General features: G+C 40.3%; 1 protein-coding gene and 1 non-coding gene across 2 annotated transcripts; both read left to right on the forward strand.

Moving 5' to 3' along the window:
- Positions 1 to 4739: 4739 nt before the first annotated feature.
- On the forward strand, positions 4740 to 5756 carry LOC127080584 (uncharacterized). The gene has a single exon (XM_051020899.1). The coding sequence runs from the start codon at positions 4895 to 4897 to the stop codon at positions 5576 to 5578; it is 684 nt and encodes a 227-aa protein (XP_050876856.1). The 5' UTR covers positions 4740 to 4894; the 3' UTR covers positions 5579 to 5756.
- Positions 5757 to 25939: 20183 nt separating this feature from the next.
- Positions 25940 to 26046, forward strand: LOC127116331 (small nucleolar RNA R71). Its single transcript, XR_007801283.1, has one exon. It is a non-coding gene; the product is annotated as a small nucleolar RNA R71 (small nucleolar RNA).
- The last annotated feature ends 46043 nt before the right edge of the window (positions 26047 to 72089 follow it).

Below are 72089 nucleotides of genomic sequence, written 5' to 3' on the forward strand. Positions count from 1 at the left end.
AAAGAAAGTAACGTGGAGGTAAAGGATAACCAATTTTTGCAGAACCTAAAAGTAAAACCTTAAAATGATCAGAGAAATAATAACCTTATTCAAAACATGAGAAGAAGAAGGAGTATGAATAACAATAACAACTATTATCGGGTGGTGAATAAAAAAGAAGGGAAATACACAACAGAAGGATAATAACACTCGAATGATAAAAAAGGATAGAGTCAAGGCCAATTTAGTAGTAAATAACTCCATGGAAGGGGGAAATTAGATAACTCGTGATCACTGAGAGAGAATCGATCCCAAAAATCATAGTAGAGAAGAAGAAGAAATCAATAACAACATGCAAAGCTGAAGAAATGAAATGGAGGCGATTACTTGGAGTAATATTCACACAATCATCAATACGAACATTGTTGGGTCATCATGAAGAGCATCCATATTGGGTCAAGAGCAACACACAAGTGACAGAGACACCACATATTCACCAAAAACCTTAAGGTGTTAGGTAAATAAGTCATTTATCTTATAAATCCACCATCCTACCCATTCATAGGCAATGTGGGACTTTAACGACTTACACTTGCACCCAATATTACCCTCTGTAAGTGTGAGTCCCCCACATCCTATAGTAGGATCCGATATTAGATTCAGCTCCCGCTCCATCACAAAGCTGAACCACGATTCTAATACCACTGTTGGGAAGTCCAGGAGAGTCAAGATCACCAATGAGACTAATGTTCCAGGACCACAAGAGAGGTAGATATCACATCTCAACCAAAAACCTTAAGGTGTTAGGTAAATTAATTCTCTCTCTCTCTCTCTCTCTCTCTCTCTTATAAACCCAACACTCCACCCATTCATAGGCAATGTGGGACTTTAACCACTCACACGTGTACCCAACATTCTTCCTCACAAGTGTGAATCCCTCACATCTTATAACAGGATCCAACATCTGATCCAACTCCCCCTCCCCCACAAAGCCGAACCACGACTCTGATACCACTATTGGAGATTGTTGGGTTGGTTGAAAATATACATGTTGAAGTAGTCTCACATCACGTAGTTATGTGAATGAAGAGAGAGTCCAAGGCTATATATATGATACAACTTATTTGAAGTCTCACATCGCTTAGTTTTATGAAGGAAAAGGGAGTCCAAAGCTATATATAGGATTCAAGTTCTTCATTCTAAGATTCATCATTCAAAAGCACTTTAAGCTTGTACTTGACCTTGTTTGTTCTCTTATACTCTTGCATTAGAGTGTTGTAAGATGTAGTTAAATATTTTTTTTGGAGGGCGTGGGTGTACTAGGGGTCTGGGTTAGTTGAAGGTATATTATGTGTTGTAACAATTTTCACATAGTGTTATTATCGGTTATCTATTGACAACACTTGTGGTTTTCTCTCCAGTTTTGGAGTTCTTATGTTATGATTGTGTTTCTTTTTTTATATTCTTTGTTTGTTTTTTCCCAACAACTGGTATCAGAGCTTTTGGTTCGATCCAGGGATAAGTGTTCTTAGTATGCTCTGTCGTTACAGTTCTGTATGATTTTCCACTTCAAAAAAGAAAGGTAGTATTGTGAAAGAGTTGTTGAGCTGTAGTCAACAATTCTACTGTGCAATTTTGGGTTAGAGAAAATTGATGGAAGAAATTTTTTTCCTGTGAAAATTTCAAGTCAAAGATGTCTTGATACAATAAAGATTACACAAGGTGCAAGGTTATGTCGGTGGTTGAAGATCTTCCTACCAACAAGGAAGTTGCACCATAATATTTCAACCTGGGTTTCGACATGTGAAAATTCTTGAAGTGGTTTAGCTTCAAGTGAAGTATACTCTTTTTTAGGTGGAGTATGATAGTTTTTAAAACTATGATTGTCGGTGAAGACAATGTGAAATTCTTGGAGTGATTTAGCTTTAAGTGAAATTTATTCTTCATGATAAAGTATATGATTGTCGGTGATGACAATGTAAAATTCTTGAAGTGGTTTATCTTCAAGTGAAATATATTTTTCATGAGAAAGTATGATAGTTTTTAAAACTATGATTGTCGGTGAAGACAATGTGAAAATTCTTAGAGTGGTGTAGCTTCAAGCGACTATACTTTTTATGGTGGAGTATCATTGTCGGTGAAGACAATGAAAGTTGGTGTATTATTTTTAATCAAGGTGGAGATTATTGAGATTGATTGAAAATATACACGTTGATACTCTTTATGGTGGAGTATGATTGTCGGTGAAAATACTGATAGCTTATGTATTATTTTCAAACAAGGTGGAGATTATTGGGGTTGGTTCAAAATATACATGTTGAAATAGTCTCACATCGTGTAGTTTTGTGAATGAGGAAAGAGTCAAAGGCTATATATAGGATACAAGTTCTTTGAAGTTCCACATCACTTAGTTTTGTGAAGGAAGAGGGAGTCCAAGACTATATATAGGATTCAAGTTCTTCATTCGAAGATGCACCAGTCATAATCACTTTAAGCTTGTATTTGACTTTCTTTGTTCTCTTATACTCTTGTATTAGAGTATTGTGAGATGTAGTTAGATATTTATTTTAGAGGGTGTGGGTGTACTAGGGGCCTGAGTTAGTTGAAGGTATATTATGTGTTGTGATATTTTTCACATAGTGCTATTATTTGGTTGTCTATTGACAATTGTCTTAGTTTTTTCTCCAGTTTAGGAGTTTTCACGTTATGTTCTTGTGTTATGATTGTGTCCCCTTTTTCTATGTTTTTTTATGTTTTTTCCCAACAAACACCAATGTGGCGATTCAAGGAGAGTGGAACTTGGAAGCGTGGTTCCACACCAACAATAACGCCATTTTGAGCATGTCGGTGTGGAAACAAATGGGGTACAAAGCTCCAATGGTAGCGGAATGCCAAGCAATACACAATGTTGTGAATGTCGTAGTGAAGATGAAAGAAAAAGGAATTACTATTATAACAGACTGCAAAGTTCTTGTAGAGATGGTAGAAAATCAAAATCGAAGAGATAAAATGGGTGTATTAGACATTGAATCATATCATAGAAAGAAGAACATAATGTTAAATGGGAAGAGTGAAACAGAAAAGAAGAAAGATGACAAACGTCGTTTACATAGATAAATGATGGAGACATAACTCATTTAGGATTTATGATTCCCAAAACGATGAAAACCCTAAAGAGCTTTGAGAGATGGTCTATCCATATCATACCAAGAGCTCAAAATAGAGAATCACAACTTGAAAAAACAAATATATGAAAAAATAATTTGATTTGTATAAATAGTGGGAAAAAGCTCAATCAAGATTTTGAACTTTAAATAATATGAGGCTTTTGTTTAAAAAAAAAAAAAGAGTTTTACCGTTAAACTATTTTTTTTTAAATGATAGCACTTTATAAAAATAAATTTGTCAGCATTTAACAGCACATTTAATGTAACTAAAAGCATATTATAATTTCAAAAGGAGCTGCATAGGGCTTTTGGGCCCTCTTCAATTACTAAAATAAAAGAAAAGTACATGCATATGCATATAGATAGGCTTATAATAAATTTGGTAGGTGCACATATTAGTATATCTCTGTGCTTTCATTAATCACGTGGAGCTATTTCTTTTTAATCAAAATTTCTAGAGTATTATTTTTTCACGATTACTTTTTATTATATAATGTAGACGATTCATTTGTTAATTATTATTTTTTATTAATTCTAAAATCTTTAACACCTCAAGAAATCAAGCATGAAAAATGCATCTATATTTTTGCCGACCACAGTAGAACATAGACTTTCAATTATGTGTAGTTTGGAAGCAAGTATCAATAATTGCTTTGAGGGAAATGAGTTTCAATATGAAAGCTTTGGTTTAATCACCAAACAAACAAAGAAAAAGATGCGACAAAGCAATGTCAACATCTAAGAACAGAAAAAAGAATAGTAATAGTGTTGTTGACATTAACTACTCTCCAACCTCATATCTAGCTTTATCTAGTAACATCATAATTCTTTGTTTTACCACACATAACCTTTGTTTCTGCATCTTCTTAAAGCCACCATGGGAAAATAATGTTTCTAACTTAATTGAAAAATACAAACACGACATAACAAAATTGAATACTAAAAAAGAAATGACCATAAATCCAAAACGTCTAAATGATTGGTTGAATTGTTCATAAAATTTTATCTTTCATAAAGGACAATATTGTTATGAATTATATTATTAGATGTTTTACAAATAGAATTGAAAATTGAATTGGTATGATCTCTAAAACAATATTTAATTGGTTTAATGGATTAGACATGACAACAAAATTTGAACTCATTTCAAATTTAATAGAGAAAATATTAGTTTAGTTGAGACGGACGTAAAAAGAAAACTCGAATTTTAAAAATATGACGGGATATTAATATTCTTTCCTAACATTTGTCTATCATTATTCCAACAAAAAATTACTAAAATAACCTATTCAATTTTAATAAATAATTAAATAAAAACTCATTTGAACCAATCATGGTTCAATTAATTGGATAAAATTATGAGATAGTCGGGATCAAGATTTTAAATAACAATTTGTTATTGCAAAAGTGACTGTGATAAAATGGTATCTAAAGGCGCCGATATCGATTCTATTATGATAAAAAAAAATCATGGTTAATTTACGCCTAACACAAATTCAGTTACAACACTTATATCGACCGGAACAACAAAAATTTTACGCGGCCACGGTTGTTATTTAAAATCTTGATCGGAATCAACCTAACCCTTAAACGAACCAATTCTTGGTTCAATATTGAACCGTTCTATTTTGTTTGATTTTTAAACATTAGTACTAATATTTTCATATATTTATCTAACATGCCTCGTCAATTTAGGTGTGCTTATACAATTCAAAAAGCTAAGCTAATTCCAAAGCAAAAAGCCATTCATGGAAGCAGAAGAAATCTTGAAGCTCTTTGATACTTGTTGGTTTGGCCTTCAAAATTTAAAGAAACATCAAAGTTCTTCAACATCAAAAGGTTCTCATCAAAGTAAAGAAGAATCATCCAAAGAATCAAAGCTTTCTCGAATCCGAACCATTCACACAAGGTCCATGAGTGACCAATTAAACAACATGACAACTTTCAAACATGATTCTCTTTCTCCAAAATCTGTCCTTTTTGAAACAAAGCTTCAAACAATCCCCTCAGGCAAAGATGTCACAGACTACATAGAAGCTGAAAACGAAGCACAGTTGCAGCTTCAAATTTTGCCTAAGAAGAACATCGTAAGAAATAGAAGGAGGAAAACGGAAAGCAAGAGTTTATCAGACCTTGAGTTCGAGGAGGTAAAAGGGTTCATGGATCTTGGTTTTGTTTTCTCAGAGGAAGATAAAGATTCAAGCTTGGTTACAATCATACCTGGGTTGCAAAGACTAGGAAAGAATGATGAGGATTGTTCTGATGAATCTGTAATTCAAAGACCTTACCTTTCTGAAGCATGGGAGGTTCGGGAGAGGAGAAAGAAAGAGAAGCCATTGATGAATTGGAAAATTCCTGCCCCAACTAATGATGTTGATATGAAGTATAGTCTCATGTGTTGGGCTCATACTGTTGCTTCCACTGTAAAATGATCAAGTTTGTGATTCAATTTTTTTTTCTTGTATCTTTTGAAGTTTAATTTGAGAGTTTGGAGGAGAGAATGGGAGGTTTTTGAAGGTGGAGAATTAAAAAAAAAAGAATAGTAATCATTAAAAAATATTACACTCAATTTTGTTGTTATAATTTGAAGTTCACAATTTCACCTCGTTAGTCTTCATTTTGACAATGTATTTTATTTAAATTTTCATTTTATTATTTTAAAGTTATTTTTGTTTATGTCAAGTAGATCTAAATCAATATGATTTTTAATCGAATATGTTCTATTTCAATTAAATTCCACTCTATTTTTGTTGCTCCAACCAACTCCGACATGTTTTATAGACCTCAAATAGATATATATGGGGTTGAGTTTCCTCGTTATGAATCTAAAATGCCAATTTAGACTATGTTAGAATGTCAAGTTCACAAATTTTAATTGAAGTTGATCTTGAAAATATTACACTTAGAAGGAAGAGAAGGACATTATGTCTTCTTATTAAAAAAAATTGAGACTTATTTATAAGGAATGATGATAAAGTTCTTATACCATCATGGTTTAGCATTTTAAAAGATCCAGTTGGGGGTGGGAGTTGATAAAAAGTAAACAAATTTTGATTAAGAATCGATATCAATTATAACTAGTATCATGAGCAATCACTAGAGAAGATACCTAGTCAATTAAATTTTCGATGACATAGAATATATGACTATGTTCAAAAATTGGGTGGATGTTATAAACAATTTGTTCATGGTAAGAAAAGTGGGACCTTAGAGAAAGACAACATGGTCAACGGACATGCTCTTTTTTACTTAGGATGAAAGTGCTCCATTTAATCTTGAGTATGTATGACGATTGTTAGAAGATGATCCTAAATAAATTAGAGTGACAACTAAAAATTCTTCAAAAAGAACAAATATTAATGCTATATGGGCATACTCATCATCACCCAACGTAGAGACACCTTCAAGTTATTAATATAACTCAACATTTTCAATGGAGCATCTAACGAGACAAAAGGCAATAAAAAAAGGATACAATAGAAAAAAGCGTAACTATAACTTAAATACATTGTAAGGTCATTATACTGGTTAAAAAATGCAGGTGTGTGTATGTTCCTCCTACAAGGACATGAAGACTCATAGGCCTTAGTAGGTATATTACGTTGTATGGTGGTTAGGGCTTGCTCACGGCGGTGAGAAGCCATGTACATTGATGTTTTACGATGGCTTAGAGGTCCTGCTCACGTGAGGTGAGAGGCCTTGTTGTTGAGTGATGTGCTTAGGTATAAGCATATGGGGGTATGATCTATATGGCTTAAGATTTGTCCCCCCCCCCCCCCCCCCCCTCCTTGAGGAAAGTTATTTATAGATGCCTTTTGGGCCAAGGGTTTTCTTTGAAAGTCTGATCTCCCACCTAGTCAATGATTGACCATTGAATCCTTATTTCCAAGGAGGGATGTGGGTCAGTTAATGACCATGACTTCTCTCTGTCAAAGAAACGTCTTATCTCATGTTTCGCACGATTGGGCGATGATAAAACTTTAGAGGTAAGGTGATACCTTCCATAGGAGAATATCTTATTGTCTCTTCTCCCGGGGCAGCCTACGGTCATCGTCCTATGGGGGTCCTCTTACAAATATAACACTACATAGTCCCTCAACCACAAGTGCTTTAGATGGAGGGCGAAGTGTTTATGAATTGTAGCTCGGGGCCTGAGGACCTGGATTTCTTGAGAACGTACCCCCTCAGGTGAGATTTTAGTTAGCCTGAGAGATTTGAGTCCCTCAAGCGACTTTATATGTGACTCGGTTGATGAGATTGTAAGTCTCTCAAGCTTGGTATTGGACCTCTCGGGCGAGACTTATATTAAGTGGAATGAATTGGAGATGAATTAGGCCTTGGTTATTTGGGCTTATGGTCGGCCCAGAATACTTACCTCGAAGGCTTTGTCAGATTTGAGCATCGTCGGGGTGTGTATGGGGTATAACGTATAAAGTCCGTTAAAGAAGTAGTGGGGGACCAAAGTATTATATGATTTCCTGTCCTTGGGGCGCTTCGATACCTGCTCCTAACACATCACCTCAGAGAAGCATGCTAGGGAATGATTCCATTATCTAGGGCACTTAAGTATTGTTGTAACTTCATCTTACGTGGTGAAGCGAAGTGACAATTACCCTTGGATTGGTATCTTGTCTTTAAATTGGTTCTTGACGTTTCAATTAATTTTTCTATAAGAAATGGATTTTCTCCAGGGTTTCATTTTGCTCTCTTGGTGCTCTTTGGTAGTCACCTCTTCTGGACCATTATTCATCACCTTCCTTGCTTCAGTTTTAAGTTTCCATTGTGATCTCCCTATCTCTTTATCCATGTATGTTGTTTCTTCTTTTTTAGAAAGAACGAGGATTTTTCACCGTTTATTTCTGAGGGTCGATTTTTATTACATATAGTTGCAATTAACTCGTTGGATTTGTTCATACTGTAGGGGTAAATTGTGATCGATATGATGACAAAAACCACTAAAGATTATTCTTGGGTTGACCAACGATATTTAGGGGCGCCTTCAGATTATACCCAAAGGAACGAGGGAATAAAGTTTCCCTTTGAAGTGGGGTCTTCTTTGGATTGGAAAGCTTTGAAGGTCCCTGTAGACAAGAGGGTATGTCATAAATTCAAAGGATGTGTTATCCCTTTTTACTCTTGTATCTTCGAGAAGCTAGGAGTACGAATCTCATTGACTGATTTTGAAAAAGGAGTGTTGGATCATCTTTGTATCCTCCATCACAGTTTAATCCTTATGCTTGGGGCTTTATGAGAGTCTTTTGATACTGGTACGAATATTAGGGGAACATTGATTCAGCTTCCATGAATCTCTTCTTTCATACGACTCTCATTGACTGATTTTGAAAAAGAAGTGTTGGATCATCTTTGTATCCTCCATCACAGTTTAATTCTTATGCTTGGGACTTTATGAGAGTCTTTTGATACTGGTACGAATATTAGGGGAACATTGATTCAGCTTCCATGAATCTCTTCTTTCATCTTTTTGAAGTTAACCCTCCTTCCAAGAGTCAAGGTTGTGGACTTGTTTCTCATCACTGGCTGAAGAGAGAGATCTTCCATGCTTATATTGAAAGTTGGAAATATTTGAAGGAGTATTATTTATTGGTTTCTCCCCTTTCTCATACTACTCATTATGAGCCATGTCTCACTCATTCCTCCTTTTCTGCTTTGGATGCTTGCTATAAAGGAAGGAGATGATTTTGGTCTTCAAACCACTTCTCCCAAAAAGCCAAAGATTACTATGTCTCGTATGATGCTCTTACCAATGTAGAAAAGGCTATGAATGAGACATTGATTTCCTTTTCTGACTTTGAGATACATTATTTTGAAGCAAAATCGGCATATGAGAGGAAGAAACTTTTTGGTATGGCCTTTGTCTCAACTTTACTTGTAATTTGCATCCTCGTGTATTCTCTTACTAACTAATTATCTTACTTTTTACATATGACCTTAAAAGGAAAGATTCTATAGCTGGCAAAGTTACGCCCCTACTAAATGTTGGGGTTGCCTTGGGTGTGTTGGCGTCTTCGGGGAGACAGAGAAAAAAGAACCATGACTTGCCTACTAATAAGGGTCAAGGCAAATCAACCATCACAGGAAGCCATGCAAAGAATAAAATGTTGAAACAACTTGGTTCCACTTTAACATTCCATTCAGGAGATGTTTTAGTTTGTTTACCTTGAGTGTTGGTTGGTCGTTTACCCCAGATTGCAACGGAGATGAAAGAATGTGTATCAACTGATGATACGAGCAGGTACACCGACTTTCTTCTTCCAGAATATCCAATTTTCTTGAAGAATTTACTTACTAGGTTCTCTGGTGGCTTTCCTTTTGAATTTGTTTGCGGATGGTCACAAGGATCTCATGTTCTTCGACTCCTCCTCTAAAGAGGTCGAGGGTTTGAAGGCTCATTATAACCTGGCTAAAGCAAATATGGCTAGCTTTGAGAGAGGTTGTTCTATGTTGTATAGCTTCCTGAATGAAGTTTCTTCCTTCTTGGATGAAGTGAAAAATATGGATTCCCCGCTGCCTTAGAGTGTCGCATAACTAAGATTGAGAAGTTTCTCGAAGATAAATACCAGGGTATTCAGCAGAAAGAGGTCTAATTGAAGACTTTATCCCTCGTGATCAAAAACCTCCAGTTAGAGCTTGAGGAAAAGAAGGATGTGCAGACTAAAGATCTAGGGTCCCTCCAAAACGAAAGGGTCACTCTGAGAAACACGCTGCATTTTCCACTCCTGGATGCTGCTTAGATCCATAAATATGCATTTGTACCTTTGAACTACACTCCGCGTCATAGAGGATTATTTCTCGGTAAATGGTAAGATCATATTCCCTTCCCCCGAGGTATGACTCGGATCGAGGTGGACGTCTCTGGACTCCACCACCTAACACCCTTGGATTGGCTAGATCTGAATTAGGGGTGTAATAGCTACACATCAATGCATGGAATTCATTTTAAGTCGTATCAGATATGCAAAAATGTGTTTAATCTGTATCGGTACAGATGAATGTGTGAAATGTGTTTTTAGTCGTATAAGATGCACAAAAATGTGTTTAGTTTGTATCAGATATGCACAAGAGTGTGAAATCTTTCTATATATTCCTTTAAAAAGATATACAAGAAAGAATGTAGTAGAAGAGCGATAACAAACAAATATTTTTATTCCTATTGGAGTTAAGTAATTAGATTGAGATGGAATTTGAAACAAATTTTTATTTATAATACCGCTTTATCTTGGAAACTTTCCATGTCCTCGGTATCTACTCGCCTTCCAGGGATTCCAAAAAGTATGCTCCTCTCTCGGTGTTATCCCGCACGCGATAGGAATCTTCCTAATTAGCTACTAAATTTCCATCTTTGGGCTTTTTTTTCCTGATATCCACCATTTGCAACACTAAATCTCTGGCGTGGGACTCTCGGGGACGGATGCGACAATTGTATCCTAAAGTAGTACCTTGCTTGGAAACGAAACTTGTGAAGGCGACTACCATCCTTTTTTCTTATAAAAGGTCAATTTCTTCTCTGATAGTCATTACATTTCTTTCTGCTAGAAGCGAATTAGCTGTCCTCCAACTCAACTCTTTGATTTCTACTAGAATGATAACTTCTACCCCATGTGTTAGACAAAAGGGGGTTTCTCTCGTGGTCAAATGTGTGGTGTTATGGTAGGCCTATTAAACGTGGCGTAGTATGTCGACCCAATTTCCCTTAGCTTCTTCCAATCTTTGCTTTAAAACTCTGACTATGACCTGGTTGGGAACTTTGACTTGGTCGTTCGTCTGTGGGTGTTCCACCGATGTGAAATGTTGTTTGACCCTTAACTCTTCTAAATAATTTTTAGTCATTTTTCGATGAATGGAGTTCCGTTATCTCCAACGACGGCTTGGGGCACCCCGAACCAAGCCATCATGTTCCTTTTGAAGAATCTGACGACGTTTGCTGTGGTGATATTTTCCAATGCCTCAATCCACTTAGTAAAATAATCTACATGAATGATAAGGTTCCAAGGATATCCATCTCCCACTACATAAATGGCCATGGTGATATCAAATTGTGTAGCTTTGTGCTAGAGCATTGAAAATGTCGTTTTTCCTTTTACATTGGTCGTGTTTTTTACGTAATCATGGGAATCTTGGACCATAGTTGGCCTGTAATACCATGCTCTTAGAACTTTCTTAGCAAGCTCCATTTCCCCCAGGTGTTATTTGGCGATTCCCTCATGCACCTTAAGAATGGTGTAACTGGCCTCTGCTTTCCCCAAACACCTCAATAATGGCGTGGACAAACCCCTTTTATATAAATTTCTTCCAAGTAAAATGTACTCACCAACCTTGACTTCAACCAGTGTTATTGCGGATGGATCTGTTGGAAGGATTCTAAACTCGATATACTACAGAATCAAGGTTATCCAAGAGGTTAGAGTCGCACCGCTTACAACTTCTACTGACTTCCCCTTAGTTTCGATGATGGGGGTCTTTCTGATTTCTTGAATGAAAGAGTGGTTCATACTGGGATTTCTAGTGTTGTCTAGGCGAGATAGGACATCGGCTCGAGTTTTCTCTTCTTGATGCACATGACTAATCTCAAATGCCTTGAATTCTGCCAACCTTTCAATAGCCAGTTTGAGGTACCTTTGGATTAAATGATCCTTTGCTTGGGCTTCTACTCTTATTTGGGAAACAACCAACTGGGATTTTGTTCGTAGCTTAATGCATTCGACCCACATTCTCCTACGAGTGTGATCTCGACGATGGCAGACTCATATTCATCCTGGTTATTGATGGTATGGAACTCAAACCTTACGGACATTTCATGACAAAACTGGAGCTTTTTTCTAGAATCACACATGTATCACTTCCTTTGTTGTTGGACGAGGCATTTGTGAATACAACCCGTGTGTGGTTTTCCTATGAGGGCACTGGAGTCATTTCGGCTAGGAAGTCAGCTAACACTTGGGCTTCAAAGATTTCCTTGATTCGAAAGACACTTCAAACTTAGACAACCCAATGGCCCACTTCGTCAAACGTATGATTAAATTTGGTTGGTATAACATATATTTTAAAGGTAAGTCCATCAGAACCACTATTGAATATGTGAGTAAGCATCGACGTAGCTTAGGCGATGTTGTCACTAGCGTCAACGTTGCCTTTTCGATATTTTGGTACCGCGTGTATGCCTTTGCCAAGGCTTTTGAGATGAAGTATACTAGAATCTGGTTGGTGTCGGTTTCTCTAATTAAAACAGAAATTACTGCCTCTTCCTTAACAATCAGGTCCATATACAATATTTCCCTTAGACGTGGTCGAGTGAGCACTTGAGGCATGGCCAAAGTCCTCTTAAAAGATTCAAATTCTTTTTCGCAATTAGTTGTCAACTCGAAATCAGTCTTTTTCTTCAACAGACTATAAAAAGGCAAAGTGTGTTGTGCAAACTTTAAAATAAATTTGTTTAAAGCAGTCAACATGCCGTTTAACCTAAGAACGTCCTTCTTCGACGTCTGCGGCCTCATTCGGATCACTACTTTACATTTATCTTGGTTTACTTTTATTCCTCGCTTAGTTAAATAGAAGCCTAAGAATTTGCCAACTCTAACCCCGAATGTGCATTTCTCCAGGTTGAGACACATATTATATTGCCAGATCCTCCAAAATACTCATTGAAGGTGTTGAGCATGAAGTTCATTCTGGCTTGACTTTTCAATCATATCGTACATGTACACTTAAAGATCCCCTCATATATCTTCTTGTAAGATCTTGTTCATCATTCCCTGATAAATTGCATTGGAGTTCTTTAATCCAAAGGGCGTGACATTATATGGATAATTGGAATGCTCGGTCAAGAAGGTTGTCTTTATTCGGTCAGGTCCATACATAGGTATCTGATTATATCCTAAATAGGCGTCCATAAATGAAATCAGTTGACATCTCGCTAAGTTATCTACAAGTTTGTCAATATTTGGGAACATGAAGGAATCCTTTAGGCATACTCTATTAAGATCCATATAATCAATACATGTCTTTCATTTCCCTTAAGCCTTTTTTACCAGCATGGCATTTGACAACCATTATGTATACTTGGCTTCGGAAATAAACTAAGCATTTGGCAGGCCCCTGGCCATGTTGGCAATGGCTTCATCTTTCTTAGGAGATTTCCTCCTTCGGCATTGAGAAACGTAACGAGCTCCATCGTCCAAGATTCATTATACCACACAAGTAAAAAACGAGTAAATGCAGTGCAGTATAAGAAAGCGACACTCAAGTTGTATCGCAAGGACTCTAAGTTATTTTAACCAAAAGAAAGAAATGAAATGAGAGGTTTAGGTTTTCGGATAATTGAAAATAAAGAAAAAGGTTACAATTATGATTAACAGATTAATCTATTGGTTCAGTAATTTTAGACTTATCATCGATTATTATATCACTAATTCTCTAAGCATATTTTATTCCTATTTGATTATAGCATCAATTAAACAAGTGATATCAATACTACGTGAATTATATTCCTATTTTCCGCATTAAACATGACGGTTAAAGATCAAGCGAAGTTAACGAATAAGCTAGGTTAACATGTGAAGTTAAGGAACATGCATCGATCAAATTTAATCAACCATATTCTATGAAACTCAAATTAAGAAAACAAGATACACAAAATAGAATTTAAAAGGAATTGAATAAAAACTAGATAATATAATAACCTCAAAGTCTTGATGAAATTCTGAAACAATATATTAACCTTGGAGTTTAATCGGTCGTGTAATCCTAGTGCTCTTCTTTATTTCCTAAAAACTATCTAATCTTCCCTAATATTGTGTTTAGCTTAAATGATAAAGAAAATTGGGCTCTAAGAGCACCGACCCGAAAAACATAAGTTTGGTCCAAAACTAACTAATTTATTTTTATTAAGTCTGGAAGAAAAAATGATAACTTGACTCCTCTTCACTCCGAATTGGCTTCTTACACCAACATGAAACTTGTAGTTTTTTCCCTTAGTTTTCCAACTAATATTTGAACGCGTCAATCAGATTCTCGTAGCTCAAGTTATGATCTTCATAGTAAGAGGTATCAAACTATAGTTTATCCCGAAAATAAACAACATAAATAAAATAAAAGCAAATTGAAACTTAACTTACAACACACACTAAAAGCAATGAAAGTAGTCCGAGAATTCATAAAATTGTTGTAGCACAAAGTAAAATATGATGTATTAAAATATAATGATCAAATTCCCTCACACTTGAACTTTTGTACTCTGAGCAAAATTCTAACTTCAAAATTTAAAATAAAATAAAAACAGAAAAACATGAACAAAAATATAGCATACAATTTGAAAGACTTTCAGGATCACATAGGGGTGAGCAAAATTCTCATTCTAAGCTTCAAGGAATATGATTGAGTAACTTCTTATGACAAGAAAAACAAATAAGAGGACAATTTACTAAAGAATACATAACAAGTAGCAAGATCCTCGCGGGATATAAATATTATCTCACTTTCAGGTGTTTAGGTTATCTGTTTACACTTAAAATAAAAGTTAGCACTACCATAACCTTGAAAAGACTCTAACATCCACACTTAAAATACATGCATACAAAGATCAAAAGAAATTTATTTGGGTTGTTGATCGCGACTTTATGAGTCGAATTAGGATACAAACTGCAAGTGCACAGTTCTATCGCGTAGTTTTAAAAGATATCGATCCCACAGGGACTTATGAATCGATATACCGTTTTCTAAGGCTACTTCGTAAAGCTAAGGCGGATGATACTTTGATTGTTTGGGGAAAAAGTTAAAACTAAAATAAGATCTAGGTTAAATATCAATTAAGCGGATATCGGTATGTAGTTCGTCGTAAGTAGGGAATCAAATCTTTGTTGGTTTCTTGGTTTTAAAATAAATCTTTTCAGTAGACACTATTGATTAAAAGTCTTTTATCAAACTCTCGCTCTGTTGAATAGACTATGACTTTGTATTAACGTAGCTGTCACTTATTAGTTAAGTCTAAAATCACCTTTTGAAAACAACAGAATCTATAGAAACTCTTTTTAAGAAAATACTAATCTTTTAAACACCCTCGTCTCAAACTCTCGCTCTGTTGACTTAGATTATATAATTAAATTCAAATGCTTAACTCTCGTCCTCACATTTAACTTTTTAAAAATACTTTTTGAAAAAGATTAGAATTTAATTAACTCTAAAAATTGCTTTCGCCCTGATCTAGAATTAATGTCCAATTTACACTGTCCAGTTAAAAACTCAAACTTTCGTTCTATTGATTTTAACTTCTTTAGTCTTTTACTCTCGTACAAAAACCTTGGTATTAAACCTGTAAATTGAGACCATAAAAAGAGTGATTTTATTCTTAAACGTACTTAAGCCAACTTAGTTTTGATTCCTTCATTCCGCTTATTTTACATACCGATACCTAAATAAATCAGCCAGACATGCTAAACAGATCTAAACAATCATCACGCTTAAATAGAAACATCTCAGGCAAGTAATGTAAATAAACAATAAAGCAGGGCATATATAAATTCAAACAATAATTAAAGAACCTGAATAATTAATAGAGTCTTGAACACTCCACCACAGACCGGTTGGATTTGTTCTTGAATTCTTCAATCGGACAGGAAAATAAAAGTGAAGGAATAAAAAACCTAGGGTCTAACGTAAGGTTAGATCCGGTAAAAGATACACAATAGTTTCCGGTGTAGAAACTATTGTGTGAAAAATTAATTAAGTGCTGAAAGATTGACTGGAAAAGAAAATAAAAATTGCAAAGAAAAGTAAAAACTGTAAAAAAATAATGCTGTAAAGTATGCTTGCACGGCTGGAAGAGAAAAAAAAAGCACGAAGAAGAGAGAGCTGCAGGGTTTGCTCCTTGGCTCTATTTATATTATCCCCAGTTGTAACGGTTTCCAAAACTCCTTCCGTAAAGTGGTCTTCACGTTTCCAAGGGTCAAGCGTAACAATAGGCTTCAACGTGCCTCTGTTGCGCTTCTGAAGCCAAAAATATAGGAGAATGGTGTGACGTCCATCACACCATGTGTTACGCTCGTAACACAAGGCAGCAGGGCGTGACGCTCGTCACACCATGTGTGGCGCTCGTCACAGGCTCAGCGCTAGTACTTTTGGACTGGGCTTTGGTTTGGTGAAATTGCTTCTCTTTATTTCTTTTTGCACCTCCTTTTCTTCCTTTTTCACTTGTGCTTCAAATAAGCTACCTGAGATAAATAGAAGGAAAAATACCAAGTAGTATCGAATAAAATGAAATAAATTGAAATGAATAATAATATAATTTAATTAAATCGAGTCCAAAAATGTGATATTATTTCATGTTATCAAACTCCCCCATACTTAGATCTTTGCTTGTCCTCAAGCAAGATACAGTATAGAAATCGTTTTAAAAATTTGGCCAGATGAAATTTCAAAATACACATCAATTCGTACTAGGTTGCAGGTAAACCTTGTATAGAAATAACCTGAGTCTAATCTTGACATCAAGAACTACCGTTACAACATCTGATAACCTTACCTCATGCAAACCAGTTCGAGTCATGCTATTATAACCAGCCTAGTTCTTTTACTCTTATTTCACCCATTTTCATTCTAGCGAAATCACATTAAGCCCTTTATCGTTTCGCGCACATAGTGGAGTGACCGGTTAGTGATTCTGATCCCCTTTTTAGCTTGAAGCTCTGGTACATTAGTCGGATAACTTCGTTTCTCGGTCCATTGCAAATTGCGGGGGATCGAACCGTAGTCCGCCCTACCAAGTTCAGCACCAGATACCTGCTGAACCAACTCATAATGGATCTTTCGTATTATGCTTTTGTATGATATGCAGCCTTTAGATTAAATGATCTGGTAAGGATCACCTAACCTAGTTAGTGCATTTCCTGATATATATATTTTTTTTCTTGGGAATCATTCACTTATATTCATCGGCCCTCCACGTAGTTTGTTATTAAGATGGTGCTGACTTCTTGTATAAACTACTCGGGGTTACTATAAAATTAAAAGTTCAAGGGATTGGTATAATAGGTACTTTTCTGATCTAACATGTTGAGGTTTGTTTAGAGCGTTGGTATGGTAATAATTTGTCTTGGTTTCACTCAAGTTTTGTAAAATAAGCAACCTTTATATTTATTGATTGTGTTAAATTTTTGTTATGGCTCATGAAAATTTGAGGGAATAGATAATAGAAATTTTCTCACACTAGGGACTTAATTTAGAATAAATATATATTATAATTAAATTTTTTTTAATATAAATTCATAAGAAAAGGAAATAACAATGAAAAGGGAAAGATAACATACTAGAAAAGGGAAGATTTAAAGAACAAGGTTCGCCCCCCCCCCCCCCCCCCCCCCCGACACTTAAATGAAACATTGTCCCCAATGTTTCAAAGAAAACAAAAGAAATAGAAAAAGAAAAGGAAAACAAAATCAATGCTGCCTGCCGCCTCTGGTTCTTGGACCTGGTGATCGTTGACGTACTTCTAAGTCGTCAAACCTGCTGAGCAACTCAGCGAACCGCTGATCGGTTATTGCATTCTGTGCTTCCTGTTGTTGTTGCATCTGGCGCATCATCTGCATCACTTCGAGATTCTGCGCTTGCATACCATCGATAACATCCATAATGTCGTCGTTAGTTGCAGGCCTTCTTCGTCGACGACGTCGTGAGGATGGACTAGCTGCATTATCGGAAGGGTTGAGCGGGACTGATTGTTGGGCAGGAACCTGATTACCTTGCTCCATTTCTGCAAACTCGTCTGAAGGCGGGTTTGCTTGTGTAGGTTCGGTAGCTTCGGGAGCATTCAGATCATAGATGTGGCGGTTGGGATTGGTGACATCTGTTAGGGCAATGTTGGGTAAAACGGCACTTGGGACTTCCTGGTTGTTCACCATAAGGTAATACCCTCTGCCTACCCTGTTTTTGATTAGGCGGCTGGACCGACAGTAGCTTATATCCATCAATAGGGGTGGGAGAGATTGTAAATTCTGAAGTCGATCCCCGAGATTTAAGCCAAGTGCTATGGTGGTGATTAATCCACCAATTACAAAAGGTTGACGGCCTCTAGCACATAGGGTGCGGATATGATGAAATAGGAAGGAGGCAGCGTTTACCTGTGTATCTGCTGCAAAGACGCAGTGGAGGAAAAATAATTCCTTGGCGTTGACTTTGCTGTTGTTCGGTCGACCAAAAATAGTGTTTTGCAGGATGCGGATGAAGTACCGGATGGTTGGGTTATGTATATGCGAAGCAAGTAATACATCCCAGTTATTGGTTTCCACACCGGAAAGTTTTCTAAAGAGGTCAAAGGCGTTTATATGCCACTAGGAGTTCGGAGGTATCCTAGGGTGGACTTGACCGTCTACAGGGAATTGTAGCACGGTGCTCAATTGGTTTTGGGATAGGGAGTACTCGGTGTTGAACATGCGGAAGGTTGTGGTACCGGTTAAGTACTCGTCTTCACCGGTAGGAGTGTTGTACGAATAAGAACTTAAAAATTCTAAGGTGAGAGTGGGGTAGGTAGGTTGATTATGAGTGCAAAGAAAGGTTAAATCAGCAAGGCGGAGCATCCATTCTATACCTTGAAGTAATCCTAATTCTTGTAAACAATGTAAATCAGGATACCTGGTGGATTGGACGCCTCGCTGTTGGAAACGCTCGAACTGCTCCCTTTGATGATTTTCATCTTCGGATCGGAAGATGATATTTCCGAAATCTTGGTTTCCCGCCATACCGATAAGTGGTTTGAAAGAGGTAATAGGTAGAGAAGGGAAATGAAATTGATTTTATAGAATGGTTTGTGGTGTATGAAGAAAGGTATGGTGGGTATTTATAGGAAAAAATTTGGAAGTTGGAAAGGGAGTGGTTAAAAAGTAAATAAATGTGGGTAAATATGAATAAATGGGGAAGGTAAAAAGTGGGTGGTGTAACGGTCGTCTCTCCAACGGGTGGTAACGTTCACATAGCCTGTAGGTGTCACGCTCGTGACAGGGGTGTCACGGGCGTCACAGGCACTTGGTGTGACGACCGTAATGGATTGTGTGACGCTCGTCACACAGTTATTCTTGCAGCGTACCTTGTTTTTATCATTAAATTTTATTGTTGTTATTTTGTTATGCATATGTTTATTTTATTTTGCTATTGTGATACTTTTAAATTGCCTTGCATGCTATTCTACTTTCATAATATATATATATATATATATATATATATATATATATATATATATATATATATATATATATATATATATATATATATATATATATATATATATATATATATATATATATATCTTTAATAAGTCATGTAGGTGGCAACAATAGAGAGCATTATTGATAGATATTTGCATAGGTCATAATAAAGTAAAGTAAATCAATAGCTTCATAAAATAATCATAATGTAACATTGGAAGACAAAAGCAAGCATGCGAAAGAAAAACAAATACTAAAATAATTTGAAACAAAATTAATGAATAACCTAAACTAAAACTAAGTAACTAAGAAAAACAACTTCTATCCATCTGCATAATCTCTGGCCGGAGGAGCAAAGGAGTTAACACGGTTTAGCAACTCGTGGAACTGATTTGTCATACTGTTCATGTATCCCAGAAATTCTTGTCCCGTGTTAGCTAACTCTTCTCTCAGGGCGTCCTGTTCTGACATCAAAGCCTGAATGGTGGTGTTATAATTAGCTTCGGGCATATGATGTCTAAGATCGGGTATTGCCGATTCTTCGGTCGGGACAGGTTGAGGAGGAGGATCAATATCATAATAACCAGATGGTGTCTGAGGGTCAGATTCAGTATAAGGGATCTGGTCGTCACAAATCTCATAGTCCTGGATGGATTCAGTAGGTCTAGCAGGAGAGGGTATTCCGTTCAGGTTGTAGAGCCAGTTATTACGGTTATGAACACTAGTCCTTGGACTAGGCAAGGTGAATAGGCAAAGAACTTGGTTGTTAATTATAAGCTCAAACTCTTCAGACCCTAGGTTTGCTATAAACATAGTGTTGAAGAGGAAGGGTATACTCATAGTCGCAATGCCACAGAAAAGGCTTAAGTCAAGCATAGGTTGACGTAGTCCGATAGCATTACCAATCATGGTTATCAAGCCGCCTATTTGAATTGGTGCTCGTTCATCTTGGATAAGGTGGTCAAAATTTGCCAACATAAAAGTGGCACCGTTTACTGGACGGTTCTGGGAAGCACAAAATATGATGAAGAGTTCATCACGTGAAACTGAGGTACTGTTTGACTTCTTCCCAAATAAGGTGTGGGCCAGGATCTTATGGAAATAACAAAATGTTGGGTTATGTATGTTTCCAGAAAGAAACTCATGTTCCTCGGGATCGTCATTTCCAATCAAGCTTCCCCAAAAGTGTTCAAGTTCTCTGTATTCAAAAAGTTCTTCTTGGCTCACTGTGAATATATCAAAAGAGGTAGGGAAACCTAAAAGGTTGGTAAAGTCTTGGATGTTAAATTGATACTCCATGTTGAACATTCTGAACTGGATGTAACCTCTGCTTATTCCTTTTCCATGGCTGGGTAGATAGATCAGAGAACTAAGGAATTCTAGAGTCAGTCTCCGGTAAGTGACGAATTGTCTACGGATAGGAGTGGTTTCCCACCCTATTTGACTCAGCAAATACAAGACACTCTCTCTTAGTCCAAGGGCAGTCATTGCCCAATCATCAGCATACAAACTAGGTATCATCTCTCTCTGCTAGTTCCTCAAACCTTTGTTTCTGAGCTTTCCCTCTGAATTTGATACCCATACGATCAATTTGTCCCATCAGGTTAGTGTTAGCTAGAGAAAAGGAAAACAAGAGTTTTAGTCAGGATTTGGCCAAATGCCGAAAGAAGAAAAGAATAAGAATTTTATGAGTTAAAATAAATTAAGAATGAATACTAAATAAAATTTAGAAGAATAATTAAAGAAATAATAAAGATAAATAAAATTTGTGGGTTGTCTCCCACTAAGCGCTTTGTTTAATGTCGCAAGCTCGACATAAACACTATCAAATATCAATCTATAAAATTTTGGGGCATTACGTCTAAGTGCAGGACTTGTGAATCTTCAAGGTTCTCTGTATGATGATAATGTTTTAGACGCTGCCCGTTTACGATAAACGGTTCAATGGATTTTCCTTTAATTTCCACCGCTCCACTAGGAAAAACATTGGTGACTTGGAAAGGACCTGACCATCTAGATCGTAGTTTTTCTGGAAATAACTTTAGCCTAGAGTTGAATAACAGGACTGTATCGCCTTGTTTGAAGATTTTCCTTGATATGCGCTTGTCATGCCATTGTTTTGTTCTTTCTTTGTAGACTCTGGCATTTTCGTAAGCGTCTCGTCTGAGTTCCTCTAATTCATTTATGTCAAGGATTCGCTTTTCACCGGCGGCCTTATAGTTTAAATTTAGATTTTTAATAGCCCAGTAGGCCTTATGTTCTAATTCTACCGGGAGGTGGCAGGATTTTCGATAAATAAGCTTAAATGGGGTTGTTCCTATGGGAGTTTTGTAAGCGGTTCGATATGCCCATAAAGCTTCTGGTAGTTTCAATGACCAGTCTTTCCTTGAGGTGGCGACTGTTTTTTCTAATATTCGTTTGATTTCTCTGTTGGACACTTCCACTTGCCCACTGGTTTGAGGGTGGTAAGGGGTTGCTACTCTATGCCTTACGCCATACTTAAACAGTAGTTTTTCGAGTACCTTGGATATGAAATGCGATCCACCATCACTGACTACTATTCTTGGGACACCAAATCTTGGAAATATTATATTCTTAAAGAGTCTAGTTACTACTCGTGTGTCGTTTGTTGGAGAAGCTATAGCTTCAATCCATTTTGATACGTAGTCAACCGCTACGAGTATGTACTTGTTACCGAGAGAAGGTGGAAAAGGTCCCATGAAATCTATCCCCCACACGTCGAAAATTTCTACTTCCAAGATGCCCTTTTGTGGCATCTCGTCACGTCTAGATATGTTTCCTGTGCGTTGACATCTATCACATTTCTTGATAGCCGCATGCACATCCTTCCATATGTTTGGCCAATAAAGACCGGCTTGTAGGATTTTGGAGCAGGTCTTGGATGTACTTGCATGTCCACCATAAGGAGCGGAGTGACAGTGTTGGATTATATTTTCTACCTCTTCTTCAGGTATACACCGATGGAAAATACCATCGGGGCCTCTTTTGAAAAGTAACGGGTCATCCCAGTAATAGTGTTTTATGTCATAGAAGAATCGTTTCTTTTGCTGGTAGGATAAATTAAGTGGAACTATTCCGGCAGCTAAATAATTGACGAGATCAGCGTACCATGGTGTAACACATATAGCTAAGGTGGTTTCTACCTGTTTATCAGCTTTATTTTCTTCCAAAGTAGCTATAAGTTTATCGTACGAGAAATCATCGTTGATCGATGTTCTTTCTGGTTCAAGGTTTTCGAGTCTAGAGAGGTGATCTGCTACTACGTTTTCAGTTCCCTTCTTGTCTTTGATTTCCAAATCGAACTCTTGTAGCAACAGGATCCACCTTAGGAGTCTAGGTTTGGCATCCTTTTTTGTTAAGAGGTACTTGATAGCAGCGTGGTCGGTGAAAACGATTATTTTAGCTCCGACCAAGTAAGAACGAAACTTATCTAGTGCAAACACTACTGCTAAGAGTTCTTTCTCGGTTGTGGCGTAATTCATTTGTGCTTCATCTAGAGTTCTACTTGCGTAATATATGACGTGAAGCTTTTTATCCTTTCGTTGTCCTAAAACAGCGCCCACGGCGTAATCACTGGCATCACACATTATTTTGAATGGTTCGTTCCAATCTGGTGTCTGCATTATGGGCACGGAGATCAATGCTTGTTTAAGCGTTTGAAATGCTTCTAAACATTTATTGTCGAAGATGAATTCAGCATCTTTCATCAATAGTCCGGTTAAAGGTTTAGTTATTTTAGAGAAGTCTTTAATGAACCGTCGGTAAAAACCGGCATGTCCTAGGAAGCTTCGTACTTCTCTCACAGTTTTCGGAGGTTGAAGGTTTTCGATTACCTCTATTTTGGCTTTGTCTACTTCAATTCCTCTATTTGATATGATATGTCCTAAAATAATTCCTTCGTGTACCATAAAGTGACATTTTTCCCAGTTAAGTACTAGGTTTACTTTTACACATCGTTCTAGAACTCTTTCTAGGTTTTCAAGACATTCTTCAAAGCTTTGTCCGCATACGGAAAAGTCCTCCATAAATACTTCCATGATATTTTCGAGAAAATCGGCGAATATTGCCATCATGCACCTTTGGAAGGTTGCGTGAGCATTGCACAAGCCAAACGGCATTCGTCTATAAGCGAAAGTGCCAAAAGGACACGTGAATGTTGTCTCTTCTTGGTCATCATGATGAATTGGTATTTGAAATAAGCCTGAGTAACTGTCTAGATAGCAGAAATGAGAATGTTTTGCTAATCGTTCTAACATTTGGTCAATGAATGGTAAAGGGAAATGATCTTTTCGGGTTGCTTTGTTTAATTTCCTATAGTCAATGCACATTCTCCATCCCGATTCGATTCGTTTGGTTATAGTTTCTCCTTTTTCATTTTCGATAACTGTTATACCTCCCTTTTTTGGTACTACGTGTACAGGACTAACCCATTTGCTATCAGATATAGGATATATGATACCTGCCTCTAATAACTTGGTTACTTCCTTCTTTACTACCTCACTCAGGATCGGGTTTAGTCTCCTCTGATGTTCCCTGGAAGTTTTACAGTCTTCTTCTAGCATGATGCGGTGCATACAAATAGAAGGACTTATTCCTTTAAGATCGGTGATGTTGTACCCTAGTGCGGTTGGATATTTTCTTAAGATATGTAGGAGTTTTTCGGTTTCGAGCTTTCCTAGGTCTGCATTAACTATCACTGGTCGTTCAAGTTCTAAGTCTAGGAATTCATATCTCAGATTTTTGGGAAGTGTTTTCAGGTCTAGGGTTGGTTTCTTAAGGCATTGCGTAGGATCCGGTGTTATTGCTAAACATTGGTTGAGTTTGTCTTCTACAAGATAGTCAGACAATTTGTCATTTTCTAACTCTGTTTCTTTTATGCATTCATCGATGATATCCATGAAGTAACATGTATCTTCTATTGCAGGTGCTTTCAAAAATTGGGAAATAATGAACTCAATTTTCTCTTCTCCTACTTCGAAAGTGAGTCGTCCTCGTTTTACGTCTATGATCGCACCGGCAGTTGCTAAGAATGGTCTTCCCAATATAATGGGTGTAACTTCATCTTCTCTAATGTCCATAATTATAAAATCGGTTGGGATGTAGAATTGACCTATGCGCACGGGAACGTTTTCAAGAATTCCTACAGGATATCTAACAGAACGGTCTGCTAGTTGCACAGACATTTTAGTTGGTCTTAATTCTCCCATTTCAAGTTTCTTGCATATGGATAAGGGCATAACACTAATACCGGCTCCTAAATCGCATAAGGCTTTATCTATGATAAATTTTCCTATGTGACAGGGTATAGAGAAACTACCTGGATCTTTAAGTTTAGGAGGCATATTCTGGATTATAGCGCTACATTCAGCAGTGAATGTAACAGTTTCGCTATCTTCAAGTTTCCTTTTATTAGAAAGAATTTCTTTTAAGAACTTAGCATATGAGGGCATCTGTGTAATAGCTTCTGTAAACGGAATTGTGACGTTTAATTGTTTCAGTAGGTCAACAAATTTTTTAAATTGGCCCGCATCTTTGGTTTTAATAAGCCTTTGAGGGTAAGGGATAGGTGGTTTATAAGGTGGTGGAGGTACATAAGGTTCTTTCTTTTCTACGGTTTCCTTATTACTCTCTTCCTTTTCCTTAGTTTTACTTTCTTCCTCAGTTGACTTTTTAGAGTTTTGGTTTTCAGTTCTTGAATCTACTGGTCCTTCCACTTCCGTTCCACTTCTTAGTATGATTGCATGAGCGTGGCTTTTCGGGTTAGGTTGGGGCTGTCCAGGAAATGCACCAGTTGGGGCAGCAGTAGGCGCTTGTTGTTGAGCTACTTGTGATATTTGTGTTTCCAGCATTTTGTTATGGGTAGCCAAGGCATCTACTTTACTTGCTAGTTGTTTGATTTGTTCGCTAGTGTGTATATTCTGGTTTAAGAAATCTTTATTGGTTTGCTGTTGAGAAGCTATGAAGTTCTCCATCATTATTTCCAAGTTGGATTTCCTAGGAACATTATTGTTAGGTGTAGATGGGGTCGGCTTTTGATATCCGGGAGGTATAGCTGGGGCTTGATTTGGAGCTTGTCCTGGTGCGTATAAAGCATTATTACTCTTATATGAAAAATTAGGATGATTCTTCCAGTTTGAGTTATAGGTGTGCGAGTAGGGATTTCCTTGGGCATAATTCACTTATTCTGCTTGGATTCCTGTTAGGAGTTGACAATCTGCAGGAGTGTGACCTTGGATTCCACAGACTTCGCAATTCTGAGTTACGACAACCACGGTGGTTGGAGGTGATACATTCAAACTTTCAATTTTCTGGGCAAGGGCTTCCACTTTTGCATTAACATGATCAAGGCTACTTATCTCGTACATGCCATTTTTCGTTTGAGGTTTCTCTACCATTGCTCGGTCGCTTCCCCACTGATAATGGTTTTGGGCCATGCTTTCGATAAGTTGATAAGCATCGGCATAAGGTTTATCCATAAGTGCACCACCTGCTGCGGCGTCTATTGTTAACCTTGTGTTGTACAAGAGACCATTATAGAAGGTATGAATCACTAACCAGTCCTCTAAACCATGGTGTGGACAAAGTCTCATCATGTCTTTGTATCTTTCCCGTGCTTCGAAAAGAGACTCGTTATCTTTCTGTTTAAATCCATTTATCTGGGCTCTCAACATAGTTGTTTTGCTCGGAGGAAAATATCGGGCAAGGAAGACTTTCTTCAACTCGTTCCATGTGGTGACTGAGTTGGAAGGAAGAGACTGAAGCCATCTTCTAGCTTTATCTCTTAACGAGAAAGGAAAAAGACGAAGTCGAATTGCCTCTGAAGTGACACCATTAGCTTTAACAGTATCAGCGTATTGGACAAATACGAATAAATGAAGATTTGGATCCTCGGTAGGATTTCCAAAGAATTGATTCTGTTGCACTGCCTGTAGCAGCGAAGGCTTAAGTTCGAAGTTGTTTGCTTCGATTGCGGGTGGAGCAATACTCGAATGCGGCTCATCTTGCGATGGAGCGGCGTAATCTCGAAGAGCACGAGCTGGTTCTGCCATCTCGGGTATCGGTGAAGGAAGAAGATTTTTGAGGTCGGGAATTTCGATAGGAGGGAGATTGTTTGCAGCACGATATTCCCGAATTCATCGTAAGACTCAGAGATATAGTTCGATGTCGTTGATTCGTAAGTAAAACGGCTCGCCTTGTGAGCGAGTGTGTGGCATACAAATCAGCGAAAGAAGAAGAAAAAATAAAAATTGCCTTAGTCTCTACAGCGTAACAGAAGAGTTACGATATCGACTAAATAAAAGTCCTCGGCAACGGCGCCAAAAACTTGATCGCGACTTTATGAGTCGAATTGGGATACAAACTGCAAGTGCATAGTTCTATCGCGTAGTTTTAAAAGATATCGATCCCACAGGGACTTATGAATCGATATACCGTTTTCTAAGGTTACTTCGTAAAGCTAAGGCGGATGATACTTTGATTGTTTGGGGGAAAAGTTAAAACTAAAATAAGATCTAGGTTAAATATCAATTAAGCGGATATCGGTATGTAGTTCGTCGTAATTAGGGAATCAAATCTTTGTTGGTTTCTTGGTTTTAAAATAAATCTTTTCAGTAGACACTATTGATTAAAAGTCTTTTCTCAAACTCTCGCTCTGTTGAATAGACTATGACTTTGTATTAACGTAGTTGTCACTTATTAGTTAAGTCTAAAATCACCTTTTGAAAACAACAAAATCTATAGAAACTCTTTTTAAGAAAATACTAATCTTTTAAACACCCTCGTCTCAAACTCTCGCTCTGTTGACTTAGATTATATAATTAAATTCAAATGCTTAACTCTCGTCCTCACATTTAACTTTTTAAAAATACTTTTTGAAAAAGATTAGAATTTAATTAACTCTAAAAATTGTTTTCGCCCTGATCTAGAATTAATGTCCAATTTACACTGTCTAGTTAAAAACTCAAACTTTCGTTCTATTGATTTTAATTTCTTTAGTCTTTTACTCTCGTACAAAAAACCTTGGTATTAAACCTGTAAATTGAGACCATAAAAAGAGTGATTTTATTCTTAAACGTACTTAAGCCAACTTAGTTTTGATTCCTTCATTCCGCTTACTTTACATACCGATACCTAAATAAATTAGCCAGACATGCTAAACAGATCTAAACAATCATCACGCTTAAATAGAAACATCTCAGGCAAATAATGTAAATAAACAATAAAGCAGGGCATATATAAATTCAAACAATAATTAAAGAACCTGAATAATTAATAGAGTCTTGAACACTCCACCACAGACCGGTTGGATTTGTTCTTGAATTCTTCAATCGGACAGGAAAATAAAAGTGAAGGAATAAAAAACCTAGGGTCTAACGTAAGGTTAGATCCGGTAAAAGATACACAATAGTTTCCGGTGTAGAAACTATTGTATGAAAAATTAATTAAGTGCTGAAAGATTGACTGGAAAAGAAAATAAAAATTGCAAAGAAAAGTAAAAACTGTAAAAAAAATAATGCCGTAAAGTATGCTTGCACGGCTGGAAGAGAAAAAAAAAGCACGAAGAAGAGAGAGCTGCAGGGTTTGCTCCTTGGCTCTATTTATATTATCCCCATTTGTAACGGTTTCCAAAAATCCTTCCGTAAAAGTGGTCTTCACGTTTCCAAGGGTCAAGCGTAACAATAGGCTTCAACGTGCCTCTGTTGCGCTTCTGAAGCCAAAAATATAGGAGAATGGTGTGACGTCCGTCACACCATGTGTTACGCTCGTAACACAAGGCAGCAGGGCGTGACGCTCGTCACACCATGTATGGCGCTCGTCACAGGCTCAACGCTAGTACTTTTGGGTTGGGCTTTGGTTTGGTGAAATTGCTTCTCTTCATTTCTTTTTGCACCTCCTTTTCTTCCTTTTTCACTTGTGCTTCAAATAAGCTATCTGAGATAAATAGAAGGAAAAATACCAAGTAGTATCGAATAAAATGAAATAAATTGAAGTGAATAATAATATAATTTAATTAAATCGAGTCCAAAAATGTGATATTATTTCATGTTATCAGTTGTAATGTGGCCAAGGTAAGGGTGAGATAAACTCTAAAGGGTACTAAACTAAAACTTAAAGGAACAGAAGAGAATTAATTATCACTTTATTCACTTTCCAACAACTTCTTTGCAGACATTTTCTCTTCTCTTTTTTTTTTCTCTTTTTTGTATAAGGAATAGTAATATAAGTTCTCTTATTTCTTTTTTTTTTCTGTGAACTTTTGAAATATCACAAATATACTAATTAAACCCCACACAAGTCCAAACAAGATTCACTCATCCCCTTAACTAGGGTCATAACTCTATTTTTCATTTTTAGACTTGTAATGAGTCATAAAAAATGGGATAAATAAGCTCAAAGGGATTTCAAGCAAGGAATGATAATTTCAGAGTTAGTCTTTTAGCAAAATGGAAAATAAATAAAATAAAATAAAAATAAATAAAATGTTTTTATCATATGAATATGCACATGTAAACACAAAGTTTTAGCAAGAGTTAAGTCAAGTTCTAGAATAACTAATAAACATAAGTGAAATCACACAAGAAGGAAAAAGGAATAGAATTTTGTATGTCATCATTATCATGCTCAAATATTCTAACCAAGGGTAATGATCTACCATAAATGATGCATAATTTAAAATTAAATCATACTTATCATACTAAGAATGGAAAGAAAGTCACCCACATCGCACCATAAATCTTTAGTCAAAAGAAGTGAAAAATTACTAACACAACGCAACCCCAAAAACACACGAAAAAGCATGCATTTTTAATTTTTTTTCTATATATTTTAAAAAAGGGAAAACAAAACAACAAAAATAAATGACATCCCTCCCCCACACTTAAAACACACATTTTCCTCAATGAAAGAAATAATTATAAAATGAGAGAGGGGGGGGGGGGGGAGAACACACTCGGGGAGTCAAAGCAGATAGATGATTGAATAAGTAGTCTTTTTCAATGAGAGCTCTTCTATAGTTTCCTCTTCAAATATGGGGTTGTCATTGAATAGTTTAAGACGGTGTCCATTGACTTTGAAATTGTTATCAGTTTCTTAATTTTTTATTCCATGATCCAAAAAAATTCTTCTATAAGTAGAAGTGACAAATGGACAAGTGAAAGTGGTCTTTTTTTGGTCCTCTGGTGCAATATAGGTTTCAATTTTCACAACATCCAAAATCAAGGGGTTTAGTCTCCTTTGGGGTTTTCTCACTGTTTTTGATCCATCTTCAAGTAAGATCTTATGCATAGACATGGTCAGACTAATACCGGGAATGTCAGTCAAGGTCCATCCAATTGCCTTCTTATTTTTCCTAAATACTTGTAACAACTTTTGCTCTTGTTCAGATTCAAGTCTATATGAAATTGTTACAGACAAATTTTCATTAAATTTTAAAAACGTATGAAGTGGCTTTAGCTCTAAAGCATATGGTTGCTCAATAGTTGGCAAAATTTTGGCAGCAAAAACTACATTTACATCCGCAACATCAACTTTGTCAATAGACATCTCAAAATAAATATCATAAGAAATATCACCTTATAAAGTAGCTTTAATTTCAGTACAAACTAAACATAAGTGAGTAACAATACAAACATAACAAGTATAAGTGTCATCAAAATCAGACAAAGAAGGGAAATCAACAAAAAGTAATCGGGTGCAACAAGTTCTCTTAAGGTTCTATTTTGTCAGTCAAGATATGATTATCAAATTTAAAATCAGAATCAAATCTATACAAAATCAAATAAAATCACTATCAAATATAAGTAATAAAATTACTAATAAAATCAAATCAGCACATAATCAAATAAAATCACTAACAAATATGACTAATAAAATCTAATGAAAAAACTATTAAAATAAAATCTAAAAGTTATGCAAATATGACTAAAATTCAAATCAAATAAAATAACAAATCTACAAAAAAAAAAATTGGATTTTTTTGAAAATATGAAAATAGAAAGAGAAAAAAGGAATTTGCGATTCGGAGGGTCAAAATTCCTTAGAAGTTTCTTCAAATGGAATATTGTTTGTAGATTTTTTTTTTCTCATTTTTTGAATTTTTCTTTGGAGAAATTCGAAACAGTAGCTTACGTAGTCACCTGATAAGGATGAGATACTTACGACTATACTGCAACCTTGAAAATCAACAAACAAATACAAAAACAAACAAACAAAAAAAACAAAAATATTGTTAGTAAAACTCTAAACTAGGATCGTCAAAGTGGCTAATATCAACAGAGAATCTCCAACAACAAAGCCAATTTGATCGGTTGTCGCACACGAGTAAAAAATGAGTGAATAAAATATGGTATAAGAAAACGACACTCGAGTCGTAACGCAAGGACTCTATGTTAATTTAACCAAAAGAAATAAACGTAAAAGGGGGTTTAAGTTTTCGAACAATTAAAAATAAAGAAAACGATTACAATTATGATTAATGGATTAATCTACTGGTTAGATAATTCAAGAATTATCATCGATTATTATATCATCAATTCCTTAAGCGGATTCAATTCCATTTTATTATAGCATCAATTAAACAAGCGCTATCAATATTATGTGAGTTATATTCTTATTTTCCGCATTAAGCATGACGGTTAAAGATCGGGCGAACTTAACGAATAAGCTAAGTTAACATGCGAAGTTAAGGAACATGCATCGATCAAATTTAATCATCCATATTCTATGAAACTCGAATTAAGCAACAAGATACACAAAATATGATTGAAAAGGAATTGAATAAAAAATGGATAATATAATAACCTTAAAGTCTTTATGCAATTATGAAACAAATGATTAACCTTGAAGTTAGTCAGCCATGTAATTCTAATGCTCTTCTTTATTTCCTAAAAACTATCTAAACTTCCATAAAGTTATGTTTAGCTTAAATAATAAAGAAAATTGGCTTCTAAGAGCAGTGACCCGAAAAACATAAGTTTGACCCAAAACTAACTAATTTATTTTTATTAAGTCTGGAACGAAAACTGATAACTCGACTCCTCTTCACTCTAAATTGGCTTCTGACACCAACACGAAACTTACAGCTTTTTCACTTAACTTTCCAACGAATATTTGAACGCGTTAATCAGATTCTTGTAGTTCAAGTTATGATTTCCACAGTGAGAAGGTACCAAACTATCGTTTATTCCAAAAATAAACAAAATAAATAAAAGAAAAGAAAATTTAAGCATAACTTTAAAAACACACTAAAAACAATGAAAATAACGCGAGATGTCATAAAGTTGTGGTAGCACAAAGTAAAATATGGTGTATTAAAATACAGTGATCATTCACATTCAGCTGGTGGCACACTACGTTAGGATCGATGTCGGGCATCTCATGTGGGGTTATAGCAAAAAGACCGGTATTAGTCTAGAGGAATTTAGCTAAGGTTGTCTTCATCTCTAGATGAAGCCTAACACCTATCTTTATTGACTTGACGGGATTATCCTTGAGTTGGACAAACTCAAACTCATAGTCTTGCACCAGCCCCTCGTCCTTGTGAGTGTCCAGGTGGAACACCCTCGAACCTTCTCATGCTTCTGCTTCTGAAGCCTCGGTTGGCAACATAAGATCCTTACCGATGGGTTCTTTGATTTGCCTTAACTCACTCACGTCTGTCGCATTACGCGAAAAACCGGCGGGAAAACAAAACAACAGAGCCGCCACCGTGCGTTATTTATCCCAAAGGAGGGAAAGGAAACGCTCGAAGTAAACCTGGAAAAGACATGGTCTCGCGACCAGAGAGAGATGGGATCGGGAGTCGGTTATGCGAAGGGAAGGTATTAGCACCCCTACGCATCCGTCGTACTCGACGGGATCCACGCACAAAAGAAAGGATAAGGTTGCTAGAAACTGCTCACACACTGCACAAGGCTGGAAGGAAACACAGAAAGACAAAAGAAACAGGACTCGGCAGGATATCGCATCCTGGGCCTACGTAGTCTGTCAGGCACAGACATCAGAGTCGACGTAGTTCGGGACAGGGGAAACGTCCTCGCTAGGATGTCGCATCCTATGCATACGTATCTTCTCTAACCAGAGAAGAATCAGAGCACTCGTAGCTCGGCTAACGCACGCCAAACAAAACCCACACAGGAAACCGACTGCCAATCGCTGGACTTATGTCAGACTCCACACAAACAGGCAAACCTGGAAACCGAATGCCAATCGCTGGACTTACATCAGACTCTGAACCAACAAACACACACAGGAAGCCAACTGCCAATCGTTGGACTTACGTCAGACTCCAACAAGCAAACAAGACACAGGAAACCAACTGCCAATCGCTGGACTTACGTCAGACTCCAAACACACACAAAGGGTTGAAAAAGAAAAAGGGCGCCCGGAGAGATCAACTCATCTCCTGCCTACGTACCTCATCTGGTATGAGGATCAGGGCGACGTAGTTCCCCTTAACAGGGAAAGAACTTCTAGCCTAACCAGATATAAAGGGAGACACCAACTACTAGGGAGACTACGACTCGAGCCTAGAAGTTATCATGCATACGATCCCTATGTTAAGGTTTCTATCTAACTTGCACAGGAAGCAAGCTATCCTAAACAGCACAAGCAAACACATACAAGCACAAAAAGCAAGCACACACACTATATGCAAACAATTGGGCTCATACAAGGTTAGGCTGTAAAACAAGCCAACTGGAATGGGGTGTGGTTAGCTCTTAACCCTAACATTGAGAGTTAGGGTGAAGCAGATGAAATAGGAAGTGAGGGTAAGACCTCACAGCTCTTATCCCTGGCCTGGGAGAGCTTCAGACAAATGAAAGTGTGGGAGTTCAGAATGTAGGAACTCTTCTCCACATGACTGACATAACTGAGATCTTGGGTTATTATCACAATGCATCAACACAAGGTGTGTGAGCAAAGTGAATGACACAACTGAATAGCAGGAGATGGATTACACATCTCTTTTATCTGCCAATTGCCTCTTAAGAGGTCTTTACCTGCTTGGCACAAATTTAAACATTCACAAGCATTGCCTCTTAAGGAGGGCTTCAGACAGGTGCCTGCCCACATAATAGGACAGGTCTTCCAGACTACATGAAGTCAGAGAAATTATACCTCAGTGGTTAAGCAACCAAGCAAAGCAAAATCAAGTTCAAAAGAACTCAAAGCAACTTAGGTACCTATGAAAAATCTAAACCAATCAGTTCAACTGTACAGACAAACAATCAACAAGCAATAACAAACAGACAGACAATGTTCACAATATGCAAGCCACAAGGCAAACTCAAATGAGCTAGAATCAACCTACAAAACACACAAGTGTTAGTAATCAAGAGCAAACATCAATGCTCAAATGTGGAAGCATCATCAACTATGGACTTGGAAGTTTAAACCTGAAATCAAAGCCCACATGTAAGCCACAAACCACTAGGTCAAAGCCTAGGGTCAAATATGAATAAAAAATTCAAAACAAAACATGAAGTTTAACATGAATCATCTTCATCCAATCAAGAACAAATCTCAAAAAGTCCCACATCAAAATCATTAATCATATTCATTTCATGAGCAAAACATGGCAAGGTATGCAAATGGTGATCACATTGAGACATCAGAAGAAACAAATGCACATTAAATCAAAAATGACTCAAATAATCTTGGAAAAATTCATGAGTAAACAGGACATGTAACATGGTCATCACACAAAAACTTAGAGGCATTGGACATCATTAGGCATGGCAATCACATAGCATAAAACAGACAACCAAATGTGTGACACAAATTGTCACACCAAGTTAGCATAATCATAAAACAGAGATGGATCATGGGAAAAATCTCAAACCAAAGCCAACACATCACTCAACATGTCTAGAAATCACACACAAAATTTCAGAAGCATTGGATCATTTTTGAGCATTTTATGATGAATGGAACAAGGCAAGGTCAAGCATGCATACATGTGCAATCACCCTAGGACAAATCATTTTTCAGGCCAGGCACAACTTTCCAATTTATACTCATAAAAAAGTAGACAACATAAGGATCACAATGCAAAAAATTGGAGGTCATTTGGATTAATTTTCAATTTATAATGATTTTTTGAAGTTTGAGAAAAATTGAAAATGAAACATGAAGCAAGCATGAAAATGTGAAGGAATAATTGGCAAGGCAATATGGAAAGAGACTTCAGCCAGGTTCGAACCGGTGCAGAATTTGAAATTACCAAGCGCGCGCTTGCAAAACGCTGACGTTTTGCATCAACCCTAGCCATGCAGCGTGCTATTTGAATTTCGTAGCAAAATTCAAAATGAACTTGCAAGTTTCGTAGCTAAAACGTAGCTAAACCGTGGCCAAAACTGGAAATGATGATGTTCATGCAAGCACGATGAAGATCATGAAGATCTTCATGCAATTTTTCCAGATTTTCACAAAATGTTCCAGAAATGAAAAAGGAGCATATCAATCTATTCATCATCACACATACATCAAGGATCCATGAACAAATCACGCAAAAACAACATATCCAAGCCAAATCAAAGAAAAGAAAGATTAACATCAAAACTTGAAATGCATGTATCTTACTCAAAACAGCACCAAATCACTCCAAATTTTCATCAGCATTATCACCAATCAATGAACTACACAATAGGCATAATGAATTTGAGAATTAAAGAGATCAAAAAACTGACCTCTTGATGAACAGAATTGGAAATCGCGTGTTACAAGCTCAAACAAGTCCTCAAATCTCTTCCAATATGCTTATTGAGATGAATGATGATGAATGTGAGGCTCAAGGATGCACGAAACCAGTTCAATCTTCAACTGCCATGGATGCTTCACACCTTGAACCTAGCTCAATATGCCACGATTTCTTCTAAATCCACATCCAATTCTACTCAACAACACTTCATGATGATGAATTGAGCAAAAGAAAGTGTTCTTGTTTGAAGAATTTTGGAAAAAAGTTTGAGAGAAATTTTTTGTGATTTTCTTGAATCTAGATCTGAAATGTGTTCATGATCCAAAACAGTTATGATTAAGTATATATATGTCATGCTAATGAAGTTTTAATCATGCTTAGGCCAAATGCAATTGTGATTAATCCATTTTGTGGTGTTTGTGCAAAAATGATTTTCTCACTTCATGCACCCCCATGCACGTGAACAGTGCATATTCAAAGCCCAAATCCACTCAAAATGAGTTCATGCACACTTGTGAATTGGTTTGGTATGCATATGTTCCAAAAAAATGATTTTATGCAATTTCCTTCCAAAAATTTCATGAATGAACCAATGATCATGCAATGAGATTTCATGTCAAGTAATGATATGCTTGGAAAATACATGTTATAAGGATCAAAATGCAAAAGGAACCATTCATTTTAGAGTTTTGGTTTGAAAGTTATGCTCATTTGAACTTTTGAACACACTTTGCCATGATTGGACCATATCTCCTCAACCACACATGAGAAATTCATGATCTTGGACTTTTTGGAAATGGGAGAGAAAGAGATTCAACTTTCATGTTGTACAAAATTTCGTTTGAAGCTTTATTGATGATGTAATCTTGAGTTGAAGTTGGTCCAAAACCTTTCCATTTTTGGACAGTTCAAATTACAGGTCACCTGCTATTTTTGGAAAATCTTGATCTTACCACAAATTCTTCAATGTTGATGTTTGAAATGTCAAATGAGACTTGTTTGGACATGAATGAAGCCTCTCTAACCACTTCCCACCTCCAAATCCACAATTGACTGTGCAGTTGACTTCTGTTGACTTTGTGGGCCTCAGATGATTTGCACATGGACTGATGAGTTCTGAGCCTTCAACACTTGGCCAAATCACTTCAAAATGATCCTTGGGTCATGTGAACTCATGGGAATCACTCTAGGGCTTTGATCTCATGGCAAATGCTCTTGTTGCCTTGCACGGTAGAATCTCCTAACTAGTCTTGCCTGATGCAATGCAATGGACTATGCAATGACAAATGCAATGTTAATGACCTAGAAATGAAATGTATATACAAATGGGAGGTGCAAATTTGAGGTACTACAGCTGCCCCTATTCAATCAACTGGGAACCTGAACGGATGAGAGCAACGGCTGTCAGACTTTCAAGGTAATCAGGGATTGAATACTAAAGAACCATAGAAATTTGCACTCTGCGGGAAATGAACAGAATATTTGCAACAGTAACCAGACAAGACGTTTACCGACGACTCTACTGGGGATCTCTGGCTGGGGAACAACCAGACATTTACCGATGACTGGGATGGGACTCGATGTTTACCGACATCGAAAGATGATGTTTACCGACACCAACAAAAGACGACCAGACATTTACCGATGACTGGGATGAAGACATACAAACAGATGTCAACGGACAACTGGAAAAAACTCGACGTTTATCGACACCAACGGAGAGGTGACCAGACATCAACAGATGAACTGGGGAAAGAGATACAACCATACGTCAACGGACGAATGGGAAAAACTCAACGTTTATCGACACCAACGGAGAGGTGAACACTTCACTGGGGAAGGAAAAAAGAGATACAGCTAGACGTCCACGGACGAATAGGAAAAACTCAACATTTATCGACACCAACGGAGAGGTGACCAATCGTCAACAGACGAATGGGAGAGGATACAACTATACGTCAACGGACGAATAGGAAAAACTCAACGTTTATCGACACCAACGGAGAGGTGGCCAGACACCAACAGGTGAATGGGAAAGGGGATGTTAAGCACATCAAAAGATGATGTTTACTGACATCAAAAAGGGACGACCAGACATTTACCGATGACTGGAGTGGGACTCGATGTTTACCGACACCGAAACAATGGTGTTTACCAACACCAAAAAAGACGACCAGACATTTACCGATGACTGGAGTGGCATCTTCATACGTCAAGGCAAGGCTAAACACTTGCTGGGGATCTCACTGGGGAGAATCAAACTTTCCTTTCACGGACGAGGAAATAAACCTCTCTGGGGAATTATCAATCTCGAATGCTGTCAGGAGCAACTGTAGCAAACGTGTTATACAGATGTTGAACAATGATCCGCCTCTGCCGGGGACACGGTCGGATTAGGTTTAACACATGAATGCATATGTTTGAATTTTTCTATGGCGTAATGCTCCATATCGAATGGAAATGCTACGCGACTTGAGGATGCAATGATTAGTACATGCAAGATGCAGAATGATGAAAACTCCTGCTGGGGAGCAACCGGATTGCTCTGCTGAGCACACAAACATGAAAAGATTCTCCAACTCTGTGGGGAGATTTTGTCTGAGGAATGCTCTGCGGGGGAAAAGCACCAACTTCTCACTCATGCTGGGGAATAGCATCGCTGCTTGGGGAAAGAATAGATCCCACCAGGGATAACCTTCACCGGATCCAATCCACTCTAGGACTCCGCTAGGGGAACAACCAATGGCGACTTCTGTTGAGGATAACTGCCAATCCACAGGTAAGATAAACTCTACTGGGGATAATATTCACCGAACCTGATCCACTCGGGGGACCTGCTAGGGAAAATCATCCACACAAACCCTCTTCTAGGGGAAAACATCCACAACCATACTGGGGAAAATTAGCAGTACAAACCTCTGCTGAGGAGATCTGTTAGAGGAAAACCTTCACGACCCTGATGGGGAAAGACCCCCACAACCCTGCTGGGGAAAGGCATAACTCTGTTGGGGAAATAATAGACCAGACCATGCTGGGGATAGACATCCACAACCCTGCCGAGGAAAAGCGTTCACGACCATGCTGAGGATACAACAACCTTCCGACTCGGTGGGGAGTTAAAAAATCCTCAGACTCAGTGGGGAACTTGGCAGCTTTCAGACTAGCTGGGGATAAACCCACTTCCAAGCCTGCTGGGGATAGAATAGCCTTTGATCCTGCTACTGAGGGACACACTATCCACAGACGCCTCTGCAGGGGAAAATAACCTTGATAGCTTTTAGACTTGCTTGGGGAAACAGCCTCACTCCTGCTGAGGAATTCGTGATCTTAAATATGCTGGGGAGACAAGTCCTGAACTTGCTTCATCTGCTGGGGAAACATCCCTCTCACACTACTGGACAGTGTCGACAACATCCCTGAACAAAACCGTGGCTTTCCTGCTTCGGCCAGGAACCAAGGATACTAACCTGCAAAACAGCAAGACAAACATGCCCCCAGAGGATTGCATGGACAAGATACACCCAAGTGTACTCAACATTCAAAATGATTTTCAAATGTTTTATCTTTCTGCACGTTATTGTCTAGCCTTCATGTTTTTATATGCAATGTTTATCAAAAATCGGACGTTTTTGCAAACAAAACAGTAAAAATAAAAACAAGAGAGCAATTTATCTGAATAACGACTTTTATTGATTGAACATGGGCCTGAAAAGGCGAATACATCGGGAAGCAATTCCTAGGAAGAGGTAATTACGCACAAAAAGAAAACAAACTATCCTAATGGCAATGTGAACACGGCATCCACTATTTCCCAATTCTGTTATGACTCACAGATCATCAATTTTCTCCCCAAATTCCTTGCTTTCTGAGAAGAATGACTGGACCGATCACAACTTTGGAGAAGCACGACGAAGTACAGATAACTTAGACTGTAGTCTTCGCTCTAATCCCTCTTTTGCCTGGATCGCCCTTTCGGGTTTTCAATCCACCGGGATACCCATTTTTGCCTAAGCCGCCCTTGCGGGTTTTCGACTTACCGGGTGTACAAATTCTTTTCATTTTTTATCCCTAACTTTTGCCCGAACCTTTTCTCTTTTTTTTTGGTTCGCCGGGATGCCCTATTTTGCCTGGACTATTTTATTCTTTTTGTCCAGCGGGTCAATTTATGCGAAGTATTTTTTGACTACATCTGAGTTAATAGGGGACGGAAAATCTTCACCATCCATAGTTGTCAGCATCAAGGCTCCACCAGAGAAAACCTTCTTAACAACATACGGAACTTCATAATTAGGAGTCCACTTGCCCCTGTTATCTGTACCGGGAGGAAGGATCCTCTTCAAAACTAAATCACCTGGTTGATAGCTTCGAGGACGCACTTTCTGATCAAAGGCTCTCTTCATTCTTCTCTGATACAACTGCCCATGGCACACAGCTGCTAACCGTCTTTCTTCGATAAGGCTCAACTCGTTAAACCTTGTTCGAATCCACTCGGCTTCGTCAAGCTTGACATCCAACAAGACTCTCAGAGAAGGAATCTCCACTTCAACAGGTAGGACAACTTCCATACCATACACAAGGGAGTAAGGGGTTTCCCCGGTAGACATACGTACTGAGGTACGGTACCCATGCAAAGCGAAAGGCAGCATCTCATGCCAATCTTTGTACGTCACGACCATCTTCTGCACAATCTTCTTAATATTCTTGTTTGCCGCCTCTACAGTACCATTCATCTTTGGTCTATAAGGAGAAGAATTGTGATGTTCAATCTTGAAATCTCTGCAAAGCTCTTTCATCATCTTGTTATTGAGATTCGAACCATTGTCAGTGATGATCCTCTCAGGAACCCCATAACGACAGATGATATCCTTCTTAATGAACCGGGCAACCACTTGTCTGGTAACATTAGCATAGGAAGCTGCTTCCACCCATTTGGTGAAGTAATCAATCGCAACCAGGATGAAGTGATGTCCATTAGAAGCAGTAGGCTCGATCTTCCCGATCATATCAATGCCCCACATGGCAAACGGCCAAGGTGAACTCATGACGTTCAGAGGGCTTGGTGGTACATGCACCTTATCAGCATAGATCTGACATTTATGGCACTTCTGAGCGTACTTGAAACAATCGAATTCCATAGTCATCCAGTAATAACCGGCTCTCAACAATTTCTTAGACATTGCATGACCACCAGCATGGGTACCAAAAGATCCTTCATGCACTTCTTGCATCAACATGTCTGCTTCGTGTCTATCCACGCATCTGAGCAGAACCATGTCAAAGTTTCTCTTGTACAGCACATCATCCTGATTCAAATAAAAGCTTCCAGCTAGCCTTCTCAGGGTTTTCTTGTCATTCTTTGACGCACCTTCAGGATACTCCTGGCTCTTGAGGAAGTTCTTGATATCATAATACCACGGTTTCTCATCAACAACAGCCTCGGCTGCAAACACATACGCAGGCCTCTCGAGTCGATTCACCGCAACATGTGGTACATGATTCCACCAATGAACTTTGATCATAGAAGACAAAGTAGCCAAGGCATCATTCATCTGATTCTCATCCCGGGGGACATGATACAGCTTCACCTTCTTGAAGAACGTCAATATTCTTCTGGTGTAATCTCTGTAAGGAATCAAATGCGGCTGGTTGGTATTCCAATCTCCATTGACCTGGTTAATCACTAGAGCGGAATCTCCATATATGTCCAAAGTCTTGATCCTTAGATCGATGGCTTCTTCTATCCCCATGATACAAGCCTCATACTCAGCCTCGTTGTTGGTTACGTCAAAAGTCAGCCTGGCAGCAAAAGGTATATGTGCACCTTTTGGATTGATCAACACTGCCCCAACACCGTTTCCATTCATATTCACGGCCCCATCGAACATCAATGTCCACTTGTCATCAGGATCCGGTCCTTCCTCAACAAGAGGCTCTTCACAATCTTTCATCTTAAGATACATGATGTCTTCATCAGGGAATTCAAATATCATCGGCTGATAATCATCAATCGGTTGCTCGGCAAGGTAGTCTGACAAAATACTACCTTTGATGGCCTTCTGCGATGTATACTGAATATCATACTTAGTTAAGATCATCTGCCAACGGGCAACACGTCCGGTGAGAGCCGGCTTCTCAAAGATGTACTTCACTGGATCCATCTTAGAAATCAATAAGGTAGTATGGTTCAACATATACTGCCTCAGTCGGCGAGCAGCCCAGGCCAAAGCACAGCAAGTTTTCTCGAGCTGCGAATATTTTATTTCACAGTCGGTAAACTTTTTGCTAAGGTAGTATATGGCATGCTCTTTTCGACCAGACTCGTCATGCTGTCCCAATACACACCCCATTGAGTTTTCAGTCACTGACAGGTACATTATCAGGGGTCTCCCCGGAACGGGAGGTACAAGGATTGGAGGTTTCTGTAAATACTCTTTTATCTTGTCGAAAGCTTTTTGACAGTCATCATTCCACCTGATTGCTTGATTCTTTCTTAGCAATTTGAATATCGGTTCACACGTGGCAGTTAGGTGAGATACAAACCTTGCAATGTAGTTCAATCTCCCTAAAAACCCATGAACCTGCTTTTCTGTTTTCGGTTCAGGCATCTCTTGTATAGCTTTGACTTTTGCTGGATCAACCTCAATCCCTTTCTCACTGACAATGAAGCCCAACAGCTTCCCGGATCTCACCCCAAACGTACAATTATTCGGGTTCAGCCTCAGTTTGAACTTCTTCAGCCTGTCAAACAACTTCTGCAAATTTACCAGATGCTCCTCTTCTGTCTGCGACTTTGCAATCATATTATCCACGTACACTTCAATCTCTTTGTGCATCATGTCATGAAAGAGAGTCGTCATACCCCTCTGATAGGTAGCACCGACATTCTTCAGCCCAAATGGCATCACCTTATAGCAGAACGTGCCCCAAGGCGTAATGAATGTCGTCTTTTCCATGTCCTCTGGCGCCATCTTGATCTGATTATAGCCAGAGAAACCGTCCATGAAAGAGAAAACCGAGGATTGAGCCGTATTATCAACCAATACATCAATGTGCGGTAATGGGAAATCATCTTTCAGACTCGCTCTGTTCAAATCCCGGTAATCGACACACATCCTGACTTTGTCATCCTTCTTCGGCACGGGAACGATGTTGGCCACCCACGGGGGATAAGTCGTCACTGACAAGAAACCCGCATCAAGCTGCTTCTGCACTTCTTCTTTGATCTTAACCGCCATATCGGGACTAGTTCTTCGAAGCTTCTGCTTGACTGAAGGACAATCTTCTCTGAGAGGTAGCCTATGCACCACAATATCGGTATCCAACCCAGGCATATCTTGATACGACCAGGCGAATATCTCCACATATTCTCTCAGCATCTCAATCAACCTTCTCTTGACGTCTTCCTTCAAAGCAGCCCCGATCTTAATATCCCTTCTGACGTCCTTAGTACCAAGATTAATAATCTCCAATTCCTCCTAATGAGGTTGGATGACCCTTTCCTCCTGCTTCAATAATCTGACCAACTCTTTAGGGAGTTCACAGTCTTCCTCACTCTCCTCTTCAGCTTGGTAGATGGGATTATTGAAATCATACTGAGCCATAACAGAACTGTTCATAGTGGAGTCCGTAAGATCGATTCTGCATGTTTAATGCTTTGTTTTAGAAAAAGAGTTCAAGAAAGTCACAAAAACAAAAAACATTGCCATTTTTATTTTTGAAAATGAAAAACAAAAACAGAAAGACAGGGATCACAAAATTGTTTGCAAAACGTCCTTTATTAATGATATCATTGAAAAAAACATGATGAGGCCCTACAATGAACCACTACGCCTTGGGCAGAACGTAGGGTTTTGTGCAAAATGAAAAACAAAAGAAAATTACTATGTTTGAAGAGTAACTTGGACCACTTCTTCCGCTGTCCAATTGTTGATCGTCTCCCCTGGTGCACACAGGCGAACCCAGTTGTCCAGATCACAATCACTATCACAGTCTTCACCACTGGTTGCAAAGACATCACCGTGATTCATCAGCCCAGCGCTGGTGAAGGTACTCGGACCTTTCTGCTCAATCTGCTCTACTTGCAGAGGTTGATAACCAATACCGAACTTATCTTCTTTGACAGGCAAATCCACTATCTTGCCCCAGCCTTCTGACTTACCAAAGTTGACAACTTCCACTGCCTGCTTGTACGACGCAATTGAGGCACCTGGCTTCTTCTGCTCAGCAAAAGCCACCCTCTCAAGAGCAACGGTCTCGAATGCCTGGCATAAAGTTTCATGGATCTCGCCATCCACCTCTACATACTTGAAAGAGGATAGGTGACTCGCCAGAATATCTTCTTCACCGCACACAGTCACAATCTGACCATTCCAGACATACTTCAGCTTCTGATGGAGAGTTGAAGAAACTGCCCCAGCCCCATGAATCCAGGGACGCCCCAATAAGCAACTATATACTGGCTGAATATCCATCACATAGAAGACAATACTGAACACCTCCGGGCCAATCTTCACAGGCAACGTGACTTCACCAAAAACAGACCGTTTGGATCCATCAAAAGCACGAACAATCAGATCGCTCGGAGTAAGGACAACCCCTTCCACATCTATCTTACTCAGGATCTTCTTAGGCAGCACATTCAAAGACGAGCCAGTATCCACCAACACGTGTGACAATACTGCGCCTTTGCACTCCATAGTGATATGCAGGGCCTTGTTATGGTTACGACCTTCAGGCGTCAAGTCCAAGTCTGTAAACCCTAAACCGTGCCTGGTACTGACATTAGCAATCACTCCCTCCAACTGGTTGACAGAGATTTCCTGAGGCACGTAAGCCATATTCAACATTTTCAACAAGGCATTACGGTGTGCCTCAGAGCACAGAAGTAATGAGATTATAGAAATCTTGGATGGAGTCTGATTCAGCTGATCTACAATCTTGTAGTCACTCTTCTTGATTATCTTCATAAACTCCTCCACATCCTTCTCGAACGAACCCTCAGGCGCTTCCTTCTGAACAGGTTCTTCATCAACCACAGCTTGTTTACCGCTAGCCTTGGCGAGAGCCTCGACATTATTGTCTCTCAAAGGTTGGGGAGCAAACAGACGACCACTTCTGGTGAACCCTCCTGGTCCCCCAACATTGTCCACAACTGGACTTGCAATCACAGGAACTCTAGCTGGCAAACCAATTGTTACAGGAGCTTGATTAACTGGCCTGATCTGACTCTCAGCCCTTCTGTTGCTACGGTAAGCGTTGTCGTATTTCCATGGCACAACCCTACTATTCTCAACAGGTCTTCTACCAGAAGCAACAACAGTAGTGGGAGAACTGACAGTTACTGGCGCAGAAATGGTGACAGGAGTACCACTAGTTGTAGGAGCATTGACAGTTCTCTGGCCACGTCCCTCAGACGGTTTGAAATAAATGGTGACTGTTGACACCACCCCACGATCCTTCACGGCCCGACTAAACTGTAGACAACCCTCATCAATTAATCTCTAGATACCAGCCCTCAACAGTACACAACCATTCGCTGAACCTTCACATTCTGAACAGTCTTGATCACAACCCGGGCATACTCCCCCATTCAACAGACGGTCCTTCACCACCAGCAATGAAGTCTGAACATCTTCAACATTAATTATCAAGTCAACAGCTTCTCCATCCTCCATATTGTTTACCCTATGCGCACCATGCCGAGGCATAGGATTGTTAACAACATTAGGCACAGGAGCAAAATTGATAGTTTTGGCGTCAATTAAGTCCTGGACCTTATGATGAAAAGCCCGACAGTTCTCAATATGGTGCCCCGGTGCACCAGAATGGAAATCACAACGAACGTTGGCATCATACCCAGGTGGTATCTTTGTCAACGGAGCCATCGTACGCAACTCAACGAACCCCAATCTGAGCAGTTCGGGCAGCAATTCCGCATAGGTCATCGGCAACGGGTCGAATCGACGATCCGGCATTCTCTGTCTCTACTGAAACGGACGTTGTTGTTGCTGTTGTTGTGGTGGTTGTTGAACTCTCTGTTGTTGTTGTTGACGAGGTTGAGGTGCTGGAATGGTTACAGCGGCAACCTGGCGATACTGGCCTCTGTTCGTATTCCTCCGGTGTTGCACAACATTGGTTTCACCCTCCCTCCTACGGGGTGCCCCGACAAACGGCTTCTTTGAAGATGAGGAACCAGCATCCTGAATCTTCCCAACTTTAATAAGGCTCTCTGTCCTCTCCCCACAGATCACCACATCAGAGAAACTACCGAATGGGCAACTACCCATCCGGTCCATGAACACACCTTGTAATGTTCCAATGAACATATCGGTAAACTCCCTTTCCAGCATAGGAGGTTGCACCCGTGCAGCTAATTCTCGCCATCTCTGGGCGTACTCTTTGAAACTCTCTCCAGCTTTCTGACAAAGACTCTGCAACTGAGTCCGGCTCGGCGCCATGTCCATATTATGCTTGTACTACCTCAAGAAGGCCTCACCCAGATCTCTCCAACTACGAATGGATTCTCTTTTTAGCTCCATGTACCAATCCAACGAAACTCCAGACAAGCTGTCCTGGAAGAAATACATCCACATCTTCTCATCATCTGTATACGCAGAGATCTTTCTGTAGTAAGCCTGCACATGGGTGCGAGGACAAGAAGTATCGTTGTATTTGTCAAATGAGGGTGCTTTGAACTTGTAAGGAATTCTCAACCCATCCACCAGGCCCATATTCGTTACATCAAACCCAAGAGAGTTCTGACATTCCATAGCTCGGATCTTCTCAGCTAGGGCATCAACTTTTCGATCCCTCTCTTCCACTCTTCCAACATCATCATCTTCACTGAGCAGGGTGAACATGTCTTCCTGCCTGTCAACTAGCGGAGCAGGATGGCGCACGGGAGCACGGGTTGCTCTGGCATTAACAGTCTCTACAGCAAGAGGTTGTCCATTAATCTGAATACCCCTCAATTCATCCCCCACGGCATAATCATTGACGGGAGCAACAACAGCAGCATTATCATTCACAGGTGCACCCACTGGTGAAGCACGACTGGGTGGTGGGAGCACAGCTTCCTGTCTCTGGGCTAAGGCACGCAGCTCCTCTTGCCCCTGAACAACCCCTTGCATCATTGTCATGAATTGGGCCATGTTAGCCCTCATCTCAGCCAATTCTGCTTGCACTTGGTCCATGTTCCTCTGATGATTCAATCTGGTTGCGTAACGGTGCAGACGTTGATCAGCAATCCTACCTGACACAGGAACCAGAGTGAGAAGTCTCGATCAAGAACACCTGTAATACAAAATGATATGAGTATGATGCTAATGATGTGTATGATGCACATTATATGTTCATTTCTCAGGCATTCAAGAGCCTAATTCATCTTTCAAGAAATGGCAACCTGCAATACAAACAGCAAAGAAGCAATCTACACAAGATAATGAGCACAAGGTGAAACATCAACAACCTCATCTATAGACATGAGCAACAAGGATCATACAACAATATTCAAGCAGAGATCCAAATGATCAGAGTACAACAATTGAGTCCCATCCAACAAGCCTGGAGGTGATTCTCAATATAAACAACAGAGATACAAGCTAAGACAAATGGCTTCCAGGAATGAGCGTCTTCAGGTAATGGCACTGGTCTATCAACAGATCACATTCTGAACATTCTGGCAAGGGAGTGAGCTTCTCCTTCAGTTGTCTTCTGAGCTCCACAACTTCTCCTCCAAGTTGGCTCTCTGATGAACGTCTCAAGTCTACCTCCTTCTTCAATTGAGTGTCTTTGTCTCTGAGTTGCTTTTCCAGGTCTCTGATCTTCTTCTGATAACTGGCTTCAGCTCTCTGCAACCTCAAGCATTCCCGATGTTCTGCATTCAACAGGGCCTCCATCTCCTCATAGGACCTCTTCTTGCTCTTCAATCTAGCAACATCTTCACCTTGCATGTCTCTGAGTTGATGAGCCAAGTTCAACTTGTCAGCTTTGGCTTTGTAAAGCTCCATCTGGGTATCTTGTTCCTTCTCCTTCAACCGGCGATTCTCCATCAAGGCTTGCTTGTAGTGCTCAGCAGGCACATTCTCAGCAAGGATCAAAGGTGGTTGCTCTTACAAAGACTCCATCCTATCATAAGGCAGCAACAAAATTTCAACTCTACTCTTGACCCAATCAAGGTAGTCAGGCATAGCAACTGCAAACTTCTTTCCTAGAACAGCTCCATCCTTGACACCAATAGTCTTCCAAGCTCTTCCTACTTGCTCCAATCTAGCAGGGTCATTCCGCTTCTCAAAATACACACTCTCAGCTATCTCAGCATCAAGTGGTCTTCCGTTCATCACAAACCCTAACTGGCGAAGAGAAAGAACCGGGTTGTAATTGATGCAACCCTTAGTCCCTACAAGTGGCACATTACGAAACTCTCCACAACTCATGATGACATTACGCACATCCATCCGGTAAGATTGCCACCTGATATCATAAGAGGTAAGAGACATAACCCTCTGAGTCCACTTATGAGTGCTCTGAGCTTCCACAAAAGGTCCACTGACTGGCAGGAGAGACAAGAACCATCTGAGCAACAATGGGAGACAGCATCTGATAGCTCCACCCTTACCATGCCTGCTATGAATAGCATAGTAAGTGTCAGCTAACAAAGTAGGAACTGGATTTCCTCCAAGGAAAATAATGACAGCAGCATAGTCTACAAAATTGGGCATACTCGGGAACAAGACAATCCCATAGATCATGATAGCCAACTGAGCACGAAAAGCTTCCCAACTTCCCTTATGTGCTTCTTCTTTAGCCATCCTCAACAGGTACTTCAAAGGCAATCCCACAACATCACCACTAGATTTCCAATTGTCACTCACTTCCTTGATACCTAAATGAAGAGCTCTGGCAACAACCCTGAAATCAACCTCCTTTGGAACATCCAAGAAAGGAACCTGGTATCTGATCGGGACACTCATCAGAATAGAATACTCCTCAAGAGTGGGCGCTAACTGATAATCCTGGAAGGTGAAACAACGGAGCTCTGGGTCATAAAACTGGAGAAGAGTCTGCAATGGCACTGGATCTACCACCATCCTCAATAGTGTCAACAAATCCCCATATTGATCAGCAAACACCTTCTGATTACCGCCGGTCACAAGGTTGCTCAACTCTACCAAAGATGTCAATGGCTCACGGTGAAAACTATAGGTGCAAGTCTTCCGCTTCAACTCTGGAACAGTTGCCATCTCTCACAGTGAATAGACTCCTGAATGAACCTGAGAAATGATATGCATGAGGGGATTATCTTTTTTCTTTTTCATTTTCTTCTTTTTTTATTGCATTATTTTTTGAAAATAAACATGCTATGATGCACATGATGTAAACACGACTGGCTGGCTGTGTATCTCGAAGCACAGGATCAAAGCTTCGACTTGAATTCGGAACCACAAAATCATCTGAGACCCCAAAGTCATCTGAGACCCAATCTGTAGAACCAAGTCACCAACAAGACCAAGGGTCACCAACAAGTCACCAACTATACCTGTGTCATACCCCAAAATTTGCCCATTAATATTTTAAGACATTTTTCAGGGCACTCCGACTCATTTTTATGACACTGATCTTAAAGGAACGAAGGCCCAGCTCACGAATGGCCCAATCCAGAAAATGGCCCAAACTGGCCTGTTCGCTACACGTTCGCTACACGCTCGCCTAGCGAACGTTCGCTACACGCTCGCCTAGCGAACGTTCGCTACACGTTCGCTACCCGCTCGCCTAGCGAAGCTGACAGATAACAGAAAATTCTGGGCTTCACTCTGAGCCCATTAGGTCACAAAAAAGAGCATTATAAATACCAGCACTTCAGTAATGAAAAAGAAAGAAAAAAAGAGAAGAAGACGGACGGAAACCCTAGCATAGAAACCCTGGAGAGTAGCCCAGAGAAGTCGGAGTGAAGAAACCCTGACGGCCGCTCACCCGCACCGAAGTTACCGCCACCCAACTCAACCCGATACAAAAGTGACTTGCCAATTCAGCGTTACCACTCCATTGCAAACAGGTTTGCGTATCATTATTGTTTATGCTTCCAATTTGTAATCTCTAAATATATAATGCATCATGATTGAACTTTTGGATATACGATTAGATTTTGCATATGAATTCCAGTACGCCTGCCTATCCTGAATGTTGGACCATATTATTTATGTAATTGAATACCATAGGGCGTGCAGCATGCTGAGATCATACTGTTCTGAAATTCAAAACCCGCAGCCGCTCGCTAGCACATCGCTAAGCGAGCATGTAGCGAGTATTCGCTAGGCCCTCGCTAGGCGAGACAGAGGCGAACGGGACGATCGCTTATATTTTGTTGTTCTGTGCTATGCTTCTCTGATCGGTTCCCTTATCATCATACATTGTTTTGCATGACATTGTTGCTGCTGTGTTTCTTTTGCGGTGTAATCCTCGATTGCACCCTGATTTGGTATGCTAACCCGTTTGTTGAATTTTGCAAAGGTTCATATGTCCCAGAAAAAAGATCGCCGTTTAGGTCTTCCACTTTATTTGTGGGATACCCTTGTGAAGTTTCACCCTAAATTACCTAATTAATTTTAATGTATTAATTTTAATGTATTAATTTTAATGTGGAGATTCATCCTAATTACCTAATCGATTGTAAAATACGGCCTCTAAATATGTGATCTTGGACCTCTCTTTATTGCCTTACGATATTACGGTATTACGGTCATGTCCCGCGAATGTGGGGATACCCTTAGCAAAGACCCTTCGATTAAATCATCATGTCCCTTTAAAATAAATCATAGTCCCTCGGATGTTGCCTTCGAATATATGATTTTGTCCCTCGATGACCCTTCGGTGTAGCCTACGGTTAAATGATGATCGTCCCTTCGAATGCTAAGGTATCCTTACAACTGTTGCCTTCAATGACCTATCGATGACCCTACAATGACCCTTTTACATCCAAAGGATAAAACTACTTACTTCTCAATAGTAAGGACAGTTTTACCCTCATAAGGATAGGAAATGCCCATAACGACCTTAGGAAGGTATAACTCTCAATTACTGGATCATAACCTAAAACATTTTTCACACCTCACACTTTGCAAGTCCTAGAAAATCACCACTTGGTATACATTCATACTAGAATCATTACCAAGTTATATTTTTCTAAACTGTTTTTCAAAATCAAACGAGATAAATACTTTGTATACATTCATACGAGAATCATTACAAAGTTAAACTCTCTTTCCGAAACATTTTTAAACAATTCACCAACACTTTTCAGACAAAAATATAAGTGATCCAGCAATTAAGAGCCCATGGATAACCATGGATACAAAGGGTGCTAATACCTTCCCTTTGTATAATGTACCTCCCGAACCCAAAATCTATTGAGGTCTTTCCTGTTCTTTTCCACCTTTCCTTATTGGATAAAAGAAAAGTCGGTGGCGACTCTTGCTATCCGCGACATTGCGATAAAAAAGCAAAATACCCCAAGTCAGTTCACCGTATGACAGAACTGGCGACTCTGCTGGGGACACTTTAAAAAGAGAGGTTACCTTAAAAACAAGATCACTTATTCCAAATTGTCTGATTTACTTTTAAGGGATTGCTTGGGTATTTTTGAGTGAAAGATCCTACACCCGGATCTAGTGTACCTTAGGTAAGTAGCAATAGATCATCGCGACTATCCGACGTATACTGGAATGGTTAAAATGATGGCTACGGTTAATATGACACTTTGGATGTCCTGATGTTCCTCATGTTCACTTGAGGAAAAATTTGGCTTCCGCGTGGTGTCATTAAAGCATTAACCAGACCTTTAGAACCCTAATTGACTCATCCTGGCCATTAGAAAGTAGTGAGATAACTGACTTCGGTTCCGACTGGGGTTGGTTGAGACTCGATACTACACTCTTTGAGATTGGACTTTAGGGAAGCTTCGGTCAACCACTTGGTGTTGCACTGAAGTGGACTTAAAGGAAGGTCGGTGATTTGAGATCCTTCTAGAACCCGATTACTATTCTAGGACAGGTTGAACCAACTAAACTTCAGTGGGGAGGGTACTTACCTATGGAACTCATGCAAGCCTTAAAACCTAGGAATGATGGTTGTGTGACTTGCTTGTGCTTGTTATTTATTTAACCTCATAACATCATAACATCTTAACATCATAACATCATGACATCATAACATTGTACTAACCATTTCAAGGACTTAGGGATTTAACTTTGCTCTGTTTTGTAAAGCTATGGCTCCCAGGAAGACCATCCGGATTAATCTTGTAGCAATCTCTCCTCAACTCAAGAACTTAGTGTCAGAAATTTCCGATCATGCGCAGTTCATCAAGAGACATGGTTCTCTTCTCAATTTAGTTACCACTGGGTTCAAAGAAGATATGATGAGAGTTTTATTCCAGTTCTTCGACCCTAAACATCATTGCTTCACATTCCCAGATTATCAGTTGGTACCCACATTGGAAGAATTCTCCAGACTGCTTGGGATACCTATCCTTGATCAACTACCGTTCAGTGGTTTAGAAAAGGTTCCGAAGTCTGAAGAAGTTGCCGCAGCTTTACACATGACGAAGTCCGACCTTGAAGCTAATTGGGTAACAAGGAGTGGAGTTAAGGGTTTACTTGCCAAATTCCTGACAAATAAGGCCCGAGAATTCTTAAAAGTTATGAATGTCCGTGCTTTCGAAGACATCCTGGCATTGCTAATCTATGGCTTGGTGTTATTCCCTAATCCAGACCAATTCATAGACATGAATGCTATTAAGATATTTCTCACTCATAACCCTGTACCTACCTTGTTGGGAGACATTTTGCATTCCCTCCACACTCGTACCATGAAGAAGCAAGGGACTCTCATGTGCTGTATACCTTTGTTGTCTAGGTGGTTTATTTCGCACCTTCCTCAATCAGTCTTGAAGAACGAGCAGAATTTGAAATGGTCTCAAAGGATAATGTCGCTCTCCCACCCAGACATCTGTTGGTGTCCTCAGTTCAAGGAAAATGTTACCATCATTGACCGTTGTGGCGAGTTCCCTAATGTACCACTCCTAGGAATAAGAGGAGGTATTACTTATAATCCTGCTTTAGCTCTGCGACAGTTTGGTTGTGCTCGAAGAGATGGTCCACATGAAATGATCATCGAAGGCATTGTGTTCGACTATGACAACGATTCCCAAGGCCCCCGTCAAAGATTTGTACGAGCTTGGGGCATGGTGAAGAGAGGTACGTTAGGACAGAAAAATTCTATTCCTATGGAACCTTATCTCAGATGGGTACGCGCCAGAGCTCGTGAACTTGTCATGCCATATCTTGCAATCGGACCTCAGATTGTCGAACCTGAAGCTGAAGGAGGTGCTCCTCAGATCATTCCTTATCCAGATATGCCTACCAATGTTGAGGAACTAAAGAGATCCTGGATCCAGTTGAGAGAAGAAAGGGATACTTTCGAGACTCAGTTCGTCGCAGAAAGGAAGAAAGTGTTAGAACTTACCAGTCAGCTTAATGAGGAACGAAGACTCAATGCGTATCTTCGCCCAAAAAGAAGTCGCCCCTGGGAGACTTGAGCTTTCATTGTATTTTTATTATTATTCCTTTTGTAATGAACATTGATCAAAGAAATTAGCAACAAACATTTCTCTCTTGTTGGTGGTTTACGCAAAGTTAAATTCCAAAAGTCCTTGAAAACATTTCATGCATTGCATAACATAACATAACACTGCATAACAGGTATTCTACAAGTTCAATGTTCTCACGGTCTTCATTACAAACAGAAAAATGGATCTCGAACAAACTGTCAAAGATCTCCAGACTCAGAATGCTCAATTCAAGGAGATGATGCTAAGCTTATCCAAGGGGCAGGAGGAACTGAAGGCTCTTTTGCTCGAAAAGAAGAAAGACAGGAAAGCTGTGAGTTTCATTAACTCGGGAAGAAGGCGTAAAGGACAGGCCGCATAAGTCAAGTTTGGAATCCTGAATGGTCTAGAAGAGGGGGCGGAGAATGATTCAGAGGAAGAGAATGCTGATTTCTCCAACCCTGAGGATGACGATGAAGATTATGAAAATGAACAGTACTCTCCAAGAGATGATAAGTACAAGTTGCTGGAAGAACGTATGCTAGCTATGGAGGGTCAGAAGGCGCCCGGTCTGGATTTCGAAAGTTTGGGTCTGGTCTCCGATGTGACCATTCCTCGCAAATTCAAAATCCCCACTTTCACTAAGTACGATGGTGCGTCTTGTCCTCAAATGCATCTGAGAGCTTATGTGAGAAAGATTCAGCCGCATACCACTGACAGGAAGCTATGGATCCATTTCTTCCAAGAGAGCCTGTCTGGCACACAGTTGGAATGGTATTATCAGCTCGAGAGCTCTGACATCCGCACCTGGACTGATTTAGCAACAGCTTTCTATAAACAATACCAGTATAACTCTGAACTAGCACCTACCCGGCTACAGTTGCAGAATATGACTATGGGATCTAAAGAAAGCTTTAAAGAATATGCTCAAAAATGGAGAGATTTGGCTGGCAAAGTCAAACCCCCTATGACTGACAGAGAATTGGTGGACATGTTCATGGGCACACTGACCGGCCCATTCTACAGCCATCTACTGGGAAGTTCTTCATCAGGTTTCACTGAACTTATATTAACAGGTGAACGTGTTGAAAGCGGCATCCGAAGTGGAAAGATACAGGCGGCTACCTCTGCAAGCACCAAAAGGTCCTATCAGGGGAGGAACGAATCAAATGCTGTGTACGGTCAAAAGGGTCGTAACAAGAAAAACCGTGACCACGACATTGGAGCAGTTACGATTGCAGCACCACCATCTCAAAACTTCCAGCCCAAACAAGACAGGCCAAGAAGGCAGTTCACCAGGATCAATATGACCTTGGCGCAGGCACTGCAGGGAATGCTAAAGGCAAATTTGATCACCCTTAGAGATCCTCCTACAAATCCCAACACTACCTCTTCTCGTTATAATCCCAATGCCAGGTGTGCATATCACTCCGATAGCCCCGGGCATGATACAAACGATTGCTGGTCATTGAAGAATAAGATTCAGGATATGATCGAAGCTGGAGAAATTGAGTTTGAGCCTCCGGAGACTCCTAATGTCATCACTGCTCCTATGCCTAACCATGACAAGACTGTTAATGTTATGGATGACGATTCTCACATTTCCAATGTGGCGGACTTAACATCTCCTCTCCCGATCATAAAGAGGAATTTATTGCAAGCTGGTTTATTTCCAGGTTGTGCTGAAGATTGCAATCTCTGCATACTCCGGCCCGAGGACTGTTTGAAATTGAAGAATGGTATTCAACGGCTGATGGACGATCGTACAGTTCTCTTCGAAAGGATTCCTAAGGCGGAAAACCCTATTGAAGAAATATCTGTGATTGCTAGGTCCAAAGTTCCAGTGAAGATTACCGCTACCAGGGCGCCTGTGAAGATTACTGTTGAGCCCAGGGTTGCTCCCCCAATCATCACTGCACCTGGCCCGATCCCGTATTCCTCAAGCAAAGCTATTCCGTGGAATTATGGCGGTGATGTTTACGTCCATGGCGTGAAGCAAGTGGATAATGCTGCTAATACTAGTGGCATTGTTGGGACTAGTAAAATTACTCGAAGCGGAAGGATCTTCTCTCCAGAAATCTCACCTCCTGTCCTTGAAACTCGAGGAAAGGAACCAGTCAATCCTTCTCAGTCAGAGACACCGGTCGAAGTTACTCCCGAAGATGTTGCCAAACAAGAAATGGAAGAAGTGCTGAAAATCATTCGCAAGAGTGATTTTGATGTTGTAGAACAGTTGGGGCATACCCCGTCTAAGATCTCGATGTTATCCTTGTTGTTATCTTCTGAACCTCATGCCAATGCATTGATAAAATTCTTGAAGACCGCTCATGTACCTCAGGAGACATCTGTCGATCAATTTGAACATTATGTTTCTCAATTGGCTGTTGACAATGGCCTGGGCTTTTCCGACGCTGATCTGACACCAGCAGGAAAGAATCACAATAAAGCCCTGCATATCTCCATTGAGTGTAGGGGAATCACTTTGTCTCATGTGTTGATCGATAATGGCTCTTCCTTGAATGTGCTGCCGACAGCCGTGCTGGATAAGCTGGATTGTAAAAGCATTGAACTGAAACCTAGTGACATTGTGGTACGTGCTTACGATGGTGCGAAGAGTGTTGTCCATGGCGAAGTAGTCCTGCCTATCAAGATAGGACCTCAAGTCTTCAACACTACCTTCCATGTAATGAACATTCGTCCTGCCTATTCCTGCTTACTGGGACGCCCTTGGATTCATGGGGCAGGCGCTGTAGCCTCGTCTCTCCATCAAAAGTTGAGGTATCCCACAAAGGGCAAAATTGTCACCGTGTGTGGAGAAGAAGAGTACATTGTCAGTAGTGTGCATACCTTCAGATACGTCGAGATGGATGGTGAATTCATTGAGACTCCTTGTCAGTCATTTGAAGTAGTTCCTCCGACCAATCCTGTCCTTAAGCCAACTTCCTGTGTACCCAAGGTTATTCGTGCTCCTCCTACTATGATTTCTCTGAAGGACGCTCAAGCCGTGGTTGAAGATGGTGGTCGTACTGGCTGGGGTCAATTGATCGACGTACCGTACAAGTCTGACAAATTTGGCCTGGGGTTCAGCTCTGACAAGAGTCAAATTAATGTTGTAGAAGATGCTGACAGCGATTGCGACCTGGATAGCTGGATTTTCCCAACAATTGGTGACGGACTCAATAATTGGAAGGCTGAAGACACTATCCCGATTTCCTTTAGTCAGGAGTAATTGTTATTGTCTATTTTAGTGTTGCAAATTTTGTTTTTTTTTACAATTGAACTTCTCCAAGCGTTGTGTCTATGCCCGGGGCACAATAGCTAATTTGTTAAGGGTTTTGTCATTTTCATAAGCATATTCATATTCAATAAATCAATGGACTTTTTGCATTCAAATATTGCGCTCTTTGTCTTTTCTGTCATCTTCCAAACAAGCTATGTTTTCTTACACACACTCACGTAACAAATTGCAGATCCATACCCACTCTGGATCCTGTTGACAATAGTTCTACTACTGTTCATTATGACTTTGAAAATCCGATCTACCAAGCCGAGGATGGAAGTGTGGAAGATTGTGAAGTACCTGGAGAACTTGCCAGACTGTTACTGCAGGAAGAGTGGACTATACAGCCGCACGAGGAGTCAGTTGAGATTGTAAATCTGGGTACCGAAGTAGACAAGAAAGAAGTCAAAATAGGAGCAGGCTTGGAAAACAGTGTCAAAAGAAGGTTGATTCAGATGTTACATGACTATGTAGAGATTTTTGCTTGGTCTTATGACGACATGCCAGGACTGGATACTGATATAGTAGTACATCGGCTGCCAACGAGGGAAGATTGTCGTCCTGTTAAGCAAAAGGTTCGTCACATGCGTCCTGAAATGTCTGAGAAAATCAAAGCCGAGGTTATGAAACAATTTGATGCAGGTTTTCTGGCTGTTACTTCTTATCCTCAATGGGTTGCTAATGTGGTACCAGTGCCGAAGAAGGATGGCAAGGTGCGAATGTGTGTAGACTACAGAGATTTGAATAAAGCGAGTCCCAAAGACGACTTTCCACTTCCGCACATTGATGTTCTGGTAGATAACACCGCTCAACACAAGGTGTTCTCATTCATGGATGGATTCTCAGGTTACAACCAGATTAAGATGGCGCCTGAGGACATGGAGAAAACTACGTTTGTGACGCAATGGGGCACGTTCTGTTATAAAGTAATGCCATTTGGTTTAAAGAATGTAGGGGCAACGTACCAGCGTGCTATGGTGGTTTTGTTCCATGATATGATCCATCATGAAATAGAAGTGTATGTGGATGACATGATAGCCAGATCTCATACTGAGGGAGAGCATCTCGATCATTTATACAAACTGTTCGAGAGGTTGAAGAAATACAAGTTGAGGTTGAACCCGAACAAATGCACCTTTGGAGTAAGATCCGGCAAACTCTTGGGCTTTATTGTCAGTGGTAAAGGGATTGAGCTTGACCCGGCTAAGGTGAGGGCTATTCAAGAAATGCCAGTTCCCCGTACATATAAAGAGGTCAGAGGTTTCTTGGGACGTTTGAATTATATTGCCCGATTTATCTCCCACTTGACTGCTACCTGCAAACCCCTCTTCAAACTACTGAGGAAAAATCAAGAGATGAGATGGAATGATGAATGTCAAGAAGCTTTCGACAAAATCAAGGAGTATCTTCAAAAACCTCCCATTCTGATGCCACCAATTGAAGGAAGACCTTTAATCATGTACTTGACCGTGTTAGAAAATTCAATGGGGTGTGTGTTGGGACAACATGACGAGTCTGGCCGAAAAGAGCATGCCATATACTACCTTAGCAAAAAGTTTACCGACTGTGAAACAAGATACTCACTGCTCGAGAAAACTTGCTGTGCTTTGGCCTGGGCTGCTCGCCGACTAAGACAATACATGTTGAATCATACCACTTTATTGATTTCTAAGATGGATCCTATCAAATACATATTTGAGAAACCCGCTCTCTCCGGAAGAATAGCAAGATGGCAGATGATTCTAATAGAGTACGACATCCAGTATACAACCCAGAAAGCAATCAAAGGAAGCGTACTAGCCGATCATTTGGCTCATCAAGCAGTGGATGATTACCAATCTATGAATTTTGAGTTCCCAGATGAGGATGTCATGCTTGTTACTGATTATGAAGAACCTGGACCGGATGAAGGACCCGAACTAGGATCCCGATGGACTATGGTTTTCGATGGGTCTTCTAATGCATTGGGCAATGGTGTTGGTGTGGTAATCATTTCTCCCGAGGGTTACCATACGCCTTTCACTGCTAGACTATGTTTTCATTGTACCAATAATATGGCTGAGTATGAAGCATGTATTTTGGGACTCAAGGCTGCTATAGACCGGCGGGTCAAGTTTTTGAGTGTGTACGGAGACTCAGCATTAGTAATCAGCCAGATCAAAGGAGAATGGGACACTAAGCATCCGAATCTCATCCCTTACCGAGAACGGGTGATGACATTAATCCCATACTTTGAAGAGATTACATTCGAACATATCCCACGAGAAGAGAATCAGTTGGCAGACGCATTAGCTACCATGTCATCTATGTTCAGAGTCAGATGGGACAATGAAGCTCCCAGGATCACCATTGAGCGACTAGATGAACCGGCATACTGTTATGAACTTAACACTGAGGGAGTACGGGAAAAACCTTGGTTCCACGAAGTAAAAAGATATTTAGAAGCTCAGGAATACCCTGAAGGGGCATCCATCAATGACAAAAAATTCCTGAGGAAGTTCTCCGCTAAGTTCTTTCTGAGTAATGGAGTATTATACAAACGTAACCACGATTCGACTTTGCTTCGCTGTGTGGATAAAAAGGAAGCAGAAAAGATTATGGGAGATATGCACGACGGTATTTTTGGGACTCATTCTGGTGGACATACGATGGCCAAGAAGATTCTGAGATCAGGGTATTATTGGTCTACCATGGAAGCTGATTGCCACCATCACTCCAGAACCTGTCACAAGTGCCAGATATATGCGGATAAAGTACATGCACCTCCTGCTCCATTGAACGTGTTGACCGCACCTTGGCCCTTTGCAATGTGGGGCATTGATATGATTGGGGAGATTAAACCTACTGCTTCTAATGGACATCGCTTCATCCTTGTCGCTATTGATTACTTTACAAAGTGGGTAGAGGCCGCCTCATTTGCTTCTGTCACCAAGAATGTGGTGGCACGGTTCATCAAGAATAGTCTTATTTGTCGGTATGGTATCCCTGAAAGGATTATCACCGACAATGGTACTAATTTGAACAACAAGATGATTACTGAACTCTGCACGCAGTTCAACGTAAAACACCATAACTCTTCTCCGTACCGACCAAAGATGAATGGCGTTGTAGAAGCTGCTAATAAGAATATCAAGAAGATCATACAAAAGATGACGGTGACGTACAAAGACTGGCATGAGATGTTACCGTTTGCTCTTCACGGTTATCGCACTTCAGTACGCACTTCGACAGGAGCAACTCCTTTCTCTTTAGTCTACGGAATGGAAGCCGTTTTACCAGTGGAAGTTCAGATTCCCTCTCTAAGAATCATGAAAGAGGCGGGCTTAGATGAAGATGAATGGATTCAGACTCGACTCGATCAGATAAACTCAATTGATGAGAAGAGACTTGCGGCTGTTTGTCATGGACAGATATATCAGAAACGCATGACCCAGGCATTTAACAAAAGAGTCAAGAGACAGGTGTATCAAATTGGCGACTTGGTGGTAAAGCGCATCACTCTACCACAAGGTGATCCCAGAGGCAAATGGATTCCCACGTACAAAGGGCCGTTTGTAGTTAAGAAGATATTCTCTGGTGGAGCCATGATACTAGCTACAATGGACGGAGAAGACTTCCCGCATCCCGTGAACGCAGACATAGTCAAAAAATACTACGCATAAAAGAGACCCGCTAGGTCGACGTATCTAGGCAAAAGTAAGGGCATCCCGGCGAACCAAAAGGGTTCGGGCAAAATTTAGGGATAAACATAAAAAAATGTACACCCGGCAAGTCGAAAACCTGAAAAGGCGGCTTGGGCAAAAAGGGGTATCCTGGTGGATTGAAAACCTGAAAAGGCGGTCCAGGCAAAAATTAGGGATCAAAGCGTATGACTATGTCCCGTTCTCAGACAGCTTCATCCAAGTTCAAAGGACTGAACAAGCTAATCACTTCTATCCGACAGCAGGAGATGAGAGGCTTGAAGACATAATGGCAGTAGTGGAATTAAAGTCAATAGGACGTTTTCGACATAGCTTTCTCTTTGTTTTCTTGACAATTTCCTCTTACTAGGATTTTTGTCTCCTTGTACACAAATTGCCTGTTTATAGGCCCTCTTTCGAAATCAATATAATTTTAGTTTCAAAAAAAAGATGCTTTTGTTTTACTTTCTCTATTTTGTTTGCGTAAACGTCCATTGATTTAATTTGAATTGATATATGCATTTGAATATGATCAATGTTTATCAAAATACATGCATAAAATAGCAATGGCAGTTACTAAAAGACTTCAGGATCGTGGATAAGGTCTAATCATGCTTTCCAATGAATCCGTTGCTAATCCTATTCCCCAGCAAAGCCCGTCATTCCCAGAAGAGAGTGGCATTACTAGACAAATGGGTCATCTCTTCCACCCCCAGCCGGGCTTCTGTTGAACATTTCTACCATCAGACAGAAATCAAGCATCTCCGGCTAAGAAAGGGTCATCGATACCAGTATCTCCCAACCAGAAGATTGAGATTTATTTTCCCCAGTAGAGTCCCCTGGAAGAACTTTTTCGATGCATAATTCATTCATTACATCATTTCACAACATACGCATGCATACATTGTTCGCATTTAGTTTCAGAAGCATAAAACATCTCATGCATCATGACATGGCATGAAGCTAACTATATTTTTCAGGTTAATTATCCTCCTGATACAGTCAAAATGAAGATCCATTCAGACGGACATCTTTATCGATTACATTCAAGATTCAAATACCTTCATTCTGATAAGCACTCTGATATCCTCCTAATGGTGGCATCTTTAAGCCCACCCCAGATATTCATTGCAAATACAGCATCTACAAATACGATCAGATACAGTCTAACATACGGTTCATTCTGATTCAGCCCAACATATAACTCCTTCCACTCAGATACGATCTAACGGACGATCCATTCTGATCTTCAACTACTCCAACACGGTCTAATGTATGACCCAGTTGGACCTTCATTTCTCAGGTACTGCCTAGTGTAACACCTCAAATTTGCACCTATCATTGTACATACATTCTCATATTAGGTCATAGCATAACATGGTCCACTACATAGCATTGCATTGTCCCATCTGTCTCAAGTACAAGATCATCAGAAGAATTAGGTCAAACTGGTCAGGAGATCAGTCAGTCAAGCAAGCAAGTGCAATTCTCATTTAAGCCAAGGCCCTAGGGTTGGTCCAACATGTTCACATGACCTAGGGGTCCTTTTGGAGTGTTTTGGTCAAGGATTGGATGTTCAGAAGTCATCAGTCATGGCTCAGTTCACCAGAAACCCTAAAAGTCAAACTTGGTCAACTGTGTCTGATTTTATGGTTTTGATGGTGGGATTTGGTTTGAGAGAGCTTATTCATGTCCAGATAGGCCTCATATATCATGACAAACATCATCATGGAAGAATTTGAAGCCAGATCAGAAATTTCCAAAAATAGAAACTGGACCTGTAACTGAAACTTGCCAAAAATGGAAACTTCTTGATCCCAAACTTACATCATGATACAAGCTTCAAATGAATTTTTGCCTAACATGAAAGTTGAAGATCTTGTTCTCCCATTTCCAAAAAGTCCAAGAACACTCAATTCCCATGTATGGTTGGCAAGTTATGATCAATTCATTCTCCAAAATTTTTGAACTTCAAAAGGCCATATCTCTCAAACCATTTGGCCAAATTGGGTGGGGTTTTTTGCTACAAGTCACATTTGATGCCCTCTTTCCAAATATGCAACCACCATGCATCAAAACATTACCAATCAAAATGGCATTTTTGGACTTGCATGAATTAATTTCAAGTGAGGTTGAAAAATGAGTTTCAAAATTAACCACTTCCAACCAATTCTACCAATCAAATATGTTCAGAAATCATATTTTGGACATGTTCAAGGCCCATTTTCGTGCAGTACATACACCCATTACCAACTTGCTTGAAAATTGGCAAAAGGACACTTTTCACCAACTCCATTCCACTTTTTCATGAACCTTGATTAAGTACCATTGAACAGAGTATATATTCATCATTTTCTCTCTGAAGGAAACCCTAGCAGCCACCATTTACAAACAGAAAATCATTTTTCTCTCAAACACCATTTTTCCACTTTTGCATTTTTCTGCCAAGAACACCAAAGAACTCGAGTCTTGCTTGCTTGTTCCATCACCCATTAACCATTTGGAAGCTATTGTGAGCCTCACATCCCAACTGTAAGCAAAAGAAAGGCAGCTGCAATATCAACATCCTTCCATGGCAGATTCGATTTGGGGTTCCTTCAAGCATTCTTGAGCTAAAGTTCCTTAACCATTCATCATTGCAAACAACTAGGAGTATCTGTTTCGAGCTTACATGGCCTAACTCTCACTGAATCACGACTGCTCTCCAACTTTGGTCAGTTTTCGAGTCTCTCATTTCTCTAAATCATGTTATGCTTATGATAGAGCTCGCTATGCTGGTCATTCTGAAACTTAAATCATTAAAAATGGTTGAGTATTGTAGAAGTTATGCTGAGTTGAAATTTGATGTGTGAATATGTTTGTGCTTTGATCTTTCTTGTTAGCATGATTCAATGAAAAATGAAGTTAGATTGGTATTGCACATGATTAGACAAGCTGAATGCTATGTTTAATTCCCATTTCTGGGATTTTTGTTCATCATTGATGATGAACATCACTGTAGCGAAAACCCTAAACGTGAAACCCAGGAACGTGTACTGGCTGTTTGGAACTTCATGTTGCATGCTTTTTTACTGTACCATTGCCCCATGACCAATCATATTATTTCGTTTCAGCGGCCAAAACGCAGCGTTTGGTTTAGTGGCATGGGTAATTACAAGTTTGCCATCCTCCGTGCCATTGGTCCCATTAGTTCATGTGGTTTTTAATATTTATTTCAATTTGATACATCATGTTGTAAAAATCATAACTCATTCATTTTAAATCCAAATTTCATGGGAATTTTTGCATTATGTTCTGCTTGATCTCTACTTTTTTATCATGTTTTTTCCTGATTTTTTGGATAAGTGGATTTTATTTGGTATTAGGGTTTTGTTCATGTGTCCATATTTTTTACCTTTTGCCAAAACAATTGAGAAATGATGATGCTTTATCCAATGGCTCCCAAATCTTTTGTGCTTAAACTAGACACATTCATGGTGATTTTGGTTTAGAGTTTGTGAATTTATCTTATCTGGTTGTTGAGTTATGAATTTTTGAATTAGGGTGTGACAATTTGTGTCACACCATTGATGTGCAACTTCATGATTTTTGATACTATGCTTCTTGACCTCAAATTGATGTGAATTTTTGCATGAACCTACTCTTGTATGTCTAGTTTACATGTGAATTTTCTTGGAATTATTTGTGGCATTTCCTAATTGTTTGAGATTTTCTCCCCTGTTTAGTCATATGTTGACTTTTTGTGACACATGTTCCCATATCATTTGTGAAATTCTCATACTTTATTAGATGGACATGAAATTTGACATATGATTACTAGACATCCTAAGATTTGCCATGGTTTTAGTCCCATTCATTTATCATATGTTATCACTGATTTATGATTTTTTGAAGTTGATACATGTTTGGTTGACTTCTTTGAGCATGTTTAAACTTGCCTTGCCTTTCTGATTTTCATTAACTATCTTCCCATGACCCAAATGAGCTGAAATTTGACATGCTTACCATGCTGTGGGTTGTGATTGATCATGATTTATTTGGTGATTTTTGGAAATGTTTGAGATTGATTTTGATTCAAGTCTTGCTGTTGACTTCTATGAGCTTCTAAATGCCATGCTTTGACCTAACTTGTTCATGAAATGATGATGATGATTGATATGAATGTGAAACCAATTGGTATTGTTTCTTGATTGTTTGAATATGATTTTGATTGGATTTCACTTGCTGTTTTGACTTTCTCATCCCCTTTTGACCCTAGGCTTGTCCTAGTGGTCCTGTTGCTCATGTTTAAGTTTGTTGTTTCAGGTTAAGCAACAAATACCCAAAGAGATCAATACAAATTGATTGAGCTTGCTTGATTGTCATGACTAACTTGTTTGTTTTGTAGGTTGATTGGCTCACATGCTTTGAGCCTTGTGCATTGCACATTTAACTGACTGTGTTGATTGTGGATTTCTATCTCATTTTGATTTAACTTTGAATTAAATACTGATGTTGTCTGACTGGTTTCAGGTACTTTTAGTTGCTTATAGTTCTTTAAGAACTTTGCTTTGCTTTGCTTAATAGCAATTTGCATTGAGGTATAACTTCTTATCTTCATGTAGTCTGGAAGACCTGGCCTGTTACTTGGCCAGGCAACTGTCTGAAGTCCTCCTTAAGAGGCGATGTTTGTGACTGTTTACATTTGTCTTTGTACAGAGTCAAAGACCTCCTAAGTGAAGAGTCAATTGGCAGAACCCAAGGGATATGCAACCTATCCCCTGCTATTCTGTGTGTCATCTGCTTTGCTCACATCACTGTGTTGATGCATTGCAGATACAAACCCAAGATCTTGTACCATTGTACAGTTGAGTCAGTTTCAAATGTGTAGAAGGGTTCCCCCTTTCTGAACCCACACATTCTTGTCTTAAGCTCTCCCAGGCCAGGGATAAGAGCTGTGAAGTCTTATCTTCACTCACCTTTCATCTGCTTCACCTTAGCCCCTCAATGGCAAGGTTAAGAGCTAACACTACCCAGTTCCAGTGGTTTGTTTGTTGAGGTTGATATGACCCCTCGACTAAAACCTGACCTTGTTTGAGCCCGTTGCTTGCATATAGTGTGTGCTACTTGTGCTTGTGTGTTTGCTTTAGCTTGCTTCCTGTGCAAGTTAGGTTTAGTTTGACTTGCTTCCTGTGCAAGTTAGGTGTGGCTTGCTTCCTGTGCAAGTCATGATTAGGATAGGCTTGCTTCCTGTGCAAGTTAGCTAGAAACCTTAACTTAGGGATGATTTTGCATGATAACATCTAGGCTCGAGTCGTAGTCTCCCTAGTTGTGTCTCCCTCTGTTATCTGGTTAGGCTAGTCCTGCATCCCTCCGTAGGGGAACTACGTCGCCCTGATCCTCATACCAGATGAGGTACGTAGGCAGGAGATGAGCTGATCTCTCCGGGCGCCTGTGTCTTTGTTTTGTGTTGTCGTGTGCTTGGAAGCTGATGTAAGTCCATCGAGTGGCATTCGGGTTCCAGTGTGGGTTTGTGTTTGGTTCGGATGCTGATGTAAGTCCAGTGATTGGCATTCGGGCTCTATGTTTGCCTCTTTGTGTGTGTTTTGGTCCGGATGCTGATGTAAGCCCAGTGATTGGCATTCAGGCTCCACGTTTGCCTTTGCCGGTCTTTGTTTGTGTGCGTGTCAGCCGAGCTACGAATGCTCTGATTCTTCTCTCGTCCGAGGAGATACGTATGCATAGGATGCGATATCCTAGCGAGCATGTGTCGTTTCCCCAGTCCGAACTACTTCGACTCTGATGTCTATGCCTGATAGACTAAGTAGGCCCAGGATGCGATATTCTGCCGAGTCAGTTTCAGTCTGTTTTCTTGTGTCTCTTTCAGCCAGTGTGTGTGTGTGTTTGAGCAGTGTTTAGCAACCATTTTCCTTTCTATTGTGCGTGGATCCCGTCGAGTACGACGGATGCGTAGGGGTGCTAATACCTTCCCTTCGCATAACCGACTCCCGATCCCATTCTCTTTGGTCGCGAGACCATGTCTTTTCCCAGGTTTACTCTGAGCGTTTCCTTTCCCTCTTTTGGGATAAATAACGCACGGTGGCGGCTCTGTTGTTCTTGTTTCCCCGCCGGTTTTTTCGCGTGATGCGACAGCTGGCGACTCTGCTGGGGACTATAGAGAAGTTGACCTGTGCTGGTCCGTCTTCCCTAAGCGAGTCTCTCCTAGCGCTCTCTAGGTTAGGGTTTTGGTTGCTGTTTGCTGTTGTATTTATTGCATTCATTTGTATATATTTGCATTTACTGTTTGCATTTATTGTTTGCATTAATGTTTGCATTCATATTCATCTGTTCACCTGGCTGGTTGTCTGTTTCTCTCTGTTGGGGTGGGAGTTACATGAGGTAAAAGGCCCAATACCCAGGCCATGAGTGAAATCTAGGATACTTAGGAATAGAGTGATTCATGGGAAGCGGGTGGTATTGCGCCACTTAGCGGAACATTGATATCACGAGCAGTTCAGACCCTGGTGGGATATTATCGTTACATACTTCGGGTGTGTATATGATGATGTTCTGCGAAAGGTTATTTATGCTGCGTTTCTCTCGACCTTACCCTGGCCTAGATGACACCCGTGAGTAGGGAGGGAATGATCATTATTACAGGTACAGTTGGTGACTTGTTGGTGACTTGTTGGTGACTTGTGATCCTGTTGGTGACTATTGGTTCAGAATTTTGGGGTCTCAGATGACTTTGGGTTTCAGATGAATTTGTGGTTCCGAGTTCAAGCCGAAGCTTTGATCCTGTGTTCTGAGAGACACAGCCAACCAGTCCAGTCTGCATCATTTGCATCATAGCATATTTATTTTTCAAAAGAAACGCAATAAAAAAAGATACAAAAAAAAAAGAAAAGAAAAAGAAAAAAGAAAGAAAAGAAAAAAAACTAATCCCTGCATGCATATCATTTCTCAGGTACATTCCAGAGCTTGTTCACTGATAGAGATGGCAACAGTCCCAGAGTTGAAGCGGAAGACTTGTTCCTACAGCTTTCACCGTGAACCTTTGATGTCTCTGATTGAGTTGAGCAACCTTATGACCAGTGGTAACCAGAAGGGGTTTGTCGACCAGTATGGAGATATTCTGACACTGTTGAAGATGGTAGTCGATCCGGTGCCGTTGCAGACTCTTCTACAGTTCTACGACCCAGAGCTTCATTGTTTCACCTTTCAAGATTATCAGTTGGCGCCTACTCTTGAGGAGTACTCCATTCTGCTGAGTGTCCCGGTCCGGTATCAGGTTCCTTTCTTGGATGTGCCCAAGGAGGTTGATTTCAGAGTTGTTGCCAGAGCTCTCCATTTGGGTATCAAGGAAGTCAGTGATAGTTGGAAGTCCAGTGGGGATGTTGTAGGATTGCCTTTGAAGTTTCTGTTGAGTGTCCCGGTCCGGTATCAGGTTCCTTTCTTGGATGTGCCCAAGGAGGTTGATTTCAGAGTTGTTGCCAGAGCTCTCCATTTGGGTATCAAGGAAGTCAGTGATAGTTGGAAGTCCAGTGGGGATGTTGTAGGATTGCCTTTGAAGTTTCTGTTGAGGGTAGCTAGAGAAGAAGCAGAGAAGGGAAGTTGGGAAGCCTTTCATGCTCAGTTGGCCGTCATGATCTATGGGATCGTCCTGTTTCCGAGTATGCCCAATTTTGTTGACTATGCTGCAGTCAGTATTTTCATTGGAGGAAATCCAGTTCCTACCCTATTAGCTGACACTTACTATGCTATTCACAGTAGGCATGGTAAGGGTGGGGCTATCAGGTGTTGTCTCCCGCTTTTGCTCAGATGGTTCTTGTCTCTCCTGCCAGTCAGTGGACCTTTTGTGGATGCTCAGAGCACGCATAAGTGGACTCGGAGGGTTATGTCTCTTACTTCCTATGATATCAGGTGGCAATCTTACCGGATGGATGTGCGTAACGTCATTATGAGCTGTGGAGGATTCCGTAATGTGCCACTCATAGGGACTAGGGGTTGCATCAATTACAACCCGGTTCTTTCTCTCCGCCAGTTGGGGTTTGTAATGAAGGGAAGACCACTTGAGGCTGAGGTAGCAGAAAGTGTGTATTTTGAGAAGCAAAGCGACCCGGCCAGATTGGAGCAGATAGGGAGAGCTTGGAAGTCTATTGGTATGAAGGATGGATCTGTCTTAGGGAAGAAGTTTGCCGTTGCTATGCCCGATTACACTGATTGGGTCAAGGAGAGAGTAGAAACTTTGTTGTTACCCTACGATAGGATGGAGCCGTTGCAGGAGCAACCACCTTTGATCCTTGCTGAGAGTGTGCCTGCGGAGCACTACAAGCAAGCCCTGATGGAGAATCGCCGTTTGAGAGAGAAGGAGCAAGATACCCAGATGGAGCTGTATAAAGCCAAAGCTGATAGTTTGAATTTGGCTCATCAACTCAAAGGAGTGCGAGGAGAAGATGTCAGCAGACTGAGAAGCAAGAAGAGATCCTACGAGGAGATGGAGAGCATGTTAGATGCAGAACACCGGGAGTGCTTGAGGTTGCAGAGAGTTGAGGCCAGCTATCAGAAGAAGATCAGAGACTTGGAGAAGCAACTCAGAGATAAAGACATCCAGTTGAAGAAGGAAGTAGACTTGAGACAGGCATCAGAGAACCACCTTGGAGGAGAAGTGGTAGAGCTTAGACGACAACTGAAGGAGAAGATCACTCTTTTGCCAGAATGTTCAGAATGTGACCTGTTGATAGACCAGTGTCAGTACTTGAAGACTCTCATTCCGGGAGGCCGTTTGTCTTAGCTGGTATCTTTGATATGTATGTTGAGAATCACCTCCAGGCTTGTTGGATGGGATTCATTGTTGTACTCCGATTGTTTGGATTTTCTTTGTCGACTTTGTTGTATGATCCTGTTACTCATATAGATGAGGTTGTTGGTTTCACCTTGTACTCATCACTCTTGTGTATGTTGTTTCTGTGCTTCTATGTTGTTCTTGCTGCAGGTTGCCATCTTTTGAGGATGACTCAGGCTCTTTGAATGCCTGAGGAATGAACATATCATGTGCATCATACGCATCATTAGCACCATACTCATATCATTTTGCATAACAGGTGTTCTTGGTCGTGACTTCTCACTCTTGGTTCCTGTTCAGGCAGGATAGCTGATCAACGTACGCACCGCTACTCAACAAGACTGAATCAACAGAGAGGTATGGATCAAGTTCAAGCTGAGTTGGCTGAGATGAAGGCTAACATGGCCCAGTTCATGAATATGATGCAAGGGGTTGCACAAGGTCAAGAAGAACTTCGAGCCATGGTTCAGAGACAAGAGGCTGCAATTCCACCGGTCAACCATGCTCCGCCAGAGGGAGGCCCGGTCAATGATAATAATGTTGCTGCTGCTGTACCCATCAACAACTATGCTGTAGGTGATGAGTTGGGGGGTATTCGAATCAACGGTCAACCTATTGCTCCAGATGCCGCTAATGCCAGAGAAGTCCGTGCCCCGGCCCGTAATCCTGCTCCGATTGTTGACAGACAAGAGGATATGTTCACTCTGCTCAGTGAAGACGAAGATGTTCTGGGAAGGGTTGATGAGAGGGATCGTAAAGTTGATGCCCTTGCTGAGAAAATTAGAGCTATGGAATGTCAGAATTCTCTCGGTTTTGATGTTACCAATATGGGGTTGGTGGAAGGTTTGAGAATCCCTTACAAGTTCAAAGCACCGTCCTTCGATAAATACAACGGTACTTCTTGCCCTCGCACCCATGTGCAGGCTTATTATCGAAAAATCTCTGCGTATACCGATGATGAAAAGATGTGGATGTATTTTTTCCAAGATAGTCTATCTGGGGCTTCTTTGGACTGGTACATGGAATTAAAGAGAGATTCGATCCGATGCTGGAGGGATCTGGGTGAGGCCTTCTTGAGGCAATATAAACATAACATGGACATGGCGCCTAGCCGGACTCAGCTGCAGAGTCTATGTCAGAAATCCGGAGAGAGCTTCAAGGAGTACGCCCAGAGGTGGCGTGAACTGGCTGCTAGAGTTCAACCCCCTATGCTGGAGAGGGAGTTGACAGATATGTTTATCGGTACTCTTCAGGGTGTGTTTATGGACCGGATGGGGAGCTGCCCATTCGGTAGTTTTTCTGATGTTGTCATTTGTGGAGAGAGGACTGAGAGCTTGATTAAAACTGGGAAGATCCAAGATGCTGGTTCCTCTTCTTCTAAGAAGCCGTTTGCTGGGGCACCTCGTCGAAGAGAGGGTGAAACTAATGCTGTTCAATACCGCAGAGATCAGAACAGAAGTCAACGCTGTCAGGTTGCTGCAGTGACCATTCCGGCACCTCAACCTCGTCAACAACAACAACAAAGAGTTCAACAACCGCAACAACAACAACAGCAACGTCCGTATCAGCCCAGACAAAGGATGCCTGATCGACGTTTTGATTCGCTACCCATGTCGTACGCCGAACTGCTGCCCGAACTACTCAGGTTGGGGTTGGTTGAGTTGCGTACAATGGCTCCGCCTACAGTATTGCCTCCTGGGTACGACGCCAACGTCCGTTGTGACTTTCACTCTGGGGCACCAGGGCATCATACTGAGAAGTGTCGGGCTCTCCAGCACAAGGTCCAAGATTTGATCGATGCCAAGGCGATCAACTTCGCTCCAGTGCCTAACGTCGTAAACAACCCTATGCCTCAGCATGGTGGGCATAGAGTGAACAATATTGAGGGGAAAGAAGCTGAAGATCTGGTTGTTAATGTTGATGATGTTCAGACTTCTCTGCTAGTTGTGAAGGGCCGTCTGCTGAATGGGGGTGTCTACTCGGGCTGTGATGAGGATTGTTTGGGCTGTGCAGAATCTGAGAATGGTTGCGACCAGTTAAGGGCCGGTATCCAGGGTATGATGGATGAGGGTTGTTTGCAATTCAGTAGGGCTGTAAAAGATCGTGGAACAGTGTCAACTATCACCATTTACTTTAAACCGTCTGAAGAACGTGGACAAAGGGTCGTTAGTGCACCTGCAACAAATGGTACCCCAGTTACCATTTCCGTGCCTGTAACCATCAGTGCTCCAACTACTATCGTTGCGTCTGGAAGAAGGGCTGTTGAGAATAGTAGAGCCGTGCCGTGGAAGTATGATAATGCTTACCGCAGTAACAGAAGGGCTGAAAGTCAGACGAGACCAGTGAATCAAGCTCCAGTGACAATTGGTTTACCGAATAGAGTTCCTGCAACTGTTGGTCCGGCTGTGGATAATGTAGGGGGTCCAGGAGGTTTTACCAGAAGCGGTCGTCTGTTCGCACCGCAGCCTTTGAGGGACAATAATGCTGAGGCTCTCGCCAAAGCAAAGGGTAAGCAAGCTGTGGTTGAGGAAGAACCTGTCCAGAAGGAAGCGCCCGAGGGGTCATTTGAGAAGGACGTGGAGGAGTTTATGAAAATAATCAAGAAGAGTGACTACAAGATTGTAGATCAGTTGAATCAAACTCCGTCCAAGATTTCTATACTTTCACTGTTGTTGTGCTCTGAGGCACACCGTAATGCCTTGCTGAAGATGTTGAATCTGGCTTACGTGCCTCAGGAGATTTCTGTCAATCAACTGGAGGGTGTGATGGCCAATGTGAGCACCAGGCATGGTGTAGGATTCACCAACCTGGACTTACCGCCTGAAGGGCGGAACCATAACAAAGCCTTGCACATCACCATGGAGTGCAAGGGGGCAGTGTTGTCTCACGTATTGGTAGACACCGGGTCGTCGCTGAATGTGCTGCCTAAGCAGATTCTGAAGAAGATTGATGTGGAAGGGTTTGTGCTTACTCCCAGTGACCTGATCGTTCGTGCTTTCGACGGCTCCAAACGTTCTGTGTGTGGGGAAGTTACCTTGCCTGTGAAGATAGGTCCTGAGGTATTCGATATCATCTTCTATGTTATGGACATCCAGCCCGCCTATAGTTGTTTATTGGGGCGTCCATGGATTCATGCAGCAGGGGCAGTCTCGTCGACTCTCCATCAAAAGCTCAAGTATGTCTGGAACGGTCAGATTGTGACTGTGTGCGGTGAAGAAGAGATTCTGGTGAGTCATCTATCCTCGTTCAAATATGTTGAGGTGGATGGCGAGATCCACGAAACCTTATGCCAGGCGTTTGAGACTGTGGCTCTTGAGAAAGTGGCGTACGCTGAGCAGAGGAAGCCAGGTGCTTCAATTACTTCTTACAAGCAGGCTAAGGAGGTTGTTGATTCTGGCAAAGCTGAAGGCTGGGGCAAGATGGTGGAGTTGCCTGTCAAAGAAGACAAATTTGGCGTTGGTTATGAGCCTCTCCAAGCAGAGCAGAATGGTCAAGCGGGTCCGAGTACCTTTACCAGCGCTGGGCTGATGAATCATGGCGACGTCTCTGCAACCGGTAGTGAAGACTGTGACAGTGATTGTGATTTGGACAACTGGGTTCGCCCGTGTGCACCAGGGGGGTCTATCAA

Source organism: Lathyrus oleraceus, chromosome 1, assembly GCF_024323335.1.
Source record: "Lathyrus oleraceus cultivar Zhongwan6 chromosome 1, CAAS_Psat_ZW6_1.0, whole genome shotgun sequence".
NCBI classification, from domain to species: domain Eukaryota; kingdom Viridiplantae; phylum Streptophyta; class Magnoliopsida; order Fabales; family Fabaceae; genus Lathyrus; species Lathyrus oleraceus.

Excerpts from the sequence above, each read along its gene's own strand:
- LOC127080584 (XM_051020899.1), top strand. The coding sequence starts at position 4,895 with ATGGAAGCAGAAGAAATCTTGAAGCTCTTTGATACTTGTTGGTTTGGC.